Source organism: Anastrepha obliqua, chromosome 6 (genome assembly GCF_027943255.1).
Source record: "Anastrepha obliqua isolate idAnaObli1 chromosome 6, idAnaObli1_1.0, whole genome shotgun sequence".
Lineage (NCBI taxonomy): Eukaryota > Metazoa > Arthropoda > Insecta > Diptera > Tephritidae > Anastrepha > Anastrepha obliqua.
Window position 1 is genome coordinate 768951 of NC_072897.1, and position 72089 is coordinate 841039.

A 72089-nucleotide genomic window follows, 5' to 3' on the forward strand; every position below is an offset into this window, starting at 1 on the left:
ATGTTCTTCATTATTCTCTGTAGATCGTTGTCATTGGTTGCGTGCCGTTATTGTAGTTCGATGTACGCCTGTCTTAGCTGTTCCAATTGCTGTTCTCTCCTCGCCAGTTCTTCCACTATATCCTCTGGCGGCATCCTTCCTTGAGCCTGCTCCATCTTCCTTCTTTCGTCAAAACTTTGCTGTCTTTTGCTAATTTTTTTGATTGTTGGTTTATCAGCTAGCTTGTTTGCTAAGCTGATGGTTCCCTTTGTTTTTATCTTGGTGGTGTCTACTTTATAAGTATTCACTGCACTGTAGTATTAATTTATAGTGGCGTTCACTTTGTAAGTGTTCACTGCACTATTTTCTTAATTTATACCCTGGAGGGTCCGGTCAACTCCTGAGTTGGCTACGGATTCGCAGGATTAGTATGGGTATTAGAGTGTTGGTAATTTTTTGTTCACTACTTTATCCCGTAATTTCGTATCACTATCCTTTCATTACTTTTTTTGAAAGGACAACCGACTGCGCCAATTTTATAATTGATTTAAGAAAAGGGGTTTTTAAAAAAAGCAAGACAGTTGTTTGACTTTAAGGTTTCAGTCACAGACTAACTTTATTATTTAATGTTAGGTTTAACGAAAGCTTACAACTGTATACATAATTGCTTATTCAACATATTATATTGCTTAATAACAAAAATGCTTATTTATTAAAATGCTTATTTTATTAAAATGCTTATTTATTAAAATGCTTATTTTATTAAAATGCTTATTGATTAAAATGCTTATTTATCAAAAATGCTTATTGATTTAAATGCTTATTTATCAAAAATGCTTATTTATCAAAAATGCTTATTTTTGAGTTCAATGAAATATTGGGGAATCAACGGAAATGATATCATATTACTTTCCTGTTGTTTGGTTTATTTGACTGATAAATTCTGCAAACTTATCATTTTCCTTTACCTGTCTATGTGCATATGTAACTCGCGCATGCACAAAACCTTGGTTCACAACGCAGGCGCAGAAATAAACGCACTGCGTATTTATCCTACCCATGTGACTCGGCATCAATTCTCCGCGCCAATTTTTTTTTTTTCTCTTTTAAATTTTTTTTTTTTTAATGTAATCTTAAAAAAATTTGTAATAAATTTTATGAATCCGCTTATCATTTCAAAAGTAACAAAATGGTAAAAAAATAAGCAGTCGAAGAAATAGACGCACCGCCTATTTTTCCTCGCCACATGTTAGACTCGAGTTCAATTCCCGTCGCAAACTTTTTTTTATAATTTGTTTTTTTTTTTAAATCGTTTTTTTTAATGTAATTGAAAAAAAAAAATTATGTAATAAATTTTACGTATTCGCTTATTATTTCAAAAATACGAAAATAGTAAAAATTTAATTGGTTTAATGTCGAGGTGAGAAATGTGTTGCGTGTTGAGGTGAAAGATGTGTGGTGTTTTTAATTTTGTGTGGGCAAAAGTCAGTGAGGTGTCTATAAACTCGGTGTGCTAAATTCCCTTACTTCAAATCTTTCAAATCTCAATTGTACTAAAAAAAGCTCACAGTAACATTTGCACCTTCTCATTGCATTAACATTCTCTGATCGCAGCGTGCACGTAATGCACGAAATAGCGTGCTGCTTTTAATTACAACAGTCAGATTAATTACAGTATGTACGGATATATTGGAATAATGGACGCAATATGTCCACATTGTGATGCGGCTAAATTTCCAGGTGAAACGCCCGGCATGTGTTGTACTAATGGCAAAGTGAGATTGCCACCATTAGAAACTCCACCCGAACCATTGTCTTCATTAATTTTTGGGTCTTATGAAAATTCGAAGCAGTTTTTGAGTCATATTCAACAATACAATTCGGCATTTCAAATGACTTCTTTTGGTGCTACCAACATTATTAGAGATAATTGTATGCCGACGTTTAAGGTAAATACTTAAACAGGATTGTCCCAATCAATCTGAATCATAAAAGTATTCTATAGTTTTAAAAATTATTATGCAACATATACCTAAAATTGCATACATGTTGCAAATTCAGGGCAAAATTTATCATCAAGCTGGTTCGTTATTGCCATACCCCGACGCTGATTATCAATTTTTGCAAATTTATTTTATTGGTGATGAAAATCGTGAATTGGATCAACGTTGTGCAATTGCTTTGAATACTAGGCGAGAAATTATTTGTGAGCTACAAAGGTTTTTCCATCAGCATAACGCATTAGTTCAATTGTTCAAAATTGCTCTCAATCGTATGCCATCTGATAATCACAAAATCGTAATAAGGGCTGATAGAACACCTTTTGGAGAGCATGAAAGGAGATTCAATGCACCGACAATTGATGAGGTTGCAATTGTAATTCGTGATGATCAGTTTCAATCGCGTGATATTATACTTCATCGTAGAAATGAGCAATTGCAACGTGTTTCGGAACTTCATCGTAGTTACGACGCATTACAATACCCAATATTGCATTGGAAAGGTGACGATGGCTACCATATCAATATACCAATGATTGATCCACGAACAGGTAAATAATATTTTCAGTGTGTTGACATTTCATCATTTGTAGAAATTTCTTAAGTCACATTTTCCACTTATTTTCAGGTCTACATATACAGAAAAAAGTTAGTGCCATGAATTTTTATTCTTATCGATTGATGGTTTGTCCACAAGAACAAAATTATATCTTGAGATGTCGTAAACTATATCATCAGTACATCGTTGATATGTATGCCAAAATAGAAACAGAACGTCTCAATTTTATTCGTTTCAACCAAGCAAAATTAAGATCTGAACAATATATTCATTTGCAAGATGCGATAGCGAATGATTCTAATATTAATGACATCGGACGTTTAACTATATTGCCAGCTTCGTATATTGGTAGCCCACAGAATATGAACGAATATGCACAAGACGCAATATGTTATGTACGAAAATACGGTCGACCGGATCTGTTCATTACATTTACATGTCATCCGCAGTGAGGTGACATCAAAAACAATTTATTTGCAGGACAGTCGACAACAGATCGTCATGACATTACTGCGCGTGTTTTTCGGCAAAAATGTAAAGTACTTATGGATTTAATAGTGAAATTATATATATTTGGGGAGGTGCGTTGCCATATGTACTCCATCGAATGGCAGAAAAGGGGATTGCCGCACGCACATATACTAATTTGGCTGGTACATAAAATAACTCCGGATCAAATCGAAAACCTTATATCAGCTAAAATTCCTAACCACACTGCTGATCCTGAGTTATTTCAAGTTGTCGTTAAAAACATGATACATGGACCGTGCGGTGAACTAAATGTGAATTCACCATGTATGATTGATGAAAAGTGTTCGAAGCGATACCCAAGGCAATTTACTTCAGACACAATAACGGGCAATGACGGATATCCGTTGTATCGACGTAGATCACCTAATGATAATGGCAAAACGGCAATCATTAGAATGCATAACCAGGAAATTGAAGTTGATAATCGTTGGGTGGTTCCGTATTGTCCATTATTATCGAAAATATTTAACGCTCATATAAATGTGGAATATTGTAATTCTGTCAAGTCCATTAAATATATTTGCAAGTATGTAAATAAAGGGAGCGATATGGCTATTTTCGGTGTTGCTGGTGATAATAGAAATGATGAAATTACTCAGTATCAAATGGGTCGCTATATTACTAGCAATGAAGCTATCTGGAGGAGTATGTCGTTTCCAATGCACGAAATACATCCTGCGGTTGTTCACTTGGCTGTGCATCTTGAGAATGGCCAACGTGTTTATTTTAATGTAGCAAATTTGTTGGAAAGAGCAGCGCAACCCCCAGCAACTACGTTAACAGCTTTTTTCAAATTATGCGAAACTGATACATTTGCGATAACTTTGTTATATTCTGAAGTGCCTCAGTATTACACATGGAATGTGTCTTCGAAAAAATTTGAAAGACGTAAACAAGGAACAGCAGTTCATGGACATCCTGGCATTTTCCGAACAGATGCAATTGGCAGAATATATACAGTACATCCAAACAATGTTGATTGTTTTTATTTGAGATTGTTATTAGTTAACGTGAATGGCCCAAAATCATTTCAAGAATTGAGAACAGTCAACGGTCATTTGTGTGAAACATACCGTGAAGCATGCCAACTTTTGCATTTGATGGAGGATGATGCACATTGGGATTCAACACTCCATGATGGATATATTTCGGCTCATCCTCAACAAATACGAATGCTGTTTGCCGTTATATTATCAACATGTAAGTTAACACGCTGCGGTACCCAACATATTGCATTCCCACACCTTACCGATACACGTGCCGCTGCATCAGCATAATCGCTGTTATTCTATAGGACAACCCAACACCCTAAGTCAAGGCCAGTTACATATCAGGTACCACGTACTAATGCTAACGCACTAAGAACGGAGCCAGACGCAGCGTCAGCAAATTATGTTTCACACGATTGTGAAATACTTGCACATGCCACCAGTGCATGCCAACCGTGGGAAGCTAGGGGCGGAGCCAGCATACCAAGACGCGGCGCACCTGAAGGCAGCGGAACGACCCAAACCTATAAAGGCCTGCAGCGCACATCAAGGGGGCCGTTGCGTAGTGGACATTAACCGTAGCTTATAACATTTACCTTTGTAGTAAATAAACCTTGTAAACTCTAACTTTGATCCTTTAGTGTTTCATTTGCAGGGCAAGTTGGCCCTTTAATTTTTTTTAGTGTATTGGACTGAAAGTCCTTTTCTGGCGCCCGAGCAGGGACCAGTAGTGAAGTGACAAAAAAGTTGGAATTAGCTAAGAGCTAGAAAATAAAGTGAAAAGAGTCGCTAAAAATAAAAAAAAAAAAAAAAAAAAATTTTAAAGTGTAAAAGCTAAAGAAGCTACAAAAATAAGTGAAAGAAAAAAGTTACAAATAAAAAAGAGAAGAAAAATTTAATAAAGAGTGTAATACAATTTTTAAACAGCCAAGGGCTACGAAAGTGAAAGTGAAAAAAAAAGTTCTAAGGGAAAATAAAAATAAATTTTCCTTTAAATAAGCCAAGGGCTACAAAAGTGAAAGTGAAAAAAGTTCTAAAGAAAAAAAAAAAATAAATTTTCCTTTAAATAGCCGAGGGCTGCAAAAGTGAAAGTGGAAAAAAAAAGTTAAACAGCCAAGGGCTAGAAAATCAAAGTTTTAATGCTAACAGAGATTCTGTAAGTAACCGTTGCATATTTTTTTTCTCTTTTCGTCTTAGCTTTTCCAGGATGGATTCACTCCAAGTTACGGTGACGAATTTGACGGGTGCAGTGAATGCACTCATGGAACAACTAAATGGTTTAGAGAGGCGTGTATCGTGCTTGGACACACTCCAAAGCCGGGTCGCTTCGATAGAAGCTGCTACTCCTGCTCAAAGTACGGTGGAAGCTCACGTTCAACCCCGAGCTCCAACAACTGAGGAGGAGCTAAGAGATATCTCGAGGCTTCCTGACTCCGTAAAGGAGTTACAAATTTTCAATGGTAACCCAACAATGTTTGTCTCATGGGTGCACGCTGTTGAAAGCATCCTTACCGATTTCGAGCCGGTAAAGAGTAAGCCAATCTATCGTGCAATCTTACAGCACATTCGCCAAAAAATACGAGGGCCCGCCGATACTGCCCTCATATCGTATAGCATTTTTGACACTGACTGGGCCGCCATGAAGGAGTGTCTATCACTCCATTATGCAGACAAACGAGACATCTGCACCTTGGAGTACCAACTCCACCAACTCTCTCAAAAGAATTCACGGCTCGATGATTTCTACGGAGCCGTGAATCACCAATTTGCGTTGATTATCAACAAACTTAAAACTGAGAATTATTCTCAGGAATTGGATGTTTTTATCCGCGGGTTGAATGGGGATCTTTCGAAGATGCTCCTGGTTCAGCGCCCAAAAACTCTACCCGAGGCATATTCAAGGTGCCTCGAAATACAAAATACAAACCTAAGGAATTACACAGTGCATACTCCGCGATTCAATAATCGCATCGTCGCACCTATGAATACGATGCCAGAACGCATGCATGGCCTAGAGGGCAATAAAGCACCCCCTCCACCACCAAGGATAACCTATCGTCCCCAAGAGCGACGATATCCTTTTGAAAATCGAGGTGGATACACTATACCTAAACGAGATCCTCCAACAACCTCTCAGCCACCTGTCGAGAAAATGGACATAGACCAATCTGTCCAAACACGTAGAATCAATTACATGAATAGGCCAAATCCCTTTAAGCGGGGTGCAAAGTCAGACAACCTTCCGCGGAAACAGCAAAAGCTGTTCAATATAGAAACAGAAAACACCAAGGACGAAGTGAATAACGATTTAGCGGATACACAAGACGCACAGGAGGAGAATTTTTTATCCGACGGACATCTAGCATACCTTACATAGAGTATGTACTACCAGACGGCCGAACTCTAGATTTTCTGATCGACACTGGTGCCAACAAAAATTTTATTAGCCGAACGGTCGTAAGGCAAGGCAATCCAGTCGACAATCCCTTTTCCGTTAGATCAGCTGGCGGAAATATTACCATAAAAGAGGAAGTTAATTTAAACCTATTTAAGGACGTAGGTAATGACTACGAGACAACCTTCTTTGTACTCCCAGGATTGACGTCATTTGACGGAATCATAGGAGACGACACACTTAGGGATATAGGCGCTATAGTTGATAGGAAATCGAACATCCTAGCCGTAAACAAATACAAAATTCCATTGAAAGCCCGAATGTCCACGCAGGTGAATTATACGTTGTCTAAGGATCTCCCACTTAAAACAGAAGGGAAAGTGCGTATCCTTATTGGTAAATTTAGCAATCTTTTCTTACCCCTAAATGGAAAGGAACTAGTGGACACTTGTGTACGCGCTGAAATCAAGACAACAACTCATGAACCTATTTATAGCAAAAGCTACCCGTATCCATCTTGTATGAGAGAAGAGGTCGACCGACAAGTGAACGAGTTGTTGGAAGAAGGAGTTATTCGACCATCCAGAAGCCCATATAACTCTCCTATTTGGGTGGTGCCTAAAAAACCTAAGCCAAATGGAGAGAAACAGTACCGTATGGTGATAGATTACAAAAGGCTTAACACCGTAACTATCCCCGACACCTACCCCATTCCTGATATAAACGCTACCTTGTGTAGCCTTGGTAACTCTCGATACTTCACAACCATTGACTTGACTTCTGGGTTCCACCAAATCCCTATGAAAGAATCGGACGTACCGAAAACTGCTTTCTCAACGATGAACGGAAAGTACGAGTTTTTGAGATTGCCTTTCGGCCTTAAAAACGCGCCGGCCATTTTTCAACGCATGATCGACGACGTATTGAAACAATTCATTGGCAAAATCTGCTACGTCTATATAGACGATATCATTGTGTTCGGCAAGGATGTTGACGATCATTTGAAGAATGTTGAAATGGTATTTTCCCAATTACTACAATCCAACCTTAAAGTGAATTTAGAAAAAACGTGTTTCCTGCAGACAGAGGTCGAATTCTTGGGATATATCATCACTCCCGAAGGAGTTCGTCCTGACCCAAAAAAGGTCGAGACCATGAACTCGATCTTGCCACCATGCAATTTGAAAGATTTAAAAAGTTTTCTGGGAATGACCTCCTACTATCGAAAGTTCATCCGGGACTATGCAAAAATAGCTAAGCCCCTAACAAACCTAACGCGCGGGCAAAATGCACAAATAAGGGCAAATGCATCGAGGAAAGTAGCAATACAACTTGACAGCGCGGCCTCACAAGCTTTTACTGATCTAAAACGTATGCTAACCTCCTCTGATGTTCTGGCATTTCCTGATTTTGGCAAGCCATTTAACCTAACCACTGACGCATCAAACTACGCAATTGGTGCAGTCCTGTCCCAGGGAGATATAGGTACAGACAAACCAATCGCATACATTTCTCGTTCGCTGAACAAGGCTGAGGAAAACTACGCCACCAATGAAAAAGAAATGTTAGCTATTGTTTGGGCATTGGACAACTTGAGGTCGTATCTGTACGGTGCCAAAAAGATAAGGATATATACTGATCATCAACCCTTAACCTTTGCCTTAAGCTGTGGCAATTATAACGCCAAGCTTAAACGATGGAAAGCAAGGATTGAGGAGTATAATTGCGAACTAATCTATAAACCGGGAAAATCGAACTTGGTTGCCGATGCTCTTTCTCGCCTCAAAACCGAGTGTAACATATTGAATGAGTCTGTTGTCGCTCAACCTCCATCTGTATCGGGTCAAGAGCCTACAACAAGTGCAGAACCGGAAATCGACGCGACCTCCGAAGGCACGATGCACTCAGCCGATCAAGACAGCTCAGACCTAGTACCACATGTGGAGGCCCCCCTTAACGTGTTTCGAAACCAGATTATTTTTAGAAATGGAGATCGCCCTCGATGCCTCGAACATCCTTATCCAGGCTACAGTAGATACTACGTTTCATTTCCTGAATCCGATGTCAACGCACTGGTTAATATCTTACGGGAGTGCCTCAACCCGAACGTAATAAATGGGATTAAAATTCCCGAAGAACACCTCGCCGCACTGCAGGACACATATGTTAATAACTTCCGGAGATACAGAATCAGGATAACACAGCGATTAGTAGAAGATGTTACAATTCCTGACAGGGTGTATGAAATAATCGAGAAAGAGCATAGGCGAGCCCATAGAAACCCTCGCGAGAATAAAATACAGATACTTGAACAATTTTACTTTCCTTCAATGTCCAGACAGATCAGAGACTATGTCAAGCAATGCGATACTTGCAAACTAAATAAATACGACAGGCATCCCTCGAAAACGTTCCTTCAACAGACGCCTGTACCTAGTTATCCCTGCGAAATTCTGCACATCGATATTTTTGAGATGGAGAAGCAGAAATATCTTAGCGCAATCGACAAATTTACGAAATTTGCTAAGTTATTCCCAATAAAAAATAAATCTTCAATTCACATTCGGAGGAAGCTTACTGTTCTTCTGCACTATTTTTCCGTGCCAAAAATGCTAGTTATGGACAATGAAAGGGGATTCTTAACCCCTCTTGTTCTAAATTATATCCGATCACTAGGTATAGAGGTTTATCAAACCCCAACACAAAGAAGTGAAAGTAATGGTCAGGTTGAGCGTTTACACTCAACATTGATAGAAATGTACCGCTGTATTTCGGTTGAGTTTAGCCGGCTCACCCCTAAAGAACGCATTTCAATTGCTATAGACAGGTATAACAACACCGTTCACTCCGTTATCAAGCGAAAGCCGGCGGACATATTTCTCAACCGGACCTCAAGAATAAACTATCAGGGTTTGGTAAATTTCAGGGAAAAAACCATGGAGGATATAAAAGCTCTATTAGAAAGGGAGCAGGAGGTCAGAAACGCGAGGTTGAACACCAAACGCACCCCTCCGCGTTCTTTCGATACCGGAGATGAGGTTTTCATTTCAAACAAACAAATTAAGGCCAAACAAAAGCCATTATATAAAAAAGAAACGATTGAAGAAAATCGAAACGCAACAATACTAACGCAAACAGGAAAAAAGTTCCACAAAGCGGATGTAAAAAACATCTAAAGATAACATTGGTCACAAGGCAAATCTTATGCTTAGATTCTCTGGTCCCAGGGTATGGGTGCAAATTTTTTGCAGCCGATGTAGTCAGATGTTGGTTCAATTCCAAATAACTCGATGGTTCGAATGATTGCAATCGGTGTGGTTCAACTCCACCACGAGGTCTATGCTTTAATTGACGTGAAGCCACTCGTGCCATGAGTAGGCCATTTGCAACTATCAACGCTTATGGCTAAAAGGGACCAACACGAGCCTTCCAATGTCAGCTGAGAGAAACGCCTATATTCCGATGCAAAATTACGCAACTAAGTTGTACACAAACACCTAAAAGGTGCAAAGAAAAAGAAAAAACAAAAAACAAAAAGAATGCTACCAAAAAATTACTAAATCACTAAGCATTAAAGTATGAGATACCATTGGTCAAAGGGCTAATAAGAAGCTTAAGATCAGTAGAATTCGGAGGTACGAATGCAAGCGTTAACGCGCCTGTAGCCGTTGAAGTTATAGTGGTTCAATTCCACTTTTCTCACTGGTGTGGGGTAACCGATGCGGAGGGGTTCAATTCCCCCAAAATGATCTTCTGCTTACTTGCGTGAAGTCATCCATGCCATGAGTAGGTCGCTTGCAATCATAAACGCTTGCGACTAAAAGGGATCAACGCGGACCTTCCATAGTCAAGTTAATACCCATATTCCAATGCAAAAATTTAAAACACAATTTTTTTTTACAATAAATAAAGATGGGTCCAAATATATGGAAAAGCAAACATGCGTAAAAGGCAAAAAAATATAAATAAAAAAGCAAAAAGAAAAAATTTTAATTAAATACTAATATAAAAAAAATATAAAAAAAGAAAAAAGAAAAAATTTAAATTAAATTTACTAACAAATTAACTAATTAACAATTTGAAATTTTTTCATAACCAACTAACAATTTTAAACCTTTCGATAACTAAAATAACACTAATCGAGCTTAAGGCAACTTGCAACCAATTTAACCAACTACTTCACTACTGGGTTCCCAACTAACGAAAATAGAAAAACCTTTTTTAACACAATAGACTTCACCAGCTTTTACTAATTCACCCTCCACTGCGCAACTCAAAACTAGGATAAGTCCCTAGAATAAGGAGTAGACACTAAGTTCGCATACTCTTAAGAAATTTACTGTTCGAATGAGATATTTGAAATAGAAATAGAATAGCTTAGTAAAGTAGACACTAAGATGATAATTTTGTTCGAATGAATTATTTGAAATTCCATAGAATAGCTTAGTAAAATAGGCACTAAGATAATAATTTTCCATTTTTTATGTAAGCAAACAATTTACTAACATTACTATAATTCATAGCATCTGCCTCTGCGCAACTGCGCACTCTTATGAGATATTTGAAATAGGCTCACCATTGGCCACTATACGAGATGGGTACGGCTGGATCATCGATGGACACTTTAAGCAGAGAATGTTAATGCAATGAGAAGGTGCAAATGTTACTGTAAGCTTTTTTTAGTACAATTGAGATCTGAAAGATTTGTAATAAGGTCATTTAGCACACCGAGTTTATAGACACCTCACTGACTTTTGCCCACACAAAAATTAGAAACACCACACATCTTTCACCTCAACACACAACACATTTCTCACCTCGACATTAAACCAATTAAATTTGTACTATTTTCGTATTTTTGAAATAATAAGCGAATACGTAAAATTTATTACATAATTTTTTTTTTCAATTACATTAAAAAAAAAAAACGATTTTAAAAAATAAAATTTATAAAAAAAAGTTTGCACCGGGAATTGAACTCGAGTCTAACATGTGGCGAGGAAAAATAGGCGGTGCGTTTATTTCTTCGCTTATTTTTTGATCATTTTGTTACTTTTGAAATGATAAGCGGATACATAAAATTTATTACAAATTTTTTTACGATTACATTAAAAAAATAAAAATTAAAAACGAAAAAAAAAAAAATTTCCACCGAGAATTGATGCCGAGTCACGTGGGGAGGATAAATACATTAAACTAATTAAATTTTTACTATTTTCGTATTTTTTGAAATAATAAGCGAATACGTAGAATTTATTACATAATTTTTTTAATTAATATACATAAAAAAAACGAATTAAAAAAAAAAAAATTAATAAAAAAAGGTTTGCACTGGGAATTGAAATCGAGTCTAACATGTGGCGAGGAAAAATAGGCGGTGCATTTATTTCTTCGACTGCTTATTTTTTTACCATTTTGTTACTTTTGAAATGATAAGCGGATACATAAAATTTATTAAAAATTTTTTAAGATTACATTAAAAAAAAACACATTTAAAAAAAAAAAAAAAAATTTGGCGCCGAGAATTGATGCCGAGTCACATGGGGAGGATAAATACGCAGTGCGTTTATTTCTGCGCCTGCGTTGTGAACCAAGGTTTTGTGCATGCGCGCGACGCGAATTAATTTTAATAAAGTTCTGAAAGTAATTCATGAAGTTTTTCATTACATACATTCATAAATGAACGTATACTCTATATGTACATAAATGATGGTATATGACAATATACATACATAATATGTATGTACATGTCAATAGGAGGTATTTGCATTAAGAAAAAAAAAACGGTTTAAGATAAATCAACACTTATTTTATATTGTATGTCAATTTATAGTTTATGTATTCGACAGCATTTACATACATATGTAGGTATGTACATTTGTATATGAAAAACAATAATGCACAAGCGCAAGAACATCATCTTCCTTTCATACATACATACATATGTACATATGCATGTATGCCCAAATAACCTTGACTTATGTATGTACACAAGTCACAGCACATCACATTCTTACAAGACAAATACACATACGCACTAGCGAGTTTCTTCCTAACAAGTGCAAAAACAATTCTGCTCTATGTATGTATTATGTCCTAGCATATATACATACATATATACCTACTTGCCTTCTAAACTTCCTACAAAATAATTGTATTCATATGTTACTACATCCATGCACGTTCATACATTCATGCATACAAATATGCGCGAGCACAGCGCTCCCTTCTTGCTTCCGTGCACTTTTGTCTTTCACCAGTCGATATTCCTAATATTGTACTTACAAAAACACAATATGTACTTTGATAGACGCAAAAGCGACAGCAAGCGCAACGCCATGGCCGCTTTGCCACCGCACATTCTAAAATGTTCTAGAACACAACAAACACACATACCTCACATGCGCATGTCGCCCAAAGCTAAAATCTAAGCCTAGCGACTACAAAAGCAAAATACATTCGTAGACGCAGTCGCAGCGGCCATGATTCTATCAGCGACGGCGCTGAACAAAACAAAAAGTTCATTCATAAGTTAGAGCTCATATTTCAATTTCATTCATAAAACGAGCCGCCCATATGCCAATTTTCGCGACCATTCGAAAATAGTCAATATTGGAATATTTCGCGTGGAATTATTTGCCAATATTTGATAAATCTTAAATTTTTGTCATGTCGAGTGGCCGCGGCTCCGTATGTATGTATGCACCCTTATATGTATGTAAATATGTCTTCTAACTGTGCGACAGTCGCGAGTTAATGCGACTTCCAGCGAATCACACATTGCTGTCCGCAAAGCCGCAAGTATGTACCTTATGAACAGAAAGTACCGGGAATGTTTAAATTAAACAAAACAGAGTTAAATTTAAGGCAAATTTATATTATCTTCTTCAAAATATGACCCGTCTGAAGCAACACACATGTGCCAACGTTTAACCCAGTCCTCCAAACACCCCCGGCAGGCCGATTTGTATTCTCTTTGATCAGTGCGATGGCGCGTTATCATCATGCAAAATCTGAGAATTGTTTGCTCACATTTCCGGCGGTTTGCAACACACAGCATCTCTCTAAGGTTTCAAAACGGATAAATAATATTCTCTATTGACTGTCTGGCCCGATGGAAGGTACTCATGGTGGACTATGCCTTGGCAATCGAAGGAAGCAGTCAACATCACCTTCCCGGTTCTTTTTGCTCATAGGGTATACATATCCCATGTGTCAAGTATGCGCAGAAGCTTGTGTTCTGGGTTTGTTAGAATGGTGGTAGTTTGTACATATATTTAAACACATATGTGAGTATGCGCGTTAGGCTTCTTGGATGGATATTAGAATATTTTCTCATCAATATGTGTATGTAAGTAGTTCAGATTTGACTGAAGAGATTAAATATAGGAATGCATATTCATATGATTGACTTTATGGCTGTTTTACATATAAATCAATTCAAATGAATAATGTTATATAGAAAATAAATTTATAAAAAACAGGTATTAGAAAAGCTGAATACACTATTTTAAATCAATTCTAATTAAACCAAATATAAAAAATGAAATAAAAATATCGAACAAAAAACTGTGCACAGGATTTGAACCTGAGTCAAATATGAGACGATGTACTGCATATACGACACGTCTTTCACGATTGCGCTAATCTACAATTATTAATGATATTTTCTAAATCACTCATTTATTCGATTCGCAGTTTTATATGCACATATTCTGCGTTAGTTGAAAGTTTGTATGCGTAATTATATGAATATGCATGTGTGTATGCGCGTTTGGCTTTCTGGACGGATATTAGAATGATATTTTCTCATCAATATAATTTGGATTTGATGAAATAGATTATAGATATATGTACATATTTTCTGTTTTGATTGATTTATATAAAAGTCAGGTCATATCCAGTATGAACTATTTTATACCGAAAAGAAATTTCCATTTATAAAATACAAAAAAAAAACAGTATTTTAAAGAAATTTTAATTAAAATAAACTAAAAAATTTTACCAAACTTTCCTGGTTTGAATTGTAAAAAAAAAAATGTGTAAGAAAACAAAAAAATGTCTTCAGGACTTGAACCTGAATTATATACGTGCCAAAAAACAAAACGAATAATTCCGCCGACTTTAGCTTCTGCACCACAAACTAACTACCGCGCGGCCTTCTTAATCGCAAATTTATTCGCTTCGATTTCCTTAGTAGTGTGCCGAAAAATCTTATGAACGTCCTCAGTAGTATGGTAAACGCAGAAAATATCTGAATTCTTGGCCTCGCGTCACTCGCGTGGTAAATATCTGCAATTCCGACCTCTTCAGGAAAGTTGAATTTGAAATGACCTTATTATGAATCTATAAATTAGAACTCGAAAAAAGCTCTTTTAACATTTGCTCCTTCTCATTGCATTAACATTCTCTGCTTTAAGCTCATTCACGTTATAGATCTAGAGCGTTATGACTTGACAACGAATCAACTGGGACATTTACTAACCAACCTCAATGAAACAACAACAACCACAGAAGTACTGCTGTTCCAACTAAACAGAATTCGCACACACTTGGATGAACTGAGAGGGCACAAACTTGCGAGATCGAAGCGATCCATCAATTGGATAGGGTCTGCCTGGAAATGGATAGCTGGTTCACCAGATGCGCTCGACTGGGATAAGGTCCTTAGCAACGAAAACTCCCTTAACCAAAATAGTAACAGGCAATACAAGGTAAACAATGCAATTTTCAAAAAAACTAACGAAGTATTGCAGAAGCTAAACAGCGTTGTGACGATCACAAATGACGTCGTCGATCGAAGAACCAGGGAAAGGCTCGAGCAGGATGTCCAAAACAAGATAGCTATTCTGAAGGAAGACGTGAACGAGCTGATACGCGCCTGCCAAATGGCTAAGGCGGGCATCGTCAATAGCAATCTCTTAAGCAAGGAAAAAGTTAACCAGCTTGTTGGCGAGATTGACGTCCTTCCATACAGTAATGCCATTGAAGCCATCGAGTATAGCAAACCTTCGATCTACACCAACAACACGCTATTGCTGTACGTGTTATCTCTGCCTAAGGTCACGGAGGAAAGATTCAACCACCTTATCACACGAGCTAATGTCCAGAAGGGCCATCGGATAGAATTGGCGTACAAAACTATCCTTATAAGCAAACAGGAGACGTTTGGCATAAGGGGAGACTGTTTGCACTTATCCTCAGCAATGGTATGTGAAAAGAAATCCTTGGACCTGCTACCGGAGGCTGGTTGTTTGGCTCGTCTCCTCAAGGGCGGAGAAACAAGTTGTCCTTACTTGACAAACAACGCATCTACCGTCGAAGGTAGACAACGAGACGGTAGTAATCAACAACCAAACATATTCAAGCATTACCACCTCAGGAGTTCAGGTGCTCCTACCAATCCTAACTAGCGTCACGAACCGCACAATGGCTATAAACCTCGATCTGGTACATGGAATGGCAATTGACAACTTGGAAATATTGAAGCACCTTAAGTCTGAGACGAATTGGTTCATATTATCCGAGGGATCAGGACTACTGTTACTTATGGTGTTAATTTGGTTTATCTGGAGGAAACTCACAGCAAGGATCCACTTACCCGAAATAAAAATTGAGAACCAATTTAGTCGAAGGATCGAGAAACGTCCTTCGTCACCTAATCTGCGGGACGCAGATATTTAAAGGGGGAGGAGTTAACACGCTGCGGCACCCAACATATTGCATTCCCACACCTTACCGATACACGTGCCGCTGCATCAGCATAATCGCTGTTATTCTATAGGACAACCCAACACCCTAAGTCAAGGCCAGTTACATATCAGGTACCACGTACTAATGCTAACGCACTAAGAACGGAGCCAGACGCAGCGTCAGCAAATTATGTTTCACACGATTGTGAAATACTTGCACATGCCACCAGTGCATGCCAACCGTGGGAAGCTAGGGGCGGAGCCAGCATACCAAGACGCGGCGCACCTGAAGGCAGCGGAACGACCCAAACCTATAAAGGCCTGCAGCGCACATCAAGGGGGCCGTTGCGTAGTGGACATTAACCGTAGCTTATAACATTTACCTTTGTAGTAAATAAACCTTGTAAACTCTAACTTTGATCCTTTAGTGTTTCATTTGCAGGGCAAGTTCGCCCTTTAATTTTTTTTAGTGTATTGGACTGAAAGTCCTTTTCTTGTATGCCATCAAATCCACTGGAATTATGGAGCAAATATAAACATAATATTGCAGAAGATATTTTAATTCGTATGCGTCATCATGTAAGAAATCCTGATTTGTTGTTAACTTTGGAAATGTACAACGAAGCTTTGATAATAATTGAAGATATGTGTCTACGGATTGCAAATAAAACATTAGTACAATTGGGTATGACCGCACCAAATCGTGACATGCATGATCTGTTTGATCGTGAATTGCAACGTGAGCAGGAATTCAATTCTAATGATTTTCGTTTATTTGTACAATCGAATATAACCAAAATGAATATTCAGCAAAAACATGTATAGGGGTTTTTTAATAGGTGCGCTTCAACTTTTTTCCGATAGGGAGGGCGAACGACGCAATATTTTTTATTTTTCGCTTGTCATTTGTAAACTTCATTAGTATACATTTCATCATGAAACGCTACCCACTTGAGCAACGATTGCAAATCGTGCAAATTTTTTATGAAAATATTCGTTCTGTTGCTGCTACTTTAAGAGCATTACACCGTTTGTGTTTTATTCAAAAAAGTTCAAAAGTTGAAGCGCTCTTACTGAAAAATCCTATATACTTATGTCACAATCATGCAAGCCATTTCCAATAATGCAGGTGGATTATATTTCTTGGATGCACCTGGTGGTACAGGCAAAATGTTCGTTATATCACTGATTTTAGCCGCTATTCGACCGGAACAGAAAATTGCATTGGCACTTGCATCTTCGGGAATTGCTGCTACATTATTAGAAGGTGGTCGGACAACACACTCTGCATTAAAATTGCCATTGAATGTACAAATGATTGAAACTCCAACTTGCAATATTTCAAGAAATTCTGCTATGGCAAAAGTTCTGCGATTAACGTCAATTATTTTATGGGATGAGTGTACAATGGCGAATAAAAAATTACTAGAAGCATTTAATCGAACAATGCAAGATTTACGTGGTAACCAACAGCTTTTTGGTGGTGCTTTGATATTACTGTCAGGGGATTTTCGACAAACATTGCCTGTCATTCCTCGGTCAACTCCTGCTGATGAAATAAATGCCTGTTTGAAGTCATCAGTTCTTTAACATTAATATGCGTATTCACCTACAAAATGATCCAGCTGCCCATGAGTTTTCAAAACAATTGTTACAAATTGGTGATGGCAAAATACAAATCGAGAGAACCAACGGATTGATTACTGTACCGAACAATTTTTGTACAACTACGAAATCGATAGATGAATTGATTGAATGTGTTTTTCCAAATATTCTTCAGAATTACAGAAATCATGATTGGTTGAGAGAACGCGCCCATTTTAGCACCGAAGAATATTCATATCAATGCCATTAATTTTCAAATTCAAGCAAAACTCCCAGGTGTAGTCACGACATATAAATCAATTGGCAGTGCTATGAATCAAGATGAGACAATGAATTATCCAACTGAATTTTTAAATTCATTAGAACCGGCTGGTATGCCACCGCATTGCTTGAATCTGAAAGTGGGTTCTTTGATTATATTATTGCGAAATATTAATCCACCAAAACTGTGAAAAATTTATTGTCAAATTTGATTGAAGCTACGATCTTAACTGGTAAATCAAAAGGAGAAGTTTGTTTAATACCGCGTATCCCTATGATTCCAACTGATATGCCATTTGAATTCAAACGATTACAATATCCTGTGCGTTTATCATTTGCGATGTCCATCAACAAAGCTCAAGGGCAAACACTTAACGTTTGTGGTGTGAATTTGGAGGAATCATGTTTTTCACATGGCCAACTTTATGTTGCCTGTTCCAGAGTCGGTACCCCCAGCCGTTTGTTTATTCATGCTCAAACTGGAAAAACAAAAAATATTGTTTATCCAAATGTTTTGGATTAAGTTTTAAAATAGCTAGCAAATAATTAAATATATATTTTTTTTATAAATGAGTTTGATTTAATATTTCACTTTATACGTAGCGAAGCACGTACCGGGCCGCTAGTTTTTAATAAAAATTAATTGCTTATGTAGAATTAATAAACAATGGTTTTAATGAGTTTTCGGAATATAATCCCCCTTCTGTATTGGCTCTGGGTCTCATAAAACACGGTTACACACAAAAATTAATTTTTCACCAAAAGTTAACAGAAATATACTCAACTGATCAAATTAGCAGTTGAGCAAAATTCGTTTGGAATCAGAAACAAATAATGTTAAAAGGCACTTTATAATAAAAACAAGTAGGCTAACTTCAACAGTGGCTTTGAATATATATACATAATTGGCGCGTACACCCTTTTTGGGTGTTTAGCCGAGCTCCTCCGCCTATTTGTGGCGTTAGTCTTGACGTTGTTCTACAAATGGAGGGACCTACAGTTTTAAGCCGACCCGAACAGCAGACATTTTTATGAGGAGCTTTTTCATGGCAGAAATACAATCAAAGATTTGGCATTGCCTGCCGAGGGGCGACCGCTATTAGAAAAATGTTTTTCTTAATTTTGGTGTTTCACAGTGATTCGAACCTACGTTCTCTCTGTGAATTCCGGATGGTACTCACGCACCAACCCACTCGGATACGGAGGCCGCCGTATGTATATGTATACATACATACATGTTTATACTTGGTGAATTTCCTGCACCAAATCAAATTCCTTCATAGAGAATTGCTTAATTATCAGGTAAACAGGAAGATGGCATATGCAAATTCAAATATATGAATATGAATATGCGGCTGCGTGCACTCGCCACAGCAAAAATATGACGATTCGCTAAAAACTTTCAAGAAACCCACCGCATATTCATAGGCACAGCATTTTGCCAAAAATAATGGATTATGAAGTGTCAACAAAATTCTTTCATAATTTACTTAAACAACTTTTTAGGTCTTTACTATGAAGTATATAGTACATTATTAATCGATAAGTGAATTTTATATTACATTTTATATTGACTCAAAAACTTTAGTTTAACGACTTGCGGCATTTGTCCCTGTTGTTATTAACAGTGCTGCACAGATTACAGAAGCTTCAATATTAAATATTTGGCACTTTGGGCTTCATCCGAAGACTGAATGTATGTACAGTCACATCTAAATACGTCGCAGTGTAAGCTTCTAAATTTGCGGCTACATACAATAAGTAAGTAAGTGAATTTTATATTACATTTTATATTGACTCAAAAATTTTAGTTTAACGACTTGCGGAATTTGTCCCTGTTGTTATTAACAGCGCTGCACAGCTCACAGATGCTTCAATATTAAATATTTGGCACTTTGGGCTTCATCCGAAGGTTGAATGTATGTACAGTAACATCCAAATACGTCGCACTAATGTTTCAGTGTAAGTTTCTAAATTTGCGGCTACATACAATACAATACAATACCTACTATCAGAGAACAAAAAATAATTGTTTCGAAATTTTATCTAGTATCGAAATATTCTCTAGTATCCAAATGTCCTGGACAGAACTTTTTTATAAACTAATTGTTGTCATTTTCTGCATCTTACTGTACGCTCATGCGCGAGTTAATAGTATACACTCACTGTATCCATGATAACGTATCACATTCAATAGAAATTAAGTAGTAAACAGAAATAGCAATGAGGTGATAAGTTAATCCCTGATAACGTATCACATTCATTGCTATGGAGTCATTATAAATAGATCTATTCTTTAAAAAATCGACAGTCGGGATGCAACCGCTGTGTAGAATATAACTCAATGTACTCTTTTGATATGAATGAAAAATATATTTTTATTAAAACATTAAAGGTACATATTTAATTGGGGGCTCAACCGGGATACCTTTCAAAAAATTAAGCATCCTGAGTAAAAATAAGTGTTAAGTGTTTAAATCCTGTTACAAAGGATAGTGCAAAAAATCTAGAGCTTATTGAAACCAAATATGCAGCAAATTGATACTCTTACTCAGCAACTAAGACAACTAGACGCTGAAATCCGGCAGTCAAGGAATCATAGGAGAGTACACATTGAATAATAATAACCAGTACAACCTGGAAAAACACAAGCTTCGCAAATAAACGTCCAGATATTTACAGAAATATCGCCGTTTGATGGAAATCCAGATGAGTATGGACCATGGAGAAATGTTATAACCGATTTAATGAAACCTTTGGAACCTTATTAAGTTCCAAAGAATATTATGATGTGCTTTGTTTAATACGATATACAAAAATTTAAGGACCTGCGTTATGTTTATTAAAAAATCATAACACTACATTAAATCTCAAAGCAATATTAAATCGACTCGACTACACTTACGCAGATTCCAGAGTATGTAATAATGGAAGAAATGAAAAAATGCAGACAAGGAAAAACATCCTTATCCGATTTTCACAGCAGAATTAGTCAACTAATGAATCAAGCTTTAACTAAGTGTGAGATTGATTATCCAAATAGCTATGAAGGTTTTCAGGAAAATACTAAAGAAATTGGAAGAATATGCTTAAAAAACGGATTACGAGACAAATTCACCCAACATACCCTCCACCAGTACAAATCTACAGACCTAGAAACAGCAAATGCTATTGCCGCAGGCATTGAATATCAAAAACAAAATAATGAGAAAGAAACACCAATGTACATATAAGCAACGTGTAGAAAGAAGAGAATATAATACATATAAACCAGCAGTCCAATAAACCAGAAGAAATATAGGAGGCAGTCCACCAGAACCTATGGATGTGGATAGATCTTATAGGAATTACAGATATGAAAATTCTAATCACAGCAACTAAAACAATCCTCAAAGAAATACCTACAATCAACAACAAAATTAAAGAAATAATTTTGATCGACAGAAAGTCCTGCTACAACCAATGAACTTCCAGAGAGGAGAACCAACCAAGAGGGATCATCAACACTCATCGAGGAACTTCAATCCAAATTAAACTCAAAGGATCAATCAGGTGACGGACAATAATGGCCACGACTCATTAGAGGTAAACTTAGATGATAAGGAATATGAATGACAGGGAACTTGATTAGAAGAATAAATAATTTGCCGTGTCTTCAAGTTATTTTGAATAAAATTAAATACAATGTTTTAATAGACACAGGTGCAACACAAAATTATATAAATATAAAAATTAGAGAAGGAAAAAGATTCTTTGTTAAACCGTTTGAAAGTAGAACTCTGAATGGTTCGAATCAAATAAAAAGTGCAAAAAATATTTTATTGCTAGGATATGAAATATTATTCTATTAAATAAAAGGGTTACAACAGTTTGATATGATTTTAGGAGAGGAGTTCTTAAGAACAATGAAAGCTAGAATAGATTTCTCTGAATATAAAATAAAATATGTTGATAAATCAAAGAAATCAATGAACCAAATTAATTATACAATCGACAACTTAAAATATAAAAAATAATGAAAATTTACGAAGAAACTAATCGAGTACTTCCATTCACTACAATGATTGAAGCTACAATTAGAACAAGAACAGAGGATCTCTATTTGGACTAAACAATATCCTTATCCATATGCAGATAATGATTTTATAAATAAAGAAATTGATAAAATATTAAAAGAAAAAATTATACAATCAAGTAAGAGTCGTTTTAATGCACCCATATGTACGGTACCCAAGAAAGGACAAGATGAATTAGGAAGACCAAAAACAAGAATGGTAATAGATTTTCAAAAATTAAATAATGAAACGATAACTGATAAATATCCAATTCCTGGTGTAAATATGACAATCCAAAATTTGGGAAAGGCTAAAGTATTCACTACGTTAGATTTTGAATCGCGTTTCCACCAGATTAAAATAAAAGAAGGTGATAGAGAAAAAACAGCATTGAGTATAAATGGAGCAAAATACGAATTTTTAAGAATGCCATTTGGATTAAAAAATGCACCTTTAATATTCCAACGATGCGTTGACGATATCCTTCGTCCCTTTATAGGAAAATTCGCATATGTTTATATTGAAGTTAACACCACAGTTAACTCGCTCCCCTGCAGCAGAAGCACACCTGTCTATTGAAATATGCTGACAGTGCGTCTGCTTAATGCAACGTGATCCACACGCGCATCCAGCAGACAGCAACTTCACCTGAAATGCACAACATCGTGGGAATCGCTGTGTCAGCAGAGTTAGGGTAGGAATAAGGCTAGCTTAAGTATAAAAGGTTCTGAGTGTGGCGCTGCTCGGGCAGTCTTGAACTAGTAGTCTACAATCGGCATTCTTCAACCAGCTAATTAATAAAATATATTGTTAAATACCTAAAAAAGGAGAATTAATTCTAGGATCCCGAAAGTAAGTATAACGTAACGGGCCAAGTGGTCGGCCCGCAACTTTAATTTTTTAAACGATGTCCTGCGGGACACGTTAACTGGCGCCCGAGCAGGGACCCCTCTTTTTTTACCTCTTGTTAGGTACAAGGATCTCCGCCAAGGAATCCTGGTGGTGTAGTGGAAGTGGAGAACAAGTGAAAAAGTGAGTGCGCCGTGTTATTAAAAAAAAAATGTGATGAAATTGAATAAAATAAATGGAAAATAAAATTAAACCTGATAAAATAAAAATAAATCAAATTATAACTAAAATTAAATTAAAATTATACAAGAAACCAAAATTGGGATCATAGCTAAATTTTATAATGTAAATTAACACGAAATAAATTAAGTTCAAATGAAATTAAATTGAATAAATAAATTAAAAAATGGAGTTAACAAAATAAACTGAAATAAAAACTGAATTTGAAACAAATTCAAATTAAATCAAATTAAGTGTTTGAAAAAAAATTCTCGACGATTCACGGCGCAAAACGAAAAATCACGAACACTTGAAAATGCCCTTCCGCAATGTGAAGCCGCACTTGTGCAAAATAACAGCCGCAATGCGAGCTTCACAAAGGATTCCCTTGTTTAGTAAGGGAATATCCGGCAAAATGGAGCGGAGTGCGACGATAATTTTGTGAGGTGCAGTGAAGGGTGAATGCTCGGTGAAAGTAGTTTTCTTTCTCTTTCGAAAAAAAAAAATTATAATAATAATAATTATAAAATAAATATAAATCTCGAAGTAAATTGCTCAGCGATTCACTACCTACAGGGGGGACCCTCCTGGTAATTTACTCACAAGGATGAAAGGAAATTTCTAAAATTTGTGAATTAAATAAAACATTACTTATAACTGCACTACTGCAATAAACAAATATAAAACTCGGAGTATATTTCTCAGCGATTCACTACCTACGGGGGGACCCTCCTGGCAATTAACTCACGAGGATGAAATAAAATTTCTATAATTTGTGAATTAAATAAATCGCACTACTGCGATAAATAAATATAAAACTCGGAGTATGTTGCTCAGCGATTCACTACCTACGGGGGGACCCTCCTGGCAATTTACTCACGAGGATGAAAGAAGATGGCTCAAAAAAAAATAATAATAATAATAATTATAAAATAAATATAAATCTCGAAGTAAATTGCTCAGCGATTCACTACCTACGGGGGGACCCTCCTGGCAATTTACTCACAAGGATGAAAGGAAATTTCTAAAATTTTTGAATTAAATAAAACATTACTTATAACTGCACTACTGCAATAAATAAATATAAAACTCGGAGTATATTGTTCAGCGATTCACTACTTACGGGGGCACCCTCCTGGCAATTTACTCACGAGGATGAAATAAAATTTCTAAAATTTGTGAATTAAATAAATCGCACTACTGCGATAAATAAATATAAAACTCGGAGTATGTTGCTCAGCGATTCACTACCTACGGGGGGACCCTCCTGGCAATTTACTCACGAGGATGAAAGAAGATGGCTCAAATTTGTCAAGGAAATAAAACAAAATGTTACTTGTTACTGACCACAGCAATTTTTCGTCTGCGCTCGGTGACATTAGAATTGCCATAGGAGGCCGTATGCCTACGCCTACTAGGACGGACTCCTGCGACTATAATGTCGGTCGGTTACAGTCTTGTGTGCCCGCAATAGTAGTCATGCTACACCTTCCACATTGGAGATTGCATGGGGCCAAGTACTGGTAAATTAATTAAATGCCTTATCTTATAAAAAGGCTGCAACAATAAACAAATTTAAAATAATTACGCAGTAATAAAATCCCTGACAAATTGGTGGGCACCGTGAAACATTCATAGTGCAAGGTTCGACTCTTCGTCAGAAGGAAATAACATATATTTGTCAAAAAATAAAAAAAGAATACTAAAAGATGCTCGAGAAAAATGACGTATTTTAAATCTGTGGCGAATTGGTGGGTGCCATTTGCACATGGTTCGACTCCTTGCCCGGATTCGTAAATATCAAAAAAAACAAAACAAAAAAAGAGGAAAAATGTTAATTGGCTAGTGTAATTACAGCCATGTTCATAAGTAAATTGGGTAACGTCAACGATCTCGGCATGATAAAGCAGCTGCAGCCAGTGGACTGGATACGCCCTATCTGGGTGCACGTTGTCGTTCACATGGGAACACGCCAACTATTTCTGGCCTCTGGCAGCTAAATTAGAAGTTGTTTAGGCTTCCGAGAATCGTGTGAAGGAAGCGTCCTAAGTAGGTTGCCTGCAATCTGATTGTAGGACGACTAAAAAGGGTTCCCGCGTCCCTTCCGAGACCTTAACCAATAAAATAAGAAAAAAAAAATTGACTAAATACTAAAACTTTCCGCATTTCTAGCTCAACATTTTGGATACTCGATGCAACCAATCAGCCTGTGAGTTGAAATAAGCAAAGCAATAAGTGCTATAGAAATAAGCGGAAGAGAATAACAAGTGACAGAAGCAGCGAAGGAGAAGGAATAGGTTTGAAAAGGAGTGAAAATAAAAGTCGGTGAGTCAATTTACTTAATTATGGATTCCTTAGCCCAATCGGTTACTGAGCTAAATGGCTCTGTGGGTGCGCTCATGGCTGAGCTGAAAAAAGGCGAATACCGCATTCGCCAGCTTGAGGCAGCGTCCGTGGGGGGCCCGTGGGCAGCACAATGAGGACGACTTAAGGGAAATTGGTAGATTACCGGATTCAGTTAGGGACCTTCAGGTGTTCGAGGGAAACCCTTCCCAATACGTGTCCTGGGTGACATCAGTGGAGGGAATCCTTGATGATTATAAAATCATAAAGGCAAGACCCCTATATAGGGTCATCCTTAAAAGCATTAGGGGGAAAGTTAGGGGAAACGCTGACTCTGCTCTAATCTCACACGATATTTCCGAGGTCGACTGGCCAGGGATAAAAAACTGCCTGTCGCTACATTATGCAAATAAAAGGGACATACGCACCTTGGAGCATCAGTTGGGCCAGTTGACGCAAGGTGGTCTCAGGTTAGACGAATTTTATGCCCGCGTAAACCATCAATTTTCTCTAATAATTAACAAATTAAAAACCGAGAATTATTCTGCGGAAACTGTGGGTGCTTTAATGGAAACGTACCGGAATCGAGCGCTGGATGTCTTCATAAGAGGGTTAAATGGCGACCTTTCTCGTATGATAATAGTCCAAAAACCGCGATCGCTGCCTGAGGCGTACACGGCTTGTTTGGACATACAAAATTTGAATTTCAGGAATCAACCTGTGCATGAGCGGTAAATAGAAATACGATGACTGTTCCCATGAATACCATGAGTGGTAATTCTAAGCCTCACCCATCTGTTTCGAAGTTTAGCGGTAACTTTCGACCCACAGGAAATGATTATAAGTTCGGATTTAGGCCGCAGAGTGGTTCCTTCCAGAATCGCACATTTACCCGAAAATCGGAAATATATCGACCAGTGGAAAAAATGGAAGTGGATCCTTCTGCACAAACTCGTCGGAGTTTCTCGAATAAACCTCAGCAAGGATTCTCGTTTAAAAGGAAACTCGGCTCAGATAATTACCCCCAGAAACAGCAGAGGATGTTCCATATGGAGGCAATTGATGAAGAGTATGCCCAAGTAGTAGGGGATAATGTGGAAGACCAGGTAAATTTTATGACAGCAGCCTATCCAGCTTACCTTACATAGAGTATGTGAGTAACGACGGCACTCCCTTGAAATTCCTTGTAGACACTGGCGCAAATAAAAATTTTATTAATTCAACCCTAAATAGTAAGACACTTAGGAAGCCTTTTTTCGTATGTTCAGCCGGAGGGCGCATAAAAATCACTGAGGAAGTTAGTGGCAGATTTTTCCAACGCGCGGGAAGCGATACCTTTGTAACGTTTTACGTATTGCCAGGTCTCGTTTCCTTTGATGGTATTATTGGCGATGATACCCTAAAGGAACTGGAGGCTATAATAGACCGCAAGGAAAATGTGTTAATTTTGAAACCTAATATTAGAATTCCCCTTTTAGAAAAACCTTCCGGACAAATTAACCAAATTTCCGATAACAACATTTCAACTAGAGCGCAGGAAAAACTGCAACAAATCATTAAAAATCACGAAAAACTTTTTGATCCAATAAGTCACAGGGAAATTGTCGATACTACAGTGAGGGCGGAGATTAGAACGACAACGGCAGAGGCAATTTACACTAAGAGTTACCCATATCCTGCCTGCATGAGGGAGGAGGTTGAAAGGCACGTCGAGGAATTGCTTGAGGAAGGCATTATTCGTCCTTCGAAAAGTCCATACAATTCCCCAATCTGGATTGTCCCCAAAAAGCCAAAACCCTTGGGAGAAAGGCAATATAGAATGGTGGTTGACTTCAAGCGCCTAAACGCCGTAACGATTGCTGACACTTACCCCATACCAGATATAAATACAACTCTTGCCAGCTTAGGCGCTGCAAAATACTTCACAACGATTGATTTAACTTCCGGGTTCCACCAGGTTCCAATGAAAGAGTGTGACGTACCAAAAACTGCGTTCTCAACGATGAATGGAAAATTCGAATTTCTTAGGCTTCCATTCGGACTAAAGAACGCCCCTGCCACTTTTCAACGCATGATAGACGATGTTCTCAAAGAATATATTGGGAAGATCTGCTACGTGTATATTGACGATAATATAGTTTTTGGCAAAAGTGAAGAAGAGCACCTAGAAAATGTTAGCACGATCTTTGCAAGGCTCCTGAGTGCAAACCTAAAAGTTAATCTGGAAAAAACCCATTTCATGAAGACTAGCGTAGAATTCCTTGATTATGTCATCACTCCTGACGGGATTAGGCCCGATGCAAAAAAAGTAAGAGCCATTCAGGAATTGGATCCTCCCGAAACGCTTAAGGATCTGAAGCGTTTTCTAGGAATGACGTCGTACTACCGAAAATTCATTCGGGACTATGCAAAGGTGGCTAAGCCATTGACAAGTCTAACCCGAGGAGAAAACGCCCAAATAAAGGCTAACCAGTCGAGAAAGGTAAAAATCAAGCTCGAATCCGCTGCGTTGAAGGCGTTTGCTGATCTAAAGGAGCTACTCGTTTCGGCTGATATTTTGGTTTTCCCGGACTTTCAGAAACCCTTTAATTTGACTACGGATGTTCCAACTTTGCAATAGGCGCTGTCTTGACCCAAGGTGAGGTTGGAAAGGATAGGCCAATCGCGTACATCTCTGCTTCGCTAAGCAAGACAGAAGAAAACTATGCTACAAATGAGAAGGAAATGCTGGCCATTGTATGGGCATTGGATAACCTGCGTTCCTACTTATATGGCGCAAAGAACATTAAAATTTATACCGATCATCAGCCGCTGACTTTCGCTCTAGGAAACCGAAACCATAACGCGAAGTTAAAAAGATGGAAGGCCCGGATAGAGGAATACAACCACGAGTTAATTTACACACCCGGTAAATCAAACTATGTGGCAGATGCCCTATCCAGGATCAAAGGTCGAAAACAGGACACAACAGGACTTCATGTGTTGGCTAGTGGCTCCGATACAGAAACGGCTAGTGAGGGAGCAACCGATACATCCAGAACAATGACAGCCGCTAGAGGCTCTACCACCGCGACCGCAAGTGAAATAGAAACTGTCCACAGCGCTGAACAAGACGCCTCCGATCTAATAATTCACGTCGAGGCACCCTTGAATGTTTTTAAGAATCAGCTCGTGATAAGAGAGGGACGGGAACTCTTTAGTGTTGAGAACCCACACGAGGGTTACACTCCCCATTATGTGACTCTAGCCGATATTAATCGGGACACTCTAGTAAGGATATTGAAAGAAAGGCTACGTCCAAATATAATCAACGGTGTCAAAATTCCCGAGAACCGGCTACAGCTTCTCCAAGATGTGTACCTCGAACACTTCCTTTATTACAAAATTAGGGTAACGCAAAGATTGGCAGAAGATGTGGCGAATGAAGAAAGAATTTGTAGAATAATAGTGGAAGAGCACAGGCGGGCTCATAGAAACCCGGTGGAGAATAAAGGACAAATTCTGGAAAAATACTACTTCCCCAAAATGGCGAACCTGATAAGAAGCTTCACTAAAGCTTGCGAAATATGCCGGGTAAATAAATATGACAGACATCCTTTCGTCCCAAAATTAAAAGATACTCCAATACCCAAACATCCGTGCGATATCCTGCACATTGATATTTTCGAAATTAGCGGGGAGAAATTTTTAAGTTGTCTAGATAAATTCTCCAAATTTGCGAAGTTTTTCCACATTAAGGACAGCAAAAGTAATTCACTATTTTAAGGTCCCGCGGATGATAGTTACAGATAACGAACGAGGATTCGTCACCCCTCTAGTATCCAATTATGTAAGAAGCTTGGGAATCAGGCTTTACCAGACAGCCATTCAAAAAAGTGAAGTAAATGGGCAGGTCGAGAGGCTTCATTCCACTATTATTGAAATATACCGCTGTCTGCAAAAGGAACTACCCAACACCAGCCCCAAGGAGTTACTATACATAGCCGCTGATCGGTACAACAATTCAATTCATTCCATTACGAAGCATAAACCGAGCGACATATATTTTAACAGGGTGCAAAGAATAAACTACCAGGGGATAAGAAATTTTCAGGAAAAGGTTTTCAATGAGGTAAGGGGTCAAATAAGAAAAAATCAGGAATCAAGAAATTCTCGAATTAATAGAAAAAGGGACTACCCTAGGGAATATTCGCAGGGCGACGTGGTGTGCGTAAGGAATAGACAAATAAAAGCAAAGCAAGGGCGACTGTACAAAAAGGAAGTCGTAGGAAAAGATAATAGGGTCACGGTAACAACAAATAATGGGAAAAGGATCCATAAGACTCAGGTAAAAAATATATGAAACCGATCTTTCCTTTCCTTTTTTGACGGATTTTTCCCCTCGCTGGCTCGTACAAAAAATGGGGTGATAATTAAAACCCTTAAAAAAAAAAAAAGAAGAAAAACAAATATGTTTATATGAAACATTTTTTTATATTTAAAAGAGAAAAAAACTGTTAAGGAAAAAAGACAGAAAAAAGAAAAAAAAAACACGCCAAATATATTCAAATAATGTAAGGCGTTGTAAATTGTAAAAAAAAAATTTTTTTGCCATATCTGTAACGCTCCTCTTTTCCTAAAAGCCACTTGTTTTAATATAAACGATGAAATGCTTTTTCTCCCTTTTCCTTTCGAAGGATATTCTGATTAGGAACAAGTTGCTTTCAAGAAAAGAACACGCGCAACTGGCAATATTAACTTAAGGTTGAAACAAGAAGTTACCGATTTTTGTTATGTTATTTTGTTGTCACACTAAGAAAATTTGTAAATTTTTATTGAAAATTTTATCAAGCTAGATTACTCGTAATCCCCTGCGTTTGCGGATTCAACATCTTCGGCTACGATGCCCCATTGGTAGCGATAAATCAAGGTCAAGGCTGGATAGTAAATGGCCACTTTAAATTGATACATAAGATTGATTTGAATCTCTTCAGTGAAGCATTGAGGAAATTCGAAACGGTTGCAGAAGGCATGAAGAATGATGTCGCAAAATCCTTTGCGGCATACAACTTGAACCACATTAGTCAACGCCTCGCCGAACTTCGGGCCACTAAACTCCGTAAAATCCGGTCAATCAATTGGCTTGGATCGGCCTGGAAATGGGTTGCCGGCTCGCCTGACGCAACAGACTGGGACACAATCCTTAGAAGTCAGGATGATGTAATCGCAAACAACAACCACCAATTTAAAATAAATGAGGAACTCTTCAATGCCACTCGGGAATCTATGAACCAGATCAATCAGATGACACGGTACGTGAACACCATTGGGAAAGAGGTTGGCACCACGGCTGCTGAAACCGTACTGCTTAACCGTATACAGATCCTCAAGGAAGAAATAAGTGAGGTAGTACGCGCATGTCAAATGGCAAAGTCGGGCATAGTCAACACCAACCTCTTAAACACGGTTGAGTTACATCAGCTAATTTCTGAAGAAGAGGCTTTACCCTATCAAAATGCCATTGAGGCAATTGAATATGCGAAGCCCTCCATATTTTCAAACGGCTCTCTGCTGCTTTATGTACTCTCAATCCCTAAGGTCAGAACAGATGAATTCCGCTTTCTAGTGACAAGAGCTGCGGTTCATGCAGGTATGAGGGTAGTTGCAAATTACACGAAAATGTTGGTCAGCAAGGAAGAAACGTACGGCATAATAAGTGAATGTCCTTCGATCAAAAATTCAACGATCTGCGAGATGAGCCATCTGCAAAGATTACCCGAGGATGGATGCCTGGCACGTCTAATTAAGGGGGGTGATGCTGAATGCCACTTCGAACCCGAAAATGGAGAAACTATCGAATTAATTAGTGAAGGTACATTATTTCTAACCAACTTTCAGGGGACTGTTCGTAATGATAATCGCAAGAGTGTCCTTAACGGCACGTTCCTCATCCAATTCAGCAATGAGACAATTTGGGTGAAGAACGAAACCTTTTCTAACAGAGCATCTCACAGCTCGCAGGTATTGCCAGCAGCGGTTACCAACGTGAAAAGCCAAGGATTTAAACCAAGTCTAGAATACGTTCACGAGTTGAGCATGACGAATATCAACCATCTGGGCAAACTGGACCAGAGATTCCATGTCTCTTTGGCTTTGACGCCTTTTTTATTTGCATATTGGCCGTGGTCTCCTACTGGATTTGGAGAAAGATAACAGTAATCTGATCTCCTTCCGATACGTCAACCTACCATTCCGATACCTGTTGCTACCTACGCGAAGGAGACGCCCGACGATTCCCGGAATACGCATGTCAATCTGCGGGACGCAGATATTTAGAGGGGGGCAGTTAACACCACAGTTAACTCGCTCACCTGCAGCAGTAGCACACCTGTCTATTGAAATATGCTGACAGTGCGTCTGCTTAATGCAACGTGATCCACACGCGCATCCAGCAGACAGCAACTTCACCTGAAATGCACAACATCGTGGGAATCGCTATGTCGGCAGAGTTAGGGTAGGAATAAGGCTAGCTTAAGTATAAAAGGTTCTGAGTGTGGCGCTGCGCGGGCAGTCTTGAACTAGTAGTCTACAATCGGTATTCTTCAACCAGCTAATTAATAAAATATATTGTTAAATACCTAAAAAAGGAGAATTAATTCTAGGATCCCGAAAGTAAGTATAACGTAACGGGCCAAGTGGTTAGCCCGCAACTTTAATTTTTAAAATGATGTCCTGCGGGACACGTTAACTTTGATGATGTACTCATATTTTCCCGCACACCCGATCAACATGTAGAGCATATCCTCATTATAAGCACTGCACTCGGAAATTCTAATATGCAAATATCAAACGAAAAGTCTCATTTCTTTGAGGAAAGTATAGAATATTTAAGACACATAATAAAACATGAAAGAGTAACAGTGGACCCTTCAAAAATTCAAACTTTAAAAAATTACCCTAATCCTACAAATTTCAAAGAACATCTTTTCTAGGATTAGCAGGCTATTATAGGAAATTTATTAGAAATTACGCTCAAATCACAAATCCCTTAACGATATTTCTTAGAGGAGAAAACGGAACTCTAAAAAAAAAATAAAAGTGAAAAAACAGCCATCAAATTAGAAGAAAACGCTCTTAAAACGATTGAAGTAGTAAAAGAAACTCTACAAGAACAAGTACAATTATTTCAACCAGATTTTAATAAACCATTCGACTTAACTACGGATGCAAGCAATTTTGCAATAGGAGCAGTCCTGTCACAAAGTACAAAACCAATATATTTTATATCCCGAACATTAAGCGAAACAGAGCAAAAATACTCTACGAATGAAAAAGAATTGTTAGCCATAGTATGGGCACTACAAAAACTAAGAAATTATTTATATGGAATAGCTGATTTAACAATATATACTGATCACCAATCTCTAATATTTTCTATATCAGAGAAAAACCCAAATAATATCGTCAACAAATTAATCAATTATCCACTGGTAATGATTCGAAAAATTCACAAAACAGTTCTCCCTATGGGCAAATAAAATAAATAAACCAGTAAACCATTTTAGTAATCAAATAATAATCGAACCAGGAGGAAATAATCCGATACAGATACATACTAAACAAATATTTGATAACTTACGACACACCATTTACTTCACAACAGTTGAAATGCTAAAACATAATCTAAAAGATGTCATACAACTAAACAAAGTAAATGCAATCTTCACGTCAGCGGAAATATTATTCTTAATAGAAAACCCGATCTTAGAAGAATTTTCCGCCATAAATTTCATTATAATGAACTCACTATTGGAAGATATATCAGACACTGATATACATACGTGTACTAGTATTGTAGAAAAAATACATAACCGAGCGCATAAAAACTTAAAAAAAAAATAATGCAAGACAAATAAATGAGAAATATTATTGGCCTAATATAGTAGAAATGACTAAAGCTCAAGCAAAAATATGCGAGATATGTAAAACCTGTAAATACGACAGACCCCCAAATAAAATACCTTTTGGAAAAACACCAACACCAAATAAAGTAGGAACTCATATACACATAGATACATTTTACATGAGTAGATAAATATATATATGAACAATTGAAAAATACTCAAAATACTGTTTCCTGAGACAAATACAAACAAAAAAAGATTTAAATAGACTGTTAGACGAAATACTCTCACAAATTTTCCCAAACGCTAAAACATTAGTCAGCGACACATATCACTACACCACAATATCACTCGGCAACTAACGGTCAAGTAGAACGGTTGCATAGCACCATCGCAGAAATAACAAATTCATTAGCAAAACAACACAAATCAAAACAAAAGGATATAATATTTGACACTGTAAAACAACATAATAAAACTATACATTCAACCACACGATAAAAACCCACGCACGTGTTTTTAATCAACAGGGGTATCCTGATATAGAAGAAAAATTAAAGATTAAACAGGGCAAAATTCTCAATTCACAACAAGGAAACTTTAAAAACATCACTTATTAAGAAGGAGACGTTATATACACTAAGACCCACTGCAGGGATAAATCAAAGAATAAATTTCGTAAAAATATTGTAAAAACTGACAACGGAAGAACTATTACGACAATTAGGAATAAAATAGTACATAAAAATAATATACGAATATCTTAAAAATGAAAACCTTTACAATCATATTATTAATAATAAAAATAGATCGATAGAGATAGAAAACAAGCATTATGTATTAATTGAATCATTGGATCCAACAGATATTATATATTTACTAAATACGATTATTTACACCACATATCAAATATAACTCGAATACTAGAACCATATGGGAATATAATTAAGAACGGATATAATTTAGAACATAATCTTGAAATAAAGATATTAATGAATAAAATTGAAACCCTTGAAAGCCAAATTATAACTAGAATTAATAAAAGATCATTCGATTTTTTAGGCACAGGATTAAAATGGACGATAGGAACGCCAGACCATGACGATATGATAGAAGTACAAACCCGAATTAATCAACTATTGGAAAACAATAACAAACAGAGAATAATAAATAATCAATTTGAGAAAACATTAGAGAAACTTAATATAAAAGAACTATCTGAAATTACGGTAATAACAGAAGTTTATAATGAACTAAATAATATAATTACCTCAATTAATTTAGGAAAAAATAATAATTTTTTATCTAATTCACTAAACCTAAACGATGCAAGAAATATTATATGCAAATACACTTTTTGCACCAAAGACTTTTGATGTGCCGCGTTTTACATTACAAAGAATGGCAAGGAGTAATGCATCCCCTAGCCTGCTTTTAAAATCCCCACTTGGACGTAAGTCAATACTGGACGAAGCCACAGAAAAATACCTTGTAAAATATACATTAGAAATGGAATCAAGACTTTGCGGCCTCACACAAGGTTGGCTGCATGGATTCCTGCGCAGGCACAAAAAATGAGCTTAGTTTTCGCTCTCCAACGGGAACGTCTTTTAATACAGCAATGGGTTCACAAAATAAAATCTAAAAATGATTTTAGATTTACTTAAGCAAGAGTATGAGAAGCACATATTTCCAACACCTGATATACAGAATGTGGATTTATATTTACCTAAGTTTAATAATTTTTTTTTCAAATAGTCAACCCACAAGGTCATTAATTAAAATAAAAAAAATATATGAATAAATTCATTGCCTTATTATGGGCTCTTACAATTGTTTTTGGTGATTTTATCTAGATGCCCACTTTACCCGAGTATCCCGTACCACATTACCCACCATTTTTCTTGTCATCAACTTTTAAGGTGGTTTCAGTTTTTCTATAATATTAGACGAAAACGAGTATATTAGGGTATATTTTGCAATGAAATGTAAAGAAACTCAATATCTGTTAGAAAGAAAATAAGATCGTTTTCCCATTACGATTATTTTGGCAAAAATTAATATCAAGGTAAAATGGTGCCCACAATACCCGACTTTACTCTACCTGTATGCCGCGATGTCTGAATTACTTAGGTATCCCCACAAAACTAATAGCGCTATGCAAGATGATGTTGCTCAACACCAGCCGCGCCATCAGAGTTAGAAAGGACCTCTCCGAGCCGTTTGATACCAAACGAGGTTTCAGACAGAGTGACTCGCTATCGTCTGACTTCTTTAACCTGATGTGCGAGCCGCAGAACTTAATCCCTCAAGCACAATTTTTATAAGAGCGTACAATTGTTGGCGTATGCCGATGATATTGATATCATCGGCCTTAACAATCGCACTCTTAGTTCTGCCTTCTCCAAACTGGATAAAGAGGCAAAACGAATGGGCTGATGGTGAACGAGGACAAAACGAAGTACCTCCAGTCATCAAACAAATAGTCGGCGCACCCGCGAATGGGCACCCACGTCACTGTTAGCAGTTATAATTTCGAGTTTGTAAAATAATTCGTTTATTTAGGAACCACCATTAACACCGAAAATAATGCCAGCCTGGAAATCCAACATAGAATCGCTCTTCAATCAAGTTCTGTATCGACATCATATCGTTGTCGCTAAAAAACTGAAAACATCGATAATAAATGCGTGTTACAAGAAAATATGGCTCTCTTCAGTTGAAATAGAAAACGTGCATGAATCGTCAGAAAATGATATTGGTAGCATATTAGAACTTTCTAAATCAATCGGAGCCAAGGTTTCGTGGATATGGCTATTGAAGACGTTTTAAATTTATTGGTGGAAGAAGAAGCCGACGAAGCAGAATTGGTGAAAACAGCATCCGAAGCTGTAAGTCAAATCGATTTTGGGGACACTAACAGTGATGAGGATTTTGCAGTTAATAATTTAACTTTAAAAACATTAAAAGAAGGCCTAAGCTTAGCTGAAAAGCGCGAGTAATTTTCCTTGAATGCATACCCTTCTACTGAAAGAAGCCGAAAATTCAAAAGGGTGCTGCAAAACTGTCTAGCTCCATACCCAGAAATTTACAATGACCTGGTAGGGACCAGCAACCAAAGTACAATTACAGATCTGTTTAAGAGGGAAGAAGATGCAAGAACTTTAAGTGAAGAAAAAAGTTCTGAAAGTGAAGACGATATCATTCCATCGAAAAAACCTTGCCGGTTGAGTATACTAAGTAGTGACGACGAAGAAATTCATTAAATTAGAGTTCTGTTAAATTAAAGTAATATGTTTTTTTTTTGTTTTTTTTCTGTTTTGTGTTAAACATACATTTATATTTTTAATAAAAATTAAGTTGCTTATGTAGAATTAATAAACAATGGTTTTAATGAGTTTTCGGAATATAATCCCCCTTCTGTATTGGCTCTGGGTCTCATAAAACACGGTTACACACAAAAATTAGTTTTTCACCAAAAGTTAACAGAAATATACTCAACTGATCAAATTAGCAGTTGAGAAAAATTCGTTTGGAATCAGAAACAAACAATGTTAAAAGGCACTTTATAATAAAAACAAGTAGGCTAACTTCAACAGTGGCTTTGAAAGAGCAAATCATCCGGAATAATATATACTTAGAAATACAAAGAAAAACTTATGGTGTCAATACAAACGGAACAGAACTGACGAAAATTATGTAAATTACAAAAAAGCCAATGCTCTTTTCAGGCGAGAACTTAAATCCTCAAAACGACAATCTCTTGAAAAACTTACGTCGGAAATCACTCCGTCCCCTAGTCCAAAAAAAGTATGGGCTGATATAAAAACATTTACATCGTCGCTCCAACGAAACCACATCGCCTTCATTCATTCCCCAGAAGGCCCGATCTACGATCCCCAAATTATAGCCGATACATTTACAGGCACATGGTCAGACTACTCCCACTCATCAAATTTTAGTCCAGATTTTAATACGTTAAATGCAACCACCAAAAACGAAAACTATCGAAATCTCTCTCTTACACCCTCTGCTTCATGCGCTGATGCTCTTGTCACATTATTTGAATTTGACAGTACTATTTCTTCAATGAAAGGCAAAACACCAGGTGCAGACAAAATATCGCATCCTATTTTACGAAATATTCCCTTCGCTGTGAAATCAAAGCTTGTAAGATTATATAATCTGATTTTAGACCGAGGTTTATACCCACAGGCATGGAAAACTGCTGGGATTATACCTATCCCAAAACCGAACAGACCCAATTCTCTGATTTCAAATTATAGACCAATTTCGCTATTACCTTGCATGTCAAAAGTACTAGAAAAGATAATCTCTCGGCGACTTGTGTGGTTTGCAGAACAGAATGATCTCATAAACCCACATCAGTTTGCTTTTCGGAAAGGTGTAAGCGTAATAGATCCTCTTCTATTATTTGAGCATTTCATTACTAAAGCCCTATCGTCTAAAAATCACGTCTCAATACTTAGTTTAGACTTTGAAAAGGCATATGACAGAATTGGAGCGCATTGCGTATTACAAGAACTTAAACGTTGGAAAGTTGGTGAAAAAATATTCAATGTCGTAAAATCCTTCCTCTGCAATCGCAAATTTTTTGTTCGTGTAAATAATCAGAAATCAAAAATTGTTCCCCTTTTCAATGGTATCCCTCAAGGGTCGCCGTTATCAGTTATCCTGTTTACAATCGCGTTCAACGTAATTAGCCGGATTATTTCGTCATATACCCAAATTGAGCATTTCGTTTATACCGATGACGTCCTTATTTTTTCAAAAATCAAAGACCTAACTATAATAAAAACCGCGTTCTCTAATATCTTGGAGGACTTAAACACTTGGTCAAAAATATACGGAGCTAATCTGTCTGTTAACAAAAGCACATCTTTCCATATCTGCAGGAAACATAAATGCGTCTTCCCTACCCTTTCCCTTTTTAACTCCCCAATCCCCCATACTAATAGTTTAAAAATATTAGGCATTATATTTGATAAGAGATATACGTTCAAAGATCATTGTGAATATGTTAGACTAAGCTTATTCTCTAGACTTAATATTGTAAAATACCTCTCATCTAAACATTGTCTAGTACACATAAGAACTCTTGTCAATATAACAAAAGCCATAATACTTTCTAAAATCGATTTCGGACTCGCAATATACGGACACTGCGCCAGAAGACATATCAAACGCCTTCAAACACCATACCATGCTGCGGCCAGGAGAAGTATCCGCGCTTTCCCCACGTCTCCAATAAAGGTAATTTTAGCCGAAGCAGGACTGCCAGCTATTTCGCAAAGAACAATGAGCAACTCAATGATGCTAATCCCAAAAATACTTCACTGCAGAAACAAGTTGCTATTTTCATACGTTGAATCAGAATGGCTTCAAAAAGACAAGTCCAAGTCACCATCAGCAATATCGCGCATTTTAAACTTAGTCAAGAACCTCGACATTGTTTCTGTACCAACGCTCTCAGCAATCGAAACGCATCCGCAGTGGTTGGATCGTAGATCTAGCTTCATCACCACTTTATTAAAATATCCAAAATCCTCTACCAGCCCCAACAAATACAAACAACTCTATAACAAATTTGTTGAACCTCTTAGAGGTAACTGGGAGTTTATTTTTACGGACGGATCGAAGTCTGACACCAGCACTACGTTTGCAGTGACAAACGAGCTTGGTGGTTTGATTTCGGCCGCTGCAATGCCAACATATTGCTCGATATTTACAGCTGAAGCAGCTGCAATATTTGAAGCGGTACGGTTTGCCTCCAGTAGTGGAAATAAATATCTGATATGTAGTGATAGCAAATCCACATTCGAAGCCCTTGCTAACCACATCAACAACACCCCACTAATTGAAAAGATTCGCAAAATACTTCTAAAGCATAAGGATACCATAAAAATTATGTGGATACCAGGTCACGCCGGTATTCGCGGGAACGAGAAAGCTGACGAACTTGCCAAAGAAGCTTCCAGACAACCGTTACATCTATCCGAACACTTCATCGATAAAGACATTAAGAAGCTCGTAAAAAAATATATTCAGAAATGTTTCGCTAGCGATTGGTGTAGCTATCATCACTGCTACAAAAATTACAACCCTAATGGGGAAACTCCGATATATCCATCTAATGTATCATGCGGCAAACTCAAAATATTTGTTCGCCTTAAAATTGGACACACACTCACCACACATGCACACCTTTTAAAAGGCTCCACAAAACAAACCTGCTCCTTTTGCGGCTCTACCGACAACACCGTTCTTCACCTTCTGGACGAATGTGCTGGACTCAAACAAATAAGAACCTCCATTTTTAACAATACCAAACCATCATCCTACCTAAACCTTCGCGATATCGATAGTATTAACATCATTTATAAATTGATTTATCTGTGTAAGATACCTACTTAACCATTATTTTTTCTTGTATATATCATATTACTTTTAATATATGTATGTAAACAATCCTTGTTGGACATGGCACAAATGTTCGTTAGTGAATATACGGGCGTACATCTATGCGCTTAATCGTACATACGATGAGCGTATATATGTTACACACACATGTTAGTACGAATGAACATGAGTACCATCAGTCACGCATTTGCCAATAACTTAAAATATTTTTAAATCCTATTAGACTATTTTTTTCCTTTTAGCAATAAGCCGAAGGCCCTGGTAGCCAGCGCTGTAATATTATAAGTGTAATAATTATTAATTAGTTGTTACTCTTTCTAAATAAATAAATAAATATATACATATATGTATATATATACATAATTGGCGCGTACACCCTTTTTGGGTGTTTGGCCGAGCTCCTCCGCCTATTTGTGGTGTTAGTCTTGACGTTGTTCTACAAATGGAGGGACCTACAGTTTTAAGCCGACCCGAGTGGCAGACATTTTTATGAGGAGCTTTTTCATGGCAGAAATACAATCAAAGATTTGGCATTGCCTGCCGAGGGGCGACCGCTATTAGAAAAATGTTTTTCTTAATTTTGGTGTTTCACCGTGATTCGAACCTACGTTCTCCCTGTGAATTCCGAATGGTAGTCACGCACCGACCCACTCGGCTACGGAGGCCGCCGTATGTATATGTATACATACATACATGTTTATACTTGGTGAATTTCCTGCACCAAATCAAATTCCTTCATAGAGAATTGCTTAATTACAAGGTAAACAGGAAGATGGCATATGCAAATTCAAATATCTGTATTTACATATATATGTACATATGCCGCTGCGTGCACTCGCCACAGCAAAAATATGACGATTCGCTAAAAACTTTCAAGAAACCCACCGCATATTCATAGGCACAGCATTTTGCCAAAAATAATGGATTATGAAGTGTCAACAAAATTCTTTCATAATTCATTTAAACAACTTTTTAGGCCTTTACTATGAAGTATATAGTACATTATTAATCGATAAGTGAATTTTATATTACATTTTATATTGACTCAAAAACTTTAGTTTAACGACTTGCGGCATTTGTCCCTGTTGTTATTAACAGTGCTGCACAGATTACAGAAGCTTCAATATTAAATATTTGGCACTTTGGGCTTCATCCGAAGGCTGAATGTATGTACAGTAACATCTAAATACGTCGCAGGGTAAGTTTCTAAATTTGCGGCTACATACAATAAGTAAGTAAGTGAATTTTATATTACATTTTATATTGACTCAAAAATTTTAGTTTAACGACTTGCGGCATTTGTCCCTGTTGTTATTAACAGCGCTGCACAGCTCACAGATGCTTCAATATTAAATATTTGGCACTTTGGGCTTCATCCTAAGGCTGAATGTATGTACAGTAACATCCAAATACGTCGCACTAATGTTTCAGTGTAAGTTTCTAAATTTGCGGCTACATACAATACAATACAATACCTACTATCAGAGAACAAAAAATAATTGTTTCGAAACTTTATCTAGTATCGAAATATTCTCTAGTATCCAAATGTCCTGGACAGAACTTTTTTATAAACTAATTGTTGTCATTTTCTGCATCTTACTGTACGCTCATGCGCGAGTTAATAGTATACACTCACTGTATCCATGATAACGTATCACATTCAATAGAAATTAAGTAGTAAACAGAAATAGCAATGAGGTGATAAGTTAATCCCTGATAACGTATCACATTCATTGCTATGGAGTCATTATAAATAGATCTATTCTTTAAAAATCGACAGTCGGGATACAACCGCTGTGTAGAATATAACTCAATGTACTCTTTTGATATGAATGAAAAATATATTTTTATTAAAACATTAAAGGTACATATTTAATAGGGCGCTCAACCGGGATGCCTTTCAAAAAATTAAGCATCCTGAGTAAAAATAAGTGTTAAGTGTTTAAATCCTGTTACAAAGGATAGTGCAAAAAATCTAGAGCTTATTGAAACCAAATATGCAGCAAATTGATACTCTTACTCAGCAACTAGGACAACTAGCCGCTGAAATTCGGCAGTCAAGGAATCCTAGGGGAGTACACATTGAATAATACGAGGGGTGCCTTTTATATTTCGGGATTAGAGAACAAAAACAAATTTTAATCATCGAAAATCACTTTATTGTTTTTCAAAATATTCTCCATGAAGATCTATATACTTATGCGTGCGTTTGAACCAATTGTCGAAGCACTTTTGCCACTCTGAATGAGGTATCTCCAAAACATGCATTCTGAATGCCGCAACCGCTTCTTCAGGTGTCGAGAAACGTTGACCTCTTAGTTTGTTTTTTACGTACGGGAATAAAAAGAAGTCATTCGGTGCCAAGTCAGGACTATACGTTGGATGACCCATTAATTCGATGTTTTGGGTGCTCAAAAATGCAGTCGTTTGAGCCGATGTGTGAGAGCTCGCATTGTCCTGGTGAAGAGTGATCTGTCTTTGGCGATTGGTTTTCCTAATTTCTTGGAAGACAACTGGCAAACAAATGGTTGTGTACCACTCAGAATTTACTGTTCTGCGTTGTTCTAGTGGTACGGTTGCGACATGTCCAGTTTTTCCGAAAAAACGGGCGACCATTTGCTTGGAAGTGCTTCGTGCGCGAACAACTTTTGTTGGATTTTGCTCATCTTGAAACACCCATACAGTCGACTGCTGTTTACTTTCGGGCTCATACGCGTAAATCCATTATTCATCACCTGTCACGATGTCATAGACCTGTTTCGAAGCCCCACGATCGTATTTTTTGAGCATTTCCTTCGACCAATCGACACGAGCCTTTCTTTGAGCGATTGACAAATTGTGTGGAATCCAACGCGAACAAATTTTTTTCACAGTCAAATGTTTATGCAATATTCAATGTATGCTGGTCCCACTAATGCCTAAGATTGTCTCAATCTCACGATAGGTCACATGACGATCTTGCAATATCAGTTCGCGCACAGCATCAATGGTTTTCGGAACAACAACTGATTTTGGACGATCTTCACGAAATTCGTCTTGGAGTGAACTGCGACCACGATTGAATTCACCATACCATCGATAAACACTGGTCCTTGATGGAGCTTCATCGCCAAAAAATGAATTAAGTTCATCCATGCAATGTTGCTGAGTTAATCCACGTCGAAAGTTGTAAAAAATAATCGCACGAAAATGTTGACGATTTAACTCCATTTTTGGACCGAGATGAATCTTTTAAGTTACTGTAAACAACACAAATAGCGCTGCTATTTCAAAACGTTCTGAGTACGTAAAAGCCAAAAAATGTCAAACTTTGCGATACAGCTGTCAGTTGCCAGATTGTAACAACAGGGTTGCCAAATCCCGACATATAAAAGGCACCCCTCGTAATAACCAGTACAACCTGGAATAACACAAGCTTCGCAAATAAACGTCCAGATATTTACAGAAATATCGCCGTTTGATGGAAATCCAGATGAGTATGGACCATGGAGAAATGTTATCACCGATTTAATGAAACCTTTGGAACCTTATTAAGTTCCAAAGAATATTATGATGTGCTTTGTTTAATACGATATACAAAAATTTAAGGACCTGCGTTATGTTTATTAAAAAATCATAACACTACATGAAATCTCAAAGCAATATTAAATCGACTCGACTACACTTACGCAGATTCCAGAGTATGTAATAATGGAAGAAATGAAAAAATGCAGACAAGGAAAAACATCCTTATCCGATTTTCACAGCAGAATTAGTCAACTAATGAATCAAGCTTTAACTAAGTGTGAGATTGATTATCCAAATAGCTATGAAGGTTTTCAGGAAAATACTAAAGAAATTGGAAGAATATGCTTAAAAAACGGATTACGAGACAAATTCACCCAACATACCCTCCACCAGTACAAATCTACAGACCTAGAAACAGCATATGCTATTGCCGCAGGCATTGAATATCAAAAACAAAATAATGAGGAAGAAACACCAATGTACATATAAGCAACGTGTAGAAAGAAGAGAATATAATACATATAAACCAGCAGTCCAATAAGCCAGAAGAAATGTAGGAGGCAATCCACCAGAACCTATGGATGTGGATAGGTCTTATAGGAATTACAGATATGAAAATTCTAATCACAGCAACTAACACAATCCTCAAAGAAATACCTACAATCAACAACAAAATTATAGAAATAATTTTGATCGACAGAAAGTCCTGCTACAACCAATGAACTTCCAGAGAGGAGAACCAACCAAGAGGGATCATCAACACTCATCGAGGAACTTCAATCCTAATTAAACTCAAAGGATCAGTCAGGTGACGGACAATAATGACCACGACTCATTAGAGGTAAACTTAGATGATAAAGAATATGAATGACAGAGAACTTTTTTAGAAGAATAAATAACTTGCCGTGTCTTCAGGTTATTTTGAATAAAATTAAATACAATGTTTTAATAGACACAGGTGCAACACAAAATTATATAAATATAAAAATTAGAGAAGGAAAAAGATTTTTTGTTAAACCGTTTGAAAGAAGAGCTCTGAATGGTTCGAATCAAATAAAAAGTGCAAAAAATATTTTATTGCTAAGATATGAAATATTATTCTATTAAATAAAAGGATTACAACAGTTTGATATGATTTTAGGAGAGGAGTTCTTAAGAACAATGAAAGCTAGAATAGATTTCTCTGAATATAAAATAAAATATGTTGATAAATCAAAGAAATCAATGAACCAAATTAATTATACAATCGACAACTTAAATATAAAAAAGAAATTGAAGAAATAATGAAAATTTACGAAGAAACTAATCCAGTACTTCCATTCACTACAATGATTGAAGCTACAATTAGAACAAGAACAGAAGATGCTATTTGGACTAAACAATATCCTTATCCATATGCAGATAATGATTTTATAAATGAAGAAATTGATAAAATATTAAAAGAAAAAATTATACAACCAAGTAAGAGTCGTTTTAATGCACCCATATGTACGGTACCCAAGAAAGGACAAGATGAATTAGGAAGACCAAAAACAAGAAGGGTAATAGATTTTCAAAAATTAAATAATGAAACGATAACTGATAGATATCCAATTCCTGGTGTAAATATTATATGACAATCCAAAATTTGGGAAAGGCTAAAGTATTCACTACGTTAGATTTAGAATCGCGTTTCCACCAGATTAAAATAAAAGAAGGTGATAGAGAAAAAAGAAGAATGCCATTTGGATTAAAAAATGCACCTTTAATATTCCAACGATGCATTGACGATATCCTTCGTCCCTTTATAGGAAAATTCGCATATGTTTATATTGATGATGTACTCATATTTTCCCGCACCCCCGACCAACATGTAGAGCATATCCGCATTATAATCACTGCACTCGGAAATTCTAACATGAAAATATCAAACGAAAAGTCTCATTTCTTTAAGGAAAGTATAGAATATTTAGGACACATATAACAATATGTGTAACACACAATAAAACATGAAAGAGTAACAGTGGACCCTTCAAAAATTCAAACTTTAAAAAATTACCCTAATCCTACAAATTTCAAAGAACTTCGATCTTTTCTAGGATTAGCAGGCTATTATAGGAAATTTATTAGAAATTACGCTCAAATCACAAAGCCCTTAACGATATTTCTTAGAGGAGAAAACGGAACTCTAAAAAAAAATAAAAGTGAAAAAACAGCCATCAAATTAGTAGAAAACGCTCTTAAAACGATTGAAGTAGTAAAAGAAACTCTACAAGAACAAGTACAATTATTTCAACCAGATTTTAATAAACCATTCGACTTAACTACGGATGCAAGCAATTTTGCAATAGGAGCAGTCCTGTCACAAAGTACAAAACCAATATATTTTATATCCCGAACATTAAGCGAAACAGAGCAAAAATACTCTACGAATGAAAAAGAATTGTTAGCCATAGTATGGGCACTACAAAAACTAAGAAATTATTTATATGGAATAGCTGATTTAACAATATATACTGATCACCAATCTCTAATATTTTCTATATCAGAGAAAAACCCAAATAATATCGTCAACAAATTAATCAATTATCCACTGGTAATGATTCGAAAAATTCACAAAACAGTTCTCACTATGGGCAAATAAAATAAATAAACCAGTAAACCATTTTAGTAATCAAATAATAATCGAACCAGGAGGAAATAATCCGATACAGATACATACTAAACAAATATTTGATAACTTACGACACACCATTTACTTCACAACAGTTGAAATGCTAAAACATAATCTAAAAGATGTCATACAACTAAACAAAGTAAATCCAATCTTCACATTAGCGGAAATATTATTCTTAATAGAAAAACCGATCTTAGAAGAATTTTCCGCCATAAATTTCATTATAACGAACTCACTATTGGAAGATATATCAGACACTGATATACATACGTGTACTAGTATTGTAGAAAAAATACATAACCGAGCGCATAGAAACATAAAAAAAAAATAATGCAAGACAAATAAATGAGAAATATTATTGGCCTAATATAGTAGAAATGACTAAAGCTCAAGCAAAAATATGCGAGATATGTAAAACCTGTAAATACGACAGACCCCCAAATAAAATACCTTTTGGAAAAACACCAACACCAAATAAAGTAGGAACTCATATACACATAGATACATTTTACATGAGTAGATAAATATATATATGAACAATTGAAAAATACTCAAAATACTGTTTCCTGAGACAAATACAAACAAAAAACGATTTAAATTGACTATGAGACGAAATACTCTCACAAATTTTCCCAAACGCTAAAACATTAGTCAGCGACACATATCACTACACCACCATATCACTCGACAACTAACGGTCAAGTAGAACGGTTGCATAGCACCATCGCAGAAATAACAAATTCATTAGCAAAACAACACAAATCAAAACAAAAGGATATAATATTTGAAGCTGTAAAACAATATAATGGAACTATACATTCAACCACAGGATAAAAAAAGGGGAATCCTGATATAGAAGAAAAATTAAAGATTAAACAAGAAAAATTAAAGATCAATTCACAACAAGGAAACTTTAAAAACATCACTCATTAAGAAGGAGACGTCATGTACACTAAGACCACTGCAGGGATAAATCAAAGAATAAATTTCGTAAAAATATTGTAAAAACTGACAACGGAAGAACTATTACGACAATTAGGAATAAAATAGTACATAAAAATAATATACGAATATCTTAAAAATGAAAACCTTTACAATCATATTATTAATAATAAAAATAGATAGATAGAGATAGAAAACAACACATTACACTGTGCGACAATTTTGGGGTCATCAAAATCAAACCACACCGGACCTTTTTTTTCTGAAAATATACCTATTCAATAGCAAAACCCTCGCTGTGTTTTTAAAAGTTAGCTCGATTTTTTTTTTATAGCGTTTTGAAGTTTTCTATTTTCATGAGATTTTGGAGTTTTACCTGTACGCTAAATTTGACTTATAAATCGACCTTTGTTTGATTTAATCGATTTATTTTGTCATAGCTTGATGCAGAAATTTCGTACGTGTACAAATAAACTTATTTTGAGAAGAACCTATATCTCAATACGCAATTTTGAATACCAAAATTTCGAAAAATTGTATGTTTTTACCATTTTTTACTGTAATTATGAAAATAATTAAAATTTCTCACTATTTCTTCTAGCAAAAATGTTGCAAAATGTACTAAAAAAGTCATTTATAAGATAAAAACATAAAACTGAACTTTAAGTTTGTTATTTTCTAAAAAAATAAATTTTTAACAAGATTTTTCTTCATAAAAATATTTTTTTTATACTCTGCTTCAAATTTTTTTTCAATATCTAAAAACTCTGTAGGTAAAAATATTAAATAGATTAAGTAAAAGGAATATAGACTTGAATTCTTATAATTTTTTTTTTTTTTTTATTAAAATAAAGAATTTTTACGTACTAAAACCTTAGAGACGAGCTCTTTTCGACAACCAATTTTTTGTGCAACAAATTAACTAAACCAACATAACAAGCTCTACACACTATGTTTGGCGCCCAAGGTACATTCAAAATAACTTCACGATCAAAATAATGTCTGTATGCCACAGTAAAATCATCACTGATTGATCCATGCTTTTCACTCGCTAGTGTGAAACGTCCACAACAATAGCAGAAAACGTTAATATTTGCAGGACAATTGTACATTTTTTATTTTCTTAATTCATAAAAAATTCACGTAAATGAAATTAATAAATTCAAATATGTTAACAAAAACCGTATTGTTCACAAAATATTTAGCGCGTCAAATGTGTTTTAGGAGTTGTTATGCACGAACCTGATCTCGCAAGACTGCTGCGATCTTAGAACAGGTAAAATCGTTGGGAACAAATTTTGGAATTTCTAAAACAAACATTTCCTGATAAGACAGACTACAACCTTCTTTATACTTTTTATTTTGGAATGTGTGCTAGCCACTTTTCTATGTACTTAACAGGCTAAAAGTCTTGTGAGACCAATCTTGCTTTTCACTACTCACGATCACATTTTGTTACATCCAATATTCATTGGAAAACCGTATCTGGAAAAAATACTAGCAAAAATAGAAAAATCTGAAAATGTGTATAACGGGTGGTTACGTATAAAATTGTTTTCATAATTACAGTAAAAAATGGTAAAAACATACAATTTTTCGAAATTTTGGTATTCAAAATTGCGTATTGAGATATAGGTACAGGTAAAACTCCAAAATCTCATGAAAATAGAAAACTTCAAAACGCAATAAAAAAAAAATCGAGCTAACTTTTAAAAACCCAGCGAGGGTTTTGCTATTGAATAGGTATATTTTCAGAAAAAAAAGGTCCGGTGCGGTTTGATTTTTGATGTCGCACTGTGTTATGTATTAATTGAATCATTGGATCCAACAGATATATTTACTAAATAGGATTATTTACACCACATATCAAATATAACTCGAATACTAGAACCATATGGGAATATAATTAAGAACGGATATAATTAGAACATAATCTTGAAATAAAGATATTAATGAACAAAATTGAAACCCTTGAAACTCAAATTATAACTAGAATTAATAAAAGATCATTAGATTTTTTAGGCACAGGATTAAAATGGACGATAGGAACGCCAGACCATGACGATATGATAGAAGTACAACCCCGAATTAATCAACTATTGGAAAACAATAACAAACAGAAAATAATAAATAATCAATTTGAGAAAACATTAGAGAAACTTAATATAAAAGAACTATCTGAAATTACGGTAATAACAGAAGTTTATAATGAACTAAATAATATAATTACCTCAATTAATTTAGCAAAAAATAATAATTTTTTATCTAATTCACTAAACCTAAACGATGTAAGAAATATTATACAGCACGAAAAAAGATGTAACTACAATAAATATTTTAGGATATTCAGATATATCTACATGTCATTCAATATGAAAATAACTTAATTCTGATGTATAAATACCCAATAGTAGATAAGAAATGTACAGGATATGAAATAGCTACTCTATCTTCATATAAAGGAAAAATATTAATGGACAAAAGAATCGAAAAATGTAAAACTAAGTTTATTAGAATAAAAAATTGTAAAAAGTTAGTCTCTCAAATAATATGTGAACAAAATTCAGAAGATTCTTGCACTAGATATTGGATAAAAGAAATGCTGAATGTAAATTTATAAAGGAAAATAATGTACCGATACATATATTTGAAAAAGGAAATATTCTAGTAACGGGAAAACATATAGTAGAAGGAAATGAAATAGAACCTATAAAACATATTCAATTTAACGAAAATATAATAACAGATAATATAATTTACAAAAACCAAGCCAAACTTCTATCTAGAATTATACATACATGAACGACATGAAGAAAAACTAACAGTATTAGAATTGTTAGAATCAGAATCAATATACAAATTTAATAATATAGAAGAATTATCTACAATATTTATACCCTTTGAACAGCATCGTGTTAAATATATGTACATTAATAATTAGTATAATAACTATTACTTGTATAGGATTAGTATTCCTAACACTAAAAATAATCAAGATCAGCAACGAAATGGCAAGAACAAGAGTAACCGAAAGAATTCAAAGAAGTTACAAAGAACGTTAATGTATAGAGAAGTCTCAATGACAGGAACGTATGGAATTTCGAGGGGTACTCGTCTCGCGAAGACTAATCACCACAGACACATTTTTCATAAGGGGCTGAATTATGTAAATTTAGCAGGAGTCGATAAGAATTTGTTGGTGATTAGAAGCAAAGAATGTTAGGTAGCTTTTTAATATGACTTTGTATTTGAATAATTTCCAAATCATCCAAAATTACATATATACATACATATGTTATGTCTCTCTGTCTGGTGTCTGTAAAACTTTCAACTGAATCAAAATCCTCTATAGAAAACGCTTCATTACCAGGCACACAGTAAGATGGCATATGCAAATTTAAATTTGTCAATTTATATACATATGCGCATATATATATGCTGTGCGTATGTATATATGTGCACTTGCTACAACAAAACATATTACGGTAAAATTTCTCAAGAAATCCAGCGCGCATTCATAGGCACAGCATTGTATGTTCAGTAACCTTGAAATATGTACAGGAACCTTTCAGAGTAAGTTTCAAACCTTGCAGATATATGCATATGATTTTTTGCACTTTTTATCAATTGAAGAAGTACATACGTAAAGTAATATACTAATTGCCTATTTACCTAACATACTATCAGAGAATATTAAATAATTGTTTCGAAATTTTCTCCTAGTATTGAAATGTGACACAGAACTTTTTTATAAGCTACTTATGTAGTTTTCTGCAACTTACTGTGCTCATGCGCGCAATTGACGAACAGCAGCTGCGGTAGTCGAGCATTTAGAAGACATATTTACATACATATATGGGTGCAAACATATGTATATACAGAGCCGCGGCCACTCGACATGACAAAAATTCAAGATTACCCAAATATTGGCAAATAATTCTACGCGAAATATTCCAATATTGACTATTTTCGAATGGTCGAGAAAATCGGCATATGGCGGCTCGTTTTATGAATGAAAGTATTTTGCTCGGCCCGTGTGGAGTTGCCTGATCTCCCATCGGGCGCGTCCCAGGTGGTGGATAGGGAGCCCTGGCATCACAAGAGTGGCCTTCCCTGATGGGGTGGGTTCAACACTCGTGTGATGACTCAAAGTTGGCATAGAATCAGGGTGCAATCCGCGAACCAAACTGGCTAGGGAGGAGTCCCGAAAAAAACCAATGGTAATGGAAAACAATGAAAGTATTACTCCAGGTGGAATCCACACAAGTGGCAATCCACCCGCTTCGGCGGCAGGGGCATGGATTCTGGAGGCCCTAACCATTACCCAAGTCTCTCAGCTCTACGAGCGAGAGCGCATCCTGGAGGAGACGGGGGTTGCTATCGCAATCTTCTCTCCTTCAGAGTCTGAAAAACGTTTCTCTGCTTCTGAGGGCGTGAGTTGTGAGGTCTCTTCGGCGGCTTCACGACCTCCCAAAGAAGCAGGGAAATCGAAGAGCGCGGCAAGGAGGAAGAGAAGCAAGCGGCGGGCGAAGCTCATGCGGAAGAAATCCTCGTGTGGCTCTGCCGGCCCTTCTGCGTCTGTGTCTTCCAAACGACCTCGGTCAGCGGAAGTGACACCCACGGAAACTACCGAGTCTTCGGTGGGCACAGGCACTCCCAAGTTGTCTCGCTCTCGAGGCAAGCGGAGAAAGACGGCGGCTGAAAGCAGCACACCTCCCTGCCCTGCGGTTGCCGCCAATGGCCGAGCCACGACCCCCCAAGGTACGAGCGTGGTCTTGGCGCCAGTCAATGTGGCGGGAAAAGGTTCTGCTGAGCCACGTCCCTATCGGCGCCTCGACAAAATGTCCAGCACAGCTGTCTGCCCGGCGAAATCTTCGTCAGTGGAGGATCGGGAGCTGGACCTTCGCCCAAGCACATCCAAGGGTGCGGCATCCTATAGCGAGAAGGCTGCCGGCCCACGACCTGTGGCTGTGATTGGAAAACTCGGGCCTCAGCTGACGGATGCAGAAATCAAATACTGCAAAAGCCAACTGATGCGTCGGGTTATTGCCTCCGGTCCGGAAGCCAATGCGAGGGGCTATGAGACAAAGGACGGCACCATAAAGGTGACGTGCGCGTCTCTGGCCAACTTCGAGTGGATCAGGACCGTGGTCAATAACGTGCCCCCCATGGGGACCACTCGCTTCGCTGTCTACAGCGAGGAGAGTGTACCCCTCAGGAAGGCCATCTGCTGGATTTCGGATCCAGACCTGTCTACGGCGGATGTCCTATCCTGTCTACGTGCCCAGAATCCGGGCATCAACACGAGGCTTTGGCGAGTCGTCTCGTACACCAAGAGCAAAAACCGGGAAGGGAAGGAAGGGGCTACCCTTGTGGTGCGAGTGGACGAGGCCAGTGTTGATGTCAAGGGCTCAGGGAACGGGAATCGGCTGAGTCTCTTCTTTGGGATGGTCAACTTCCATGTCTTTCCCAGATGATTGACTCGGACGATTCCTGTAGCTATCGTCCCTTGACGGTGACGCAAATTAACTTGCAGCACTCCAAAGCCGCTACTGCACTACTAAGTAGAAGGCTTTCCCAGCTGCACACATTACCCCACATAACAGCAGTACAAGAGCCCTGGGTCTTTAGGGGCCGTCTCTGTGGCTTAAGTGCGCTGAAAGGGGCCACGTTATTATATGACAGGAGTTCTAGCAGACCTAGGACCGGTCTTATAGTATCATCCCATCTCACTGTGACGGGTCTTGAGCAATTCTGTTGCCAAGACCTGGTAGCGGCTGAGGTGTGTTATAGAGGTAGATGCGGATGGTCGAAGTTTGTGATTGCATCTGCTTACTTTCCATACGATGCTCTGGAAGGGCCACCACCCGGGAAGGCCACTAGTCTCGTGAGGTTCTGTGAGCGGCGCAGTCTGGGCCTTATCCTATGTTGCGATGCTAAAGCCCAGCATACAATCTAGGGCAGCAGCAAGTGCAATGGACGGGGCTCTCGACTATTCGAATTTATCGCGTCCTCCTGCCTAGACATACATAACAAGGGCTCACAGCCAACGTTTGTAACGGCCAGAAGGCAGGATGTGATTGATCTAACCCTATCAAACTCAAAACGTGGGTGGTCAATCAAGAACTGGAGAGTCCTTGCCGAAGATTCGTGCTCGGACCACAGGTACATTGAGTTTCAGTGTGGCGAGGAGGCACAAATGCCATTGCCCTCTAGAAACCCAAGAAAAACAGACTGGCAGAAGTTTAGGGAGGCGTTGCGAGACCTTGGCGTTGCGCCACCAAGACTTCGAAAAGAACAGGCCATTGAGGCGGCTGTTGAGAAACTCAACGCTGCCCTAACCGAATGTTTTGAGTCAGTCTGTCCAATTCGACCTCTCCCCAGCCGGACTCCCGTTCCTTGGTGGAATCGAGAGCTCCAGATGTTGAGGCGTGAGTCGAGAAAATTACTAAACCGGGCCCTCAAGACTAACCTTGCAGAGGACTGGGAGCGATACCGTGATGTTCAGAAGAACTACAAGAGGCTTATTCGGGAATCGAAAAGAGCCTCATTTAAGGAATTCTGCAGCGGTATCGAATCTCTGAGTGACACGGCGAAATTGGTTAGGATCCTGAAAAGGGACCCAACGGCAAAGCTGGGGTCACTTAGGAAATCTGATGGCTCCTTCACGGAGCGGAAAAGTGAGACACTCAGCTTGCTGATGGAGTCTCACTTTCCTGGCAATCAGATAAGCATCAGCCGGCAACAGCCCTTATTGATAGAGGCAGTTGTCAGAGCTGCTACACCTTCTCGGCATGACTGGTTCGTTACCAGATCTGTGGTGAATGAGGCCGCCATTCGATTCGCCATCAAATCTTTTGGCGACTACAAGTCGCCCGGACCAGATGGCATATATCCTGCCATGCTGAAGGAGGGTGCAGATTTCGTGACGGCAGCCCTGAAGAAAATCTTCTCGGCATGCCTGGCACTGGCTTACATACCACGCTCTTGGAGGATGGTGAGGGTCGCTTTCATCCCAAAGGTTGGAAAAGATGACTACACCAGCTCCAAAAGTTTTAGACCCATCAGCATGACCTCTTGCATGCTGAAAAGTCTCGAACGACTGGTGGAACTGCGCATACGTCAGAAGTCGCTGAAGGCTCACCCTCTGTCTCTATTTCAGCATGCCTATCAGAGTGGAAAATCCTGCGAGTCGGCACTGCAAAACCTTGTTGCTAGGGTAGAGCTGGCCATCGACAGGAGGGACTACGCTATGGGTATCTTTTTAGACATAGAAGGGGCGTTTGATAATGCCACTTTTGATAGTATGTGTAACTCTGCTAGTAGGCACGGCGTAGACCGGGTGCTAGTAAATTGGATTCGTTCGATGCTGGCCCAAAGAATCGTTTCGGTGCGAGCAGAGGAAGATCTGCTGGTGTCATCTGGGGTTAACAGAGGCTGTCCCCAAGGCGGTGTGCTGTCTCCGTTACTCTGGTGCATGGTAATCGATCCTCTACTCACCACCTTAAACGATTCGGGAGTCTACGCACAAGCATATTCGGACGATGTTGCTTGTTTGATAGCAGGCTCTTCGCTTATGAACATCTGCAGGAAAGTGCAGAAAACTCTGGATCGGATTGACACTTGGTGCTGTGCGAACGGGCTGTCGGCAAATCCCGCCAAGACTGGTATTGTCCTCTTTACCAGAAGGAGGAAGCTTGATGGACTCGTTCTGCCAAAGCTAAAAGGAGTCACAATCCAGCTATCCAAGGAAATTAAATATCTAGGAGTAATCCTCGATAGTAAGCTCCTATGGAAATCACACGTTGAAACAAAGGCATCCAAAGCGCTGACAGCTTTCTGGCAGTGCAAAGGCGTCTTTGGGAAATCGTGGGGTCTCTCTCCTAGCAAGGTCCTATGGATCTACACGGCTATGATAAGACCCATTATCACCTATGCATCAGTGGTCTGGATGAGCAGACTTTCCCTAGTGGGAGTCAGGAGGACCTTATCAAGACTACAACGCACTGTGGCCATCTGTTGCACCGGAGCTTTTCCGACTACTTCAGGCCCGGCACTAGATGCTCTGATTGGTTTACCACCACTTGATGCTTTCATCCGAGGAGAGGCCTTGAAGGCCATCTGCAGACTGAAACACAGTGGGAACTGGTACGGCCCTTGTCCGGCATTGGAACACAGAGAAGGCATGGACATCGATCCAACGATTCTCTCCATGCCCCTTGACTCCATGCCATCAAGGGTCGTACTTGAAAAGAGATACAGTGTAGTGCTACCAGAGGCTCAGTTGTGGGGAGACCCAGAAAATGAGCCCGGCAAACACTGTTTTCGCATTTTTACGGATGGCTCCAGGACCGAGCATGGCTCCGGCTCTGGGGTCTACGTGGAATCCAGCGGAACAAAACTGCACTTTGCTCTTGGAATGCATGCATCTGTGTTTCAAGCGGAGGTGTATGCAGTTCAAGAAGCGATGAACTTTGTTGTGGAAAAACGATGGAGAGGCAGATCCATATGTGTCTGCAGCGACAACCAAGCAGCGCTTATGGCCTTAGACAGCCCTCAAACCACATCAGAGGTAGTGAAGTCCTGTAAATCCAGGCTGAACTATGTCGGCAGACATAATAGCCTGATGCTAACATGGGTCCCGGGACACGTGGGTATCGCGGGTAACGATACCTCTGACTCCTTAGCTAAGATGGGCTCTGAAGCCAACTTCTTTGGCCCAGAGCCCGCTTTGCCACTCCCCTCTGCGGCCATCACGGCCACGGTTAGCAAATGGGTAACTAATACCCACAAGCGAGCTTGGCAGGCTGAGAGAGGCTGCAGATGGACAAAACTGATGTTACCTGTCATGTCCGATCGACTGTCGCAAACCCTTCCGTCATTAAGCAGAGGGGAGTGCAGATGGCTGGTTGGACTGATGACGGGCCACTTTCTGTGGGCAAAGCACATGGAAAGGTTGGGCATCTCAGACAATGTACTCTGCCCAGCTTGTGTAGAGGAGGATGAGACGGCGGACCACTTCCTGTGTGTCTGCCCCGCCTTCGCTCGAATCAGGTTTGAGGTCTTTGGCACTGATGAGTTAAGAAGCGACCATCTTGGCTCCTTGGCACCACAAGATTTACTCAGATTTCTTCGGAGATCGGGTAGATTTAAAGAAAATTAAAAGGGAATCCAAGTGTAGTACAATGGACTCAATTAATGTCTGAGTGCTGCACTTGCTAGTTGTCCCGACAAAAATAAAAAAAAAAAAAACAAAAAAAAAAAAAAAAAAATTTTGCTCGTAGAAATATCAGCTCGAATTTTTTGATGATGAGTTTTTGTTGAAACTGTTTTAGGCTGTTCAGCACCATGGCAACTAGAATGATGACCGCTACGCCCGCGCCTATTAATGCAATTGTTTCTTGTAGTCGCTAAGCATAGAATTTTAGCTTTGAACGACATATGTACGTATTTAGAGGAATAAAGTGAGTGCCCTACGTGTGCGGTTGTATGCACATGCATATATATGTGTATATTAATAAGCATTGTTTTGCTTGAAGTTCAGAACACAAATATGTATGTACGTACATAGGCTAGGCCATGATCCTAGTTGCCATAGTATAGCACATGTATAAAAAATTCACATATTTATATTTGCATATGTCATCTTCCTGTGTGCCTGGTAATGAAGCGTTTTCTATAAAAAATTTATTGATTTGACCAATTATATATATATATATACAGTGAAACCTCCCACATGCGGACACTCACGGTTCCACAATTTTCGTCCGCTTATGAGGAGTGTCCGCTTATGGGGGTTGAAAAAAAACTCTAAGTTAAAATTACTATCCCACCTCTTCAAACAATTTTTTTATGTTTTTTTATCGTACGTTCTGTTTTTTTCATATTTATTGAAAAATATATATGTATGTATATATGCACATTTTTATATTGGGAACAATGAATATATTAGCACATTTGAATTTACATATTTGATTGAACATATTTATATTTTAGGCTTCAAAAATTCATATACCGTAGTCTGTCGTAGATTTTCCTGTTTATGTTTCAGAAAAAGGTTTTCAAGATGACATTCTAAAGTCTTGGCGTATTGTAATCCAGTAATATCGTCTCTTAGAAATTGTTTAATGCGACGCACTTGTTCTAATGCTTCAGGATATGACTTGATCTGACATTCATCCTGGACACATACATGATTTGAGTCTTCGCTTTCTCCGTCAGATAATTCCTCAGTATTAATTTCGTCAATGATAACGTCAATATTATTGAATTCTGTATTAACAACTTCGTCGATTAACAAAAACTCTTCTGTATACTGATATATACAGAACATTCAAGCGGAGCTTTTTAAAACCCGGCTTTCGAAAAACAATTCTTAATTTTTTCTGCCGTTACGTTGTCCCATGAAGACTTAAAAAAAAAACAGCCTCCAAAATGTCAAAAGTTTTTGAAAGTCTGTCCATTGGAATGTCTCCTAATTTTGTCAAAATATGTTTGATTATATGGCATCTGTAATGACACTTAAAATTTTGTATTATACCCTGATCGAGGGGCTGACAAACGGATGTTGTATTAGCAGGTAAAAAGATCAACTTTAAGTTATCTAATTTAATATTTCGAGGGTGCATTGTCCAAAAATAATAAAATTTTTCTCTTCTGGCAGCCCATTCTTTTATCAAGCAATTCTAGTCACTCACACATAACTTCACGAGACATCCAAGCTTTCCGGTTTGACTTCCATTCCACTGGCAAACTTCCTATATTGAGTCTTTTAAAGGCGCGTGGGCATGCTGCTTTTCCGATAACCAATGGCTTTTCTTTATCTCCAACCATATTGGCACACAATAGCACAGTTAATCTTTATTTTGATAACTTACCGCCCACGCATTTTTCATTCTTCAGAGCAAGAGTTTTATTGGGCAAAGCACTGAAAAATAGTCCAGTTTCATCCGCATTGCAAATATCTTTTGAGCTGTAGCCTAATAAAATATTTGGTAGTTTTTGTTTAAATTGCTGCACATCCTCGAAATTAACCTCGGAAGATTCCCCACATATTCTTTTGAAAGTGACATTATGACGCCTACGCCATTTCTCCAACCATCCATTTGACGCAGAAAAATTTTGAATACCTAATCGGCCAGCGATTTCTTTTGCTTTTTCCTTTATAATAATACCCGATATTGGTATATTTTGGCTTCTGGCCTTAACGAACCATTCGAAACTCAAATGGTCAATTTTTGAGCCATCCGCGGTTAAGAACTTTTTCTTTTTGTTGACGTTATCACCGCCCATCCATATTCTTTTAATATCTTCCTTTTGTTTCACGAGAGTAGCAGCTTGGGTTTTTCCAATATTGAACCTTTAAAAGCAAAACAAAAGGAAACCTGTTGAAAAGATATTAAAAAAAACACAATTTTGTGTAGTACTAACCTCTTTGCTAGAGCACGAACAGATAAATTTTCCTTATCAACCACATTTAAAACTTCCATTTTTTCCTTAATGGAAACCATTTTCTTTTTATGTGACATTTTCACTATTGAAACAATTAACACAATATAAAAGTTTTGCAAAATACAAATCAAATTATTCAAAAATTTCTTTTCATGCTAAAGGCTACACATTGTTACACATAGATCCCGTTACACGTTCACATGTTTCAGCATGTAGATTCGTGTGTTTAGTTTAGTTTAGTTATGTATTCTTTTTTTATTTCAACTATTGTCTATCTACTATATTTGTTGTCCGCGGATTAGAGTATCGCGTCCGCTTATGAGAGGTTTTTTTTTGATTTCTTTACACATTTGTTCAGTGATATATTTTGCTTGTCCGTTACCGAGAAGTCCGCGTCCGCTTTCGAGAGGTGATTAGAACAAAAAAATGAGAAAAAGTGTCCGCGTCTGGTTATTAGAGTGGAATTCGTTCTAAAAACACAACATAAAGCTTGGTTCCTCAGTTTTTGTCCGGTTATGGGGAGTGTCCGCTTATTGGAGGTGTCCGCAAGGGGAGGTTTCACTGTATATATATGGCAAAACACATATATGTACGTACAAATATGTAGATGCATATGCAGAAGAGAATTGTTTTAGCACTTGTTAGGCAGGAATTCGATCATTCGGATATTTACCCCCTAATTGTTGCATGAAATATGATGCAATGCTCGTGAGGTAGGTCATGATTGCTTCCGTGCATACATATATATGTATGCGTGCAACACTATATTTATTAAACACAGTCTGCGACTATCACTCAACGCGAGCGGTAGTGATTTATCTGAATGCGCATCTATATTCAGTGAGTAACTATCGAGGACTACAAACTGGTAAAACCCACAAAACAAAAGAACAAACAAGCAAAACAATAACAGCATACCAAATCGTGAAACAAACAAACAACAATAACACAAAACCCAAACAAACGTGCAGCTGCACTATCAACAACTAAAAACTAGACAAGGAACAAAGTAAAATAACAATTACCCAAGGAATGAGAGAAACAAAGAAGAAAAATGGGCGCCCCAGCGGATCGAGGAAAAGCAAACAACCAGCTCGTTTTCACAACCAACAAAAAGAAAACACTGAGAAATAACTCTAACTCACCCAAGTACCTAGTTATATCAAGAGTTGACAGTACAGAAACGCTAGTAAAAGTATCCCCCTTCCTAATAAAAAGAGTTATCGACTCAGTGTATGGTGGTGAAGTAAAATTGTGTAAAAAAATAAAAAGTGGAAACAAAAACTCATGTACAAGCAAAAAAATTAATTACTCTAACATCATTTACACCCACCATAAAAGTTGAAGTCACGGAACACAATACCCTAAACACCACAAAAGGCGTTATTTTTTTAAGGGAATTGAAAGGGATACCAGAGGACATAATCAAAGACGAACTGAAACACCAAAACGTAAGTGATGTAAGGAAAGTAATGAAAAAAATCGAGCAAAGTTTAGTCGAAACGGGTGTACTAATCCTACACTGCCAGACGACCTACTTATCGACTACGAAAAAGTAAAGCTAAGACCATACATCCCACTTCCCCTCCGATGCACCAAATGCTTAAGATACGGTCATTCACAAAAAGTATGCAGTAACACTCAAGTATGCATAAACTCTGCAAAAGCCTCCCACACCGACCCTGAACTAAAGGCAGCAATTATACCAACAGCACTTCCAACACAATCCACAACTCACACACCAATAACAACCAGAACAGCAAAAATTGATAAAACGCAAGCAACCAGCTCCAGCAACACCAACAATAATCCATCACACTCATCAAACTTACCACATAATTCGCCTCCACCTCATACATCGGTCTCCACGCAAAGGGAACAAACTGACTACTCAGATGTCTTACTCAACAGCACCACTACGCCGTCAAATACCATACAAAAAATTGTGAAAGAAAACAAAATCTGAATCTTCCCAAAAAATATCTCCAACAGAACCAAAAACGAGATAAAAAAGATAAATAAGACAACGAAAAGAGCCAAGCGCAGCACAAGCCCAGCTACTTTAAATACAAACAACGGAGGTTCAAAATCTTCTGAATCAATGACAACCGACTAAACAACAAATAGAGTATACATACACGAATTATCTATACACGAACACACTCACATAAACACACACATAAGTACGATAATCTATACATAGTAATTTATAAATAAGCAAACGCAACCACAGGAAAATTACTTATATAATATTTACACTATAATTCCATTTGATATGACGTTTCAAATACTGCAATGGAATATGAACGGTTATATAAACAACTACAATAAATTATTACTACTATTAAAAACATACAAACCACAAATTATATCCATACAAGAAACCCACATCCCCTCAAACTTCCAAAATATTCCTATCCCCAACAATTTTTCATTGTATTCCTACAACTCAAATCTGCCATACGGTGGAGCAGCCCTTCTTGTAATAGGACTATGGTTAAGTTCGTGCGGTTTTTTTTCGAAATTTGAAACTTTATTGACGTAAAATGGTTACAAATTTAATATTCAAAGTATTGTCCATCGCTTGCTACTACTTTTTCCCATCTTTCTGGCAATTCACGGATTCCCTTTGTGAAAAATTCGGTCGGTTTTGCCGCAATCCACGAATCGATCCATTTTTTGACTTCATCGTAATTACGGAAGTGCTGGTCAGCCAGGCCATGTTGCATCGATCGGAAGAGATAGTAATCGGATGGCGCAAGGTCTGGACTATACGGCGGGTGGGGTAGGACATCCCATTTGAGCGTTTCTAAGTATGTTTTGACCACTTGTGCAACATGTGGCCGAGCATTGTCATGTTGCAAAATAACTTTGTCGTGTCTATCGGCGTATTGCGGCCGTTTTTCTCGCAGTGCTCGGCTCAAACGCATCAATTGTCGTCGGTAGACATCCCCCGTAATCGTTTCATTCGGTTTCAGTAGCTCATAATACACAACACCCAGCTGGTCCCACCAGATACACAGCATAACCTTCAGGCCATGAATATTCTGCGCCGACGTCGATGTTGAAGCATGGCCAGGGTATCCATACGTTGCCCGACGTTTTGGATTGTCGTAATGGACCCACTTTTCATCGCCAGTCACAATTCGATGCAAAAAACCCTTTCTTTTGTGCCGTTGAAGCAGTTGTTCGCATGCCATAAAACGGCGTTCAACGTCTCTTGGCTTCAATTCATACGGCACCCAATGGCCTACCTTTCGGATCATTCCCATGGCTTTTAAACGTTTGGAAATGGTTGATTGATCAACTCCCAAAGTTTTTGCAACCTCTTCTTGCGTTTGAGCCGGATCTTGATCGAGCAATTCCTCCAATTCGGTATCCATGAACTTTGGCGGCGCACCCTCGCGTTCTTCGTCTTCCAAGCCAAAATCACCACTTTTAAAGCATGCAAACCACTTCTGGCACGTTCGCTCAGCTAGAGCATGCTCACCATAAACTTCCACCAAGATACGATGACTTTCGGCTGCTTTTTTCTTCATATTAAAAAATTCCCCGCAAAAACACATTATTTGGCACGAAATTCGACATTTTCAAGTGTGGTAAAAATATTGTTGTTTACGCTTCAAATAAAAAACTTATACTGACGTTTGTGCCTTACGACAGTAGCTCTCCAATGAATGTTTGGAAATGTGGATCGATGGAATAATAATCAAGTTACGCCATCTGTTGTAAAACCGCAAGGAACTTATTCATAGTCCTATTACATAAATCCATCCAACACCAAATGGTATCAACAAGTAAAGATTTCGACAACGTAATATTGGAAATTTACTCTTTAAGAAAATTCAGAATTACATCAGCATACTTTCCGCCCTACTCCAACTTTCAGACACACAGCTTAGAAAACGTATTTAACCAAACACAGGACTCACACATTATTACAGGTGACTTTAACAGCAGGCACCAAGACTGGGGTTCACACAAAAATAACCGAAAGGGTAACATACTAGAAAACTTCATCAACCAATCCAACTATATACTTTTAAATGACAAATCTCCCACTCACCTTTCTACACATAACACGCTCACTCACCTCGACTTGACTTTCTGCTCTCCCGACCTCGCCGCACATTGTGGAAGAGAAGATCTTAGACGACTTAAATGGAAGCGACCACTTTTCGATTATTATTTCCTTATTTCCAACGAGAAATCACTCGCAAACACTCTACAAGCACAAATTTCAAGTCAATCTTGCTAATTGGTCACTATTCGAAAGAAGATGTACCCACTACGAGTCAATCAGACCTATTAGCCATAGCATAAATTCCGAAGCCTCCAACCACAAATTTTACTACAATCAGCTAACGAATCAATCCCTCAAACAAAACCCCACAACAATTTGAAAACTGTCCCTTGGTGGAATAGCCACCTTACTAACCTAAAAGCGGAAAAAATAGACTATTCAACATATTTAGAAGAAATATGACTCAGAAAAATCTCCTTAACTACACGAAAGTACATCCCAAATTAAAACGCGAAATAAAGACAACCAAACAGTTATCGATACAGAAATTGACAGAAGCCATAAATCCCAATACACCCACAAAAACCATCTGGACAAATATTAGACGATTCGGTGGATACAAACTATCTCATGGTATTCACTGCCTACAATCACACAAAAATCCTAGCCCGATGTATACAAATCCCAAGGACATCGCCAATGAAATTGCTAAAATCGCTGAAAACGCGTCTGATCTCAATTTCCCTATCGGCTTTCAAACCAGAAAGAGAACAACATTAACCACCCCAGTCGACTGGATTCCTTCCAAGGAGTCGAAAAATTATAGAACAAGATAGAAACTACAGGGTGGCTGATGAATTTTGCTGCATTAAGAAACTCAAATAACTTTTTTTTTAGTGTATGGAATTCATTTATTTTTTTTTTCAAGTTGAAGGTCATTAAATTTTATGAAATCTAGCTTAACTAGTTTTATAAATAATTGAATTTAAATGCCCCCCATGCTCGTTGACACAAGTGCGGCATCTTAGTAAAAAGTTGTTCATTGCTGCTTTGAGAGTTGCGACAGGAATAGCCGCAATTGTTGCCCGAATGGATTGTTTTAGTTCATCCAAATTTGTTGGCTTTGTTTTATAAATTTCTTGTTTACATAAACCCCACAAGAAAAAGTCAGGTGCAGTAAGGTCAGGCGACCTGGGGGGCCAAAGAAATTCGGAGTTTCTTGAAATCAGTTTATTGGGAAATTTTCGTCGCAACTCTGTCATAACAGTCTGGGCTATGTGAGAAGTTGCCCCATCTTGTTGAAACCACACAGAGTTGAAAGGAATTCTCTTTCGGCGTAGTTCTGGATAGAAAAATTCTTTCAGCATTTTCAAATAACGGTCTCCAGTAACCGTAACGGTGTGACCATTTTCTTCAAAAAAATAAGGCCCGACAATACAGCGTGAAACCGCACACCACACTGTCACGCGAAGAGGATGCAATTCCGTCTCGTGGAGTATCTGTGGGTTAGAAGTACTCCATATTCGACAATTTTGTTTGTTCACATTGCCGTTTAAATCCAAATGGGCCTCATCAGACATGAAAAGGCAGTTTAACATGTTTTGGTCTTCTTCCACCATTTGCAGGATCTTCTGGCAAAATTCCAAGCGAATCGGCAAGTCTGCTGCACTCAGTTTGTTAACCATTTGAATTTTGTAGGGAAATAAGTCTAAATCTTTGTGCATTATTGCTTGCAAAGACTGTCGGCTGACACCAAGTTGAGCAGATAAGCTTCTTGTTGAAACCCTTGGATTGCTTTGTATAGCTGCAGCTACAGCAGCAATCGTTTCCTCCGTCCGAACTGGTGGGTTTCGATGATAAGGCCTTTTGCGACTGTTCCTTGCTCAGCAAAATTATTCACCAGTCTCATTATGGTCCATCTGCTCGGGGGATCGCCGCCAAACATCCGCCTGTACTCTCTCTGTACCAAAACTACGGACTCCAGTGCGTGATAGCGGCGGACTATCCAAATTCTTGTTTGCGTGTCCCAGTTATCCATTTTAATAAATTTTAAAGATCAATCTGCAAATTAAAACAAAAATGGAACAGATAACTTAAAAAGAAAAAAAGTTATTCAATTTTTTTTTGGTAGCGGCTTTCATCAGCCACCCTGTACATAGAATTAACATCAGCACTCAGTAAATTGAAAGAGAAAACACCAGGTATAGATAGAATATCGTATCCAAAGATCAAAAACCCTTCAAAGTCATTTAAACAACGCCTTTTAAGATTCTATAACTCCGTTTTTCAAAATTATATTCCACAAAGTTTCAAATATAATTTAGTCATACCGCTTCCGAAACCCAAAACACAGAAAACCCTTTCAAATTCGTATAGACCGATATCACTTAACCTCAATGACAGGAACGTATGGAATTTCGAGGGGTACTCGTCTCGCGAAGACTAATCACCACAGACACATTTTTCATAAGGGGCTGAATTATGTAAATTTAGCAGCAGTCGATAAGAATTTGTTGGTGATTAGAAGCAAAGAATGTTAGGTAGCTTTTTAATATGACTATGTATTTGAATTATTTCCAAATCATCCAAAATTACATTTTATATATACATACATACATATGTTATGTCTCTCTGTCTGGAGTCTGTAAAACTTTCAACTGAATCAAAATCCTCTATAGAAAACGCTTCATTACCAGGCACACAGTAAGATGGCATATGCAAATTTAAATTTGTCAATTTATATACATATGCGCATATATATATGCTATGCGTATGTAGATATGTGCACTTGCTACAGCAAAACATATTACGGTAAAATTTCTCAAGAAATCCAGCGCGCATTCATAGGCACAGCATTGTATGTTCAGTAACCTTGAAATATGTACAGGAACCTTTCAGAGTAAGTTTCAAACCTTGCAGATATATGCATATGATTTTTTGCACTTTTTATCAATTGAAGAAGTACATACGTAAAGTAATATACTAATTGCCTATTTACCTACTATCAGAGAATATTAAATAATTGTTTCGAAATTTTCTCCTAGTATTGAAATGTGACACAGAACTTTTTTATAAGCTACTTATGTAGTTTTCTGCAACTTACTGTGCTCATGCGCGCAATTGACGCACAGCAGCTGCGGTAGTCGAGCATTTAGAAGACATATTTACATACATATATGGGTGCAAACATATGTATATACAGAGCCGCGGCCACTCGACATGACAAAAATTCAAGATTACCCAAATATTGGCAAATAATTCTACGCGAAATATTCAAATATTGACTATTTTCGAATGGTCGAGAAAATCGGCATATGGCGGCTCGTTTTATGAATGAAAGTATTTTGCTCATAGAAATATGAGCTCGAATTTATCAATGAATTTTTTGATGATGAGTTTTTGTTGAAACTGTTTTAGGCTGTTCAGCACCATGGCAACTAGAATGATGACCGCTACGCCCGCGCCTATTAATGCATTTGTTTCTTGTAGTCGCTAAGCATAGAATTTTAGCTTTGAACGACATATGTACGTATTTAGAGGAATAAAGTGAGTGCCCTACGTGTGCGGTTGTATGCACATAAGAGATCTGCATGGCTCACTGTTTTCTTGAGTTGTTCATACGCTAAATTTCTTTGTTGAAACTGTTTTAGGCTGTTCAGCACCATGACAACTAGAATGATGGCCGCTAGTCGCTAAGCATAGAATTTTAGCTTTGAACGACATATGTACGTATTTAGAGGAATAAAGTGAGTGCCCTACGTGTGCGGTTGTATGCACATGCATATATATGTGTATATTAATAAGCATTGTTTTGCTTGAAGTTCAGAACACAAATATGTATGTACGTACATAGGCTAGGCCATGATCCTAGTTGCCATAGTATAGCACATGTATAAAAAATTCACAAATTTATATTTGCATATGTCATCTTCCTGTGTGCTTGGTAATGAAGCGTTTTCTATAAAAAATTTATTGATTTGACCAATTATATATATATATATACAGTGAAACCTCCCACATGCGGACACTCACGGTTCCACAATTTTCGTCCGCTTATGAGGAGTGTCCCCTTATGGGGGTTGAAAAAAAAATCTAAGTTAAAATTACTATCCCACCTCTTCAAACAATTTTTTTATGTTTTTTTATCGTACGTTCTGTTTTTTTCATATTTATTGAAAAATATATAGGGGAGGGGGCCCAGTTGTGACGCGGGTTTTGAAAAAAATTAAAATTTTTTCCTCAGTTCCGCAAATTGAAAAATGAAGAAGTTTAACATTTAACTATTAACCAAACGCATCTTTTCTCCAAAGAAAGTATGTTTATTTGAGTTACTCAAAAAATTTTGGAACAAATTTTTTCAGGATAACTTTTTTAGGACAAAAAAAAGTGGCCCAGTTGTGACGCACCTCAAGAAATTTACTGGAAATGAGAAAATATGAAAGGAATGTCACGCAAATTGTTGTGATTTAATGATTTATTTATTTTGAAGGCTTTCAATGGCAAAAATAATGAAAAATACAAAAGAAAATGTCCTTCAATGGCCATAAATGACAACGATTTTTATTCATCATTGTCATCTAAATATTCCTAGTCGTCGTCCACGTCACTTTCGCAGTGTTTGCAAGTGAAATAACTTGCCTGCATGTTGGTGCACTTCAAATGAACTGGACGCTTGCATACGTTGCAATTGATCGAGTTGGCAGCGGTCAATTTCAGCGGCAACAGCTTTAAGCAAATGATGAAATGATCGTAGTGCAAAAAAAAGGTGCGTCATAACTGGGCCACCCGCTGAGTCACAACCGGGTCACGATGCAATTTTGTGTATGACAAGCAAGTTTTTTATAGACACCACATAATCACATAAATCCATATAGAATCACAAAATATACGGCAAATACAATATTTTGATGCATTACACTCGCCTTTTCACTGTTAATTTCACAAAATTTTGGTACTTTGAAAAAAATCAAAATAACTTTTTCGCACGATTTTCAACACGATGTTTGGTGCGTGTATACACAATGCGACTACTAACGTTGGTGTCTGCACAAAAACTGCTGAACGTCAAACGAACATGATTGGCAGGGCTCAAACTGTCATTTTCATACCGCATGTCAAAAATATTTAGCTGCGTCACAACTGGGCCTGCGTCACAACTGGGCCCCCCTCCCCTATGTATGTATATTATATATGCACATTTTTATATTGGGAACAATGAATATATTAGCACATTTGAATTTACATATTTGATTGAACATATTTATATTTTAGGCTTCAAAAATTCATATACCGTAGTCTGTCGTAGATTTTCCTGTTTATGTTTCAGAAAAAGGTTTTCAAGATGACATTCTAAAGTCTTGGCGTATTGTAATCCAGTAATATCGTCTCTTAGAAATTGTTTAATGCGACGCAGTTGTTCTAATGCTTCAGGATATGACTTGATCTGACATTCATCCTGGACACATACATGATTTGAGTCTTCGCTTTCTCCGTCAGATAATTCCTCAGTATTAATTTCGTCAATGATAACGTCAATATTATTGAATTCTGTATTAACAACTTCGTCGATTAACAAAAACTCTTCTGTATACTGATATATACAGAACATTCAAGCGGAGCTTTTTAAACCCGGCTTTCGAAAAACAATTCTTAATTGTTTCTGCCGTTACGTTGTCCCATGAAGACTTAAAAGAAAAACAGCCTCCAAAATGTCAAAAGTTTTTGAAAGTCTCTCCATTGGAATGTCTCCTAATTTTGTCAAAATATGTTTGATTATATGGCATCTGTAATGACACTTAAAATTTTGTATTATACCCTGATCGAGGGGCTGACAAACGGATGTTGTATTAGCAGGTAAAAAGATCAACTTTAAGTTATCTAGTTTAATATTTCGAGGGTGCATTGTCCAAAAATAATAAAATTTTTCTCTTCTGGCAGCCCATTCTTTTATCAAGCAATTCTAGTCACTCACACATAACTTCACGAGACATCCAAGCTTTCCGGTTTGACTTCCATTCCACTGGCAAACTTCCTATATTGAGTCTTTTAAAGGCGCGTGGGCATGCTGCTTTTCCGATAACCAATGGCTTTTCTTTATCTCCAACCATATTGACACACAATAGCACAGTTAATCTTTATTTTGATAACTTACCGCCCACGCATTTTTCATTCTTCAGAGCAAGAGTTTTATTGGGCAAAGCACTGAAAAATAGTCCAGTTTCATCCGCATTGCAAATATCTTTTGGGCTGTAGCCTAATAAAATATTTGGTAGTTTTTGTTTAAATTGCTGCACATCCTCGAAATTAACCTCGGAAGATTCCCCACATATTCTTTTGAAAGTGACATTATGACGCCTACGCCATTTCTCCAACCATCCATTTGACGCAGAAAAATTTTGAATACCTAATCGGCCAGCGATTTCTTTTGCTTTTTCCTTTATAATAATACCCGATATTGGTATATTTTGGCTTCTGGCCTTAACGAACCATTCGAAACTCAAATGGTCAATTTTTGAGCCATCCGCGGTTAAGAACTTTTTCTTTTTGTTGACGTTATCACCGCCCATCCATATTCTTTTAATATCTTCCTTTTGTTTCACGAGAGTAGCAGCTTGGGTTTTTCCAATATTGAACCTTTAAAAGCAAAACAAAAGGAAACCTGTTGAAAAGATATTAAAAAAAACACAATTTTGTGTAGTACTAACCTCTTTGCTAGAGCACGAACAGATAAATTTTCCTTATCAACCACATTTAAAACTTCCATTTTTTCCTTAATGGAAACCATTTTCTTTTTATGTGACATTTTCACTATTGAAACAATTAACACAATATAAAAGTTTTGCAAAATACAAATCAAATTATTCAAAAATTTCTTTTCATGCTAAAGGCTACACATTGTTACACATAGATCCCGTTACACGTTCACATGTTTCAGCATGTAGATTCGTGTGTTTAGTTTAGTTTAGTTATGTATTCTTTTTTTATTTCAACTATTGTCTATCTACTATATTTGTTGTCCGCGGATTAGAGTATCGCGTCCGCTTATGAGAGGTTTTTTTTTGATTTCTTTACACATTTGTTCAGTGATATATTTTGCTTGTCCGTTACCGAGAAGTCCGCGTCCGCTTTCGAGAGGTGATTAGAACAAAAAAATGAGAAAAAGTGTCCGCGTCTGGTTATTAGAGTGGAATTCGTTCTAAAAACACAACATAAAGCTTGGTTCCTCAGTTTTTGTCCGGTTATGGGGAGTGTCCGCTTATTGGAGGTGTCCGCAAGGGGAGGTTTCACTGTATATATATGGCAAAACACATATATGTACGTACAAATATGTAGATGCATATGCAGAAGAGAATTGTTTTAGCACTTGTTAGGCAGGAATTCGATCATTCGGATATTTACCCCCTAATTGTTGCATGAAATATGATGCAATGCTCGTGAGGTAGGTCATGATTGCTTCCGTGCATACATATATATGTATGCGTGCAACACTATATTTATTAAACACAGTCTGCGACTATCACTCAACGCGAGCGGTAGTGATTTATCTGAATGCGCATCTATATTCAGTGAGTAACTATCGAGGACTACAAACTGGTAAAACCCACAAAACAAAAGAACAAACAAGCAAAACAATAACAGCATGCCAAATCGACGACCACAAACAGGTAAAACCCACAAAACAATAGAACAAACAAGCAAAACAATAACAGCATACCAAATCGTGAAACAAACAAACAACAATAACACAAAACCCAAACAAACGTGCAGCTGCACTATCAACAACTAAAAACTAGACAAGGAACAAAGTAAAATAACAATTACCCAAGGGATGAGAGAAACAAAGTAGAAAAATGGGCGCCCCAGCGGATCGAGGAAAAGCAAACAACCAGCTCGTTTTCACAACCAACAAAAAGAAAACACTGAGAAATAACTCTAACTCACCCAAGTACCTAGTTATATCAAGAATTGACAGTACAGAAACGCTAGTAAAAGTATCCCCCTTCCTAATAAAAAGAGTTATCGACTCAGTGTATGGTGGTGAAGTAAAATTGTGTAAAAAAATAAAAAGTGGAAACAAAAACTCATGTACAAGCAAAAAAATTAATTACTCTAACATCATTTACACCCACCATAAAAGTTGAAGTCACGGAACACAATACCCTAAACACCACAAAAGGCGTTATTTTTTTAAGGGAATTGAAAGGGATACCAGAGGACATAATCAAAGACGAACTGAAACACCAAAACGTAAGTGATGTAAGGAAAGTAATGAAAAAAATCGAGCAAAGTTTAGTCGAAACGGGTGTACTAATCCTACACTGCCAGACGACCTACTTATCGACTACGAAAAAGTAAAGCTAAGACCATACATCCCACTTCCCCTCCGATGCACCAAATGCTTAAGATACGGTCATTCACAAAAAGTATGCAGTAACACTCAAGTATGCGTAAACTCTGCAAAAGCCTCCCACACCGACCCTGAACTAAAGGCAGCAATTATACCAACAGCACTTCCAACACAATCCACAACTCACACACCAATAACAACCAGAACAGCAAAAATTGATAAAACGCAAGCAACCAGCTCCAGCAATACCAACAATAATCCATCACACTCATCAAACTTACCACATAATTCGCCTCCACCTCATACATCGGTCTCCACGCAAAGGGAACAAACTGACTACTCAGATGTCTTACTCAACAGCACCACTACGCCGTCAAATACCATACAAAAAATTGTGAAAGAAAACAAAATCTGAATCTTGCCAAAAAATATCTCCAACAGAACCAAAAACGAGATAAAAAAGATAAATAAGACAACGAAAAGAGCCAAGCGCAGCACAAGCCCAGCTACTTTAAATACAAACAACGGAGGTTCAAAATCTTCTGAATCAATGACAACCGACTAAACAACAAATAGAGTATACATACACGAATTATCTATACACGAACACACTCACATAAACACACACATAAGTACGATAATCTATACATAGTAATTTATAAATAAGCAAACGCAACCACAGGAAAATTACTTATATAATATTTACACTATAATTCCATTTGATATGACGTTTCAAATACTGCAATGGAATATGAACGGTTATATAAACAACTACAATAAATTATTACTACTATTAAAAACATACAAACCACAAATTATATCCATACAAGAAACCCACAGCCCCTCAAACTTCCAAAATATTCCTATCCCCAACAATTTTTCATTGTATTCACAACCAACAAAAAGAAAACACTGAGAAATAACTCTAACTCACCCAAGTACCTAGTTATATCAAGAATTGACAGTACAGAAACGCTAGTAAAAGTATCCCCCTTCCTAATAAAAAGAGTTATCGACTCAGTGTATGGTGGTGAAGTAAAATTGTGTAAAAAAATAAAAAGTGGAAACAAAAACTCATGTACAAGCAAAAAAATTAATTACTCTAACATCATTTACACCCACCATAAAAGTTGAAGTCACGGAACACAATACCCTAAACACCACAAAAGGCGTTATTTTTTTAAGGGAATTGAAAGGGATACCAGAGGACATAATCAAAGACGAACTGAAACACCAAAACGTAAGTGATGTAAGGAAAGTAATGAAAAAAATCGAGCAAAGTTTAGTCGAAACGGGTGTACTAATCCTACACTGCCAGACGACCTACTTATCGACTACGAAAAAGTAAAGCTAAGACCATA